The 72,089-nt window shown below is 37.8% G+C and overlaps 1 protein-coding gene across 2 annotated transcripts; it reads left to right on the top strand.

Annotated features, from left to right (window-relative positions):
- Positions 1-20,248: 20,248 nt before the first annotated feature.
- On the top strand, positions 20,249-61,730 carry OLFM3 (olfactomedin 3). Of its 2 annotated transcripts, none has more exons than XM_084211279.1 (6): positions 20,249-20,407; positions 51,800-51,946; positions 54,297-54,452; positions 55,469-55,688; positions 59,191-59,297; positions 61,043-61,730. In XM_084211279.1, exons 1-6 carry the CDS (start codon positions 20,339-20,341, stop codon positions 61,718-61,720), a joined length of 1,377 nt encoding a protein of 458 aa, XP_084067405.1. In that variant the 5' UTR covers positions 20,249-20,338; the 3' UTR covers positions 61,721-61,730. The 2 variants fall into 2 exon arrangements, with proteins under 2 accessions (XP_084067405.1, XP_084067404.1); XM_084211278.1 differs by lacking the exon at positions 20,249-20,407 and adding an exon at positions 47,965-48,108.
- Positions 61,731-72,089: the final 10,359 nt, after the last annotated feature.

Below are 72,089 nucleotides of genomic sequence, written 5' to 3'. Positions count from 1 at the left end.
GTAAAACAAAAAAAAAAAAAATTGAAAGGCTTGGATTAATAATAGTACCACAACACTCCAATTTTCTAGAAAATGCATAAATTATAACAAGGAGCCACAGAGTATTGGCACTAGGTCTCCAGGGAGGCAAAACCAGTGTGCCCCATTCCTGTTTTCATTAATATCCCTCAGGACCTCCATTTGCATGCTATTTGCCAACTTCAGAGTCAAAGGTATTTGGGTTTCCTCTCCACATCAGATCAGTAATGCCTCCCCATCATCCTACACACAGTGAAACATGAATACCTCCCCCAGCTTTCTAATCAATTCACTGCATTTTGAGATATCTGCAAGGCTCATTTAGTATACACATTTTCTTCATGAAGCACACTACAGTAACAACTTTTGATCTTTACTACAGTACTGGAGATCTATCTGATAGGCAGCTAGTTTGTTTACTACAGTGTTAGGTATCCTTTGAGTTTTTCACTCTGGTCCTCAAACCGTGCCTATGTACACAATAGTGAGCGCTGGAATTGACACTCCCTTTGAAAAACCTTACTTCTAGTCCTGGCTTCCTCTCAAGTACAAAGAAATGACTGAATACACTAAAAACAGTGATGCATGATTTTATCCTATCCATCTCCTGTTGTTTTACCCATGTTACACCAATAATTTGATTTCTTCCTTTCAAAATCCAAAAATTATTTTAGTAACTGAAAATTATGATGGGAGAAAAGCAGGAGTTTGAAACAATTTTCTCCCCAGAAAGTTCTCCCAGTTGTGATGATCAGTAGTTGATATTTAATATAGATGTATATACATACAAATATATAATGCAGATATATATGTATAATGGTAAATGTAAATACAGATGCTGCATATACAAACTAATTACCAACACAGAATTAGGTTCACAATGAAATCATAAGAAACATAAAACTAAAACATCAAAACCACATGAACAGGGAGGATTTAATAAAAAGAGAATTTTTAGTCATTTTCTTAGTATTCATGAAATGTTTTTTCCAGTTCAGGCACAACTGTGTATTCTGTACCAGAAGCCTGCTATATCAGAGGCCAAATGAGAAGCATGGACAGCACAGTCAGGCACTGTGACTGGAAACTGCCAGAGAGAGAAACTGGGAAACAGCTGGACAAAAAGCATAAGGCAGGGAGATACAGCAGGGGCATGAACTGAGAAATGCAGGGATGATTGACAGGATTCACACACTGTAGTATAAATAGGAATAGCCTGAATTCAAGGATACACTGACAATAGAAATGATGACTCAAACCACTGAATAACAACACAAAACTTTCCTGGAAGAGAAAATCGGGCACACTACCATACATGACACCATATTTCTGGAGAGACTGGGACTCTTTTTTTAATCTATTAAACTATAGGAAAAAAATGTCATTTATTATACTTTTCTGAATGGGTCGTAACAAACAATTAATCAAATCCCTTGCTGTTTTTCATGTCTTTAACTGTTATGAGTGAGTGAGTGAGTGAGTGAGTGAGTGAGTGAGTGAGGTTAGATATCCAATTAGAAAGACTGAACTTGTTTTGCATCAGTGAACTGCCTGTAGAGAAAAAACATGCAAACGACTAGGTATTTCTACTACAAGTCACCTTAACCAAAACAAACTGGAAAAAAAAAAAAAAAAGCCAACCCATCACACATTTATCACATAAAGGTATTAAGGCTATTTCAACAGGAGAAATTTTCACCATCATCAGCCTCTACACACAACTCTATGCAAACATAGTTTATAAACAAAGTGGTACAAGCCTGCACAAAGGCAGAATTCAGAAGGAAAGAAAGTTCAACAGGCATACATATATTGATATGGCATTCACTTTTTCCATTAAAGACTAAATTAGCAAAGCATTAAAGTCTTAAAGGCTCTACTACACATTGCATCAGAAATGCCAAACACCAATGACAGACGTAAATGGAAGCTGGGTAAGTTTGGTTAGCAGGTAGGATTTTAGAAATTACTGCAATAGCAGTAGTCAATAGCAGGAGGAATAGTTTACAGTAGCATTAGTAGCAGCAGCAGTGCCAGTAGCACAGTATTAATAGCTAGTATTAATCTGAGTCACATCAGCAGCTGTCCTGATGGGTGGGTTTCAACTTGAATTACCCCATGGCAACCAAGCTAAAGAACTCTACTGCACTCAAATTTAGCAACATAATATTTGCAGAGTACATGGTTGTGTCACTTGCTCACATCTACTTAAATCAACGTGCAGGCTGGTATTTGCTCCTCAGCAGCCTTCAGATGACCTCTTAGGTATAACTGTAGTCATTCTAATCAACAAAAAAAAAGCACTTGCAATGCCATAACATGCACTTGCAGACATTAGGCAGAGAGCTTAGGTAGAGGCCGTGCAGCATGGCTCTTCAGGATAAAAGCTTCAACGCTGAAATTTACTTCATTAATAAAAAACCTTACTGCATTCAGTTTAGCAGCCATTTATTGGGAATTGAATTTCCTTAGGAAGATCAATTCAAAATGACTGAATATTTGACTGGAGATCAAGCCTCTAATCAGGAATTACTTGGATTGTAAACCAGATGCATTTTCTTAAGAAAATTCATCAATGAAAAGTAAAAGTATAGTCACTACAAGCAAAAATAGACGTTAGTTCATATGATATCTCAGCATGTGTATTTGGTCAATGGATGGGAGGACGATTGCACTGCCTAATTTTACACACTTAAGGCACACAGTTTAGCAGTCCAGCCTCCAAAATTCACCTATATTTCTATCCAATCTAAAAAGACTGCCAAAAAGGACTTTAGAAAAACAATCACATCAGCACAGATTGTTATTCCTTATGCTGATTTCCACAATACCTTTAATTGGCTTTAATACACATCAACTTCTGATTACTCACTATAGAGGCTCTAATTCATCCACACAGATGTCTGCATTCCTTAAAGTGATGTTACACCAAATTCACTGAAGTCCTGTGCAGGTTTCTCTTTACATCAAGACAGGCGTCTATGTGACCTATCAGCTATTTTACAACTGGTCTGCTTGAAGTCTGGGTAGAAACTCCTTGTGTCTCCATTGCCTTAAGCATGGGTCATGAACAGAAGGCAGTGCTATGAGGTCTACTATGTGAGTTGCTGTTAGGTGAAAAATTAACAGAATTAATAATGATTGACCCTCAGCAGCATGTAGAGCTAAAAATCAACAGCAATGGCAGCTCAGGTATTTCTATAGCTATACTGTTTAATCTGCTGCAATATATTGGAGGCCTAAGTTTTGATCAAGGGAATATACTTTGAATACATATGTCGGATTATGTAAATACCTTTTTCTCACCCTTGGTAAAAATAAGAATACTGTTATGTGAAGGATTATTACAAGAAATCATAAAATATAAAGTTTTTACTATAAAGAACAGAGATTTCTTCTGTCATGAATGTCAAGCATTTCTGAGTTCTCATTATGAGAACAAAGAAGATGCTGTAGAAAAGGCAGCTACACCATCTTCCCCCTCAGTCCCTCTTGATGCTTTCAGACACACCTTTCACTTCCTTTTGGGCGTTCTTTAGGAGAGGCATTGTTGTGACTGGAATAATAAAGTAATAAAATGTTTCTGGAATAATAAAGTGTTTCAGGAAGAGCACTTGAATGCAAAAAGACACTCTTCAGCTGAAAAGGAGGCAGCTGGTACCCTGTAACTATGCAGCAAAGAATGCATGAACATTAATTTCAATTATTCCATCATTTTGGGTAACATAAAACATACTGCTTTAAAGCAAACTGTCCCTGTAATCTTTTCCTTATTTCAACCTGAAAATACACTACCTGAATCACTTCTGCTTAGTCTTAATTTTTACACTCTCATTGTATATGTACTTTTGAAGGCTCGAGATAGAACATTTCCTTTCAGACAAGCAGAACAACTGCATTTTTATACATAAAAGTATTCTGAAAGAATCTCTCAAATTTTTTCTTAAAGCTGTCTTATATCTGGACCTCTGATTAAAACTTATCTTGTACTTTGGGAAATAATTTCAATGACAATAAGCTTCTTTAATTTTTCCAGTATGTTCCTTCTTTGCTTGGGAAATTTTTTTTCTTCTGCACAAGAGAGATATGAGGATGAAGGAAGAAACGTGACTATATTTAGATAATTGTCTGTATAAGATACTGCTAATGTTTACAGAATCATGACAAAGGGGATTTTTTTTGATTAATGAAGTTACTCAATTAAAAATAATTTAATGTGTTGGATTAGCAGGGTGTTGGCAAAAGACTGAAACAGTTACCTGGCAATTGATCAAGGAGCCTTGTCTCACAGAACAATACTAGCATAAAAATAGCTCATAAATCTGAAAAGCTGATTACTAAAACTGTTGTGGGAGCTTTATTTTTCAGAAGAATATTGAATTAATGAGGAATAATACAAAGAGGGAGTTTAATTATTCTGAATAGAACTACCCTGGCCTCTCAGGATGAGTGTGATTATGTAGGTCACATATCTAAAATGACTTTTATGCATATTTCATTAAAAGCCACATCTTTTCATGAAGGATAGGAAGCAATAAGCCCTTTTCAGATAATACTCTCTCTACAGTGCCTTAAAAGAAAGCTATTTCCTTTGTGGTTATGGAGCTGTTCAGATGAGCTATCAATAAACACAAAACCAGGCATATTTCATTTTCAGGTTATTGCTTTCACACAACAATAAATTGTTTTCTTTCCCACTCTCTCCAAACCCTCACAATTATTTTAAGTGTACTGTAATTAGACATTGACCAGGATTCTTAGTCTGCTTGTACCTCTGGAGGGTTACTATCAAATGGATGAGAATACTAGGTAAGCATTTCCATATTCATCCAAACAATGAAGTCTTGATTCTGAGTCAACTTGTAAGAATTTTCTATGAAATTTTACACATACAAATGAAATTAAACAATCAATAATGAAATTATTAACTTACACACTATCATGTCCACTTAGAGTCCTAAATAATTGCTTGCAATTTTGAGGTTTAGGGGAAATAAATTCCCAAGTATTTCTGAACTCCTATTTTCATATATATTCACACCTACATATAAGGAACAATAATGGTAAAACTGTGCTGCTGTTAAATTACAAACCCACAGTTTCTATCACCTCTTGGTATATATCTTGGCTGTGGTACTTCTGAGTTTGAAATGTTTGCTGGAGCTTCAGATTTATCCCTCCAAACTTCAAATATCAAAATTAATTCCATTATGATTTTCACAGCTGAACAATTTCAGTCTTCAATGAACACTATAGAAAAGGTAGTTGGAGCTGTTAACCAGGAATCAGAAAAGAAAGGCATCATGCAAGAAAGATGGTTTATCCAAGCAAAAACACTAGTTCAGCACTGCCTGAAACAGCACAGATCACGGTATATTACATGATTGTTTCTCTTGACAAGAGAACTGTCATCAGTCCCTCTACTGCTGCTGAGACTGCAAAGCCTTCTCTTGAAGCTTTTTATCCAATTCCTCCCTCAGTGTTCTAACCCTTCTCAGCACCTTCTTAAATGCAATTGTGCTCTAGTGGCTCTAGTTCCAGCTCCCTTCTGAACAAACTGTGCCAGCAATCCCTTGCCTGATGAGCCTGTGGCATTCTGAACTATCTTCTCAAGAGACAATACACACACAGGTCCTTTGACTGGTGAGAAGTTTCCAACCCACACCAACTTCAGGGGAAAAGCTTCCCATTCCCCATACAGACTAACACCCCAGAGAGACTTGAAGCTGACAAAAACCCCAGACACATACTAAACGCAAAGGAGGAAGGGTGGAAGCTGTACTCTTAGTGTGTGACAGAGTTCAAGCCAGAAAGTGCATAGGATTTGTACACACTCCATCCTGTGTACAGAAACTTACTGCACTCACCAGTGGTATTCTGATGTCCCACACTACCAAATCATGTCCACTCAGAGAAAACCTTCCTTTATGTCCTCCTTGCATCAATGTCATTTATAGCCCTCTTCATACAGGTACATGCTAAATGTCTGAAACTGTGTGAGCCCCTCAGACTGGCTCCCAAGGAAGAGGAGTCATCTTTCAAAGGACCCCTGGCTTCCTCCAACAAGAATGCACAGGGCAAGGATAGACAGGGTCTACACTTGGGTCTACACCAAATGACATTAAATTCTGTCACTCCTTCTCTTGACCCATTTTTCCCCACAGGAATTCATAGGCCTTAGCAGATCCCTTACTAGCTCATTCCTTTAGTGATTCATACACAAAGCAGTTGGAACAGGTAAGAAATATGAACCTCTTCAGAGTTGCAAGTGAATCATGAGCTAATGCCCAGGGGCCATTAAGGTTCTACAAGACAGTGAAAATTTATATGGATTTTGACATGTTTTTTAACACAAAAACCCTAATGCTATATTCTTACACTTATGGATATCTTTTGTGCTTTCCATTTTTTCCTGTGATTTTTCTTTTTGCTTAGTTTTCATGTGTTGCTGACATTTCAAGTATTTAACTTGGCACAGAATTAACTCCTAGTCTGTACAAGACCATATGCCACACTTAGAGTAAAGCAAATACAAACAAGGAGCTTCCATATAATCTCTGTTTTAATTTGCAATGATCTAGACTACTGTAATATGAAGGAGTATACCAACACCAATATATGAAATCAGCAAAATACTCCAGAGAGCACACCTACTACAGCAACTAAATAGTGCCTGACCTCACCCACAAATAAATTGTGACTGGGCAGAATGTGGGTAGCTTATCATGGGGCTCATAGGAAATTAACATTTTTCCAGCAGTTATGACTATGAAACTTATAGAAGAAACAAAATGACACCCAGGATCTGTGCACTCCACCATTTTTAACTGGCAACAACAGTTAGACTTAGTCTCAGTGTTTCCAGTATTTGCTTGATAGCTCCTGTCTGAGCGTAGTAGAGAAACCAGAAGACAAAACCCCACTAGTTTTTTATAAACACAATTAAAAATAGAGAGATAAAATAACTGAGTTTGGTACCACAGGAAAATAAAAGTAAGAATTGGGTAAATTTTGTATTGCCCAAGTAGATATGGGTAAATTCCAGCTAGCTCTACTCATTCTTTGCTACACCTAACTGAGGTTTAGCTCACACATATTTCCTGATGCTTCTTTGTGATAGCTTGGCAGCAGGTGTGCATTCTTCAAGAGCTCTTCTCAAACAGCTTTTGAGAAGAGAAGACAGTCTTCCTTCAATTCTGACTGTGACTCAGATGTTGAGATATAAAAGGGACAACAAAACATAAACACAAATATTTTCCAGTATAAGGGACACTTCATCATCTCAGCAATTAAACTACATTTTAAGATTTCTGCACCTTATACAAGGGAAAAAAACCAACACTGTAACAACCATATCCTAAGGGTTTGCTTTCTTCTGCCTGAAAGTTAAGTGACATTGAACATTTCTAAGGCTCTTTGTTACACAACAGAAACAGCTTTCTTAGCCATGTATGCATGTTATATATGTCATTTACACTGACTGAGAGTGACTTAAAGGTCAGCATCCAAGCAAACCAAGACTCTTGGGAATGGCATATTGCAAATTAATGACGAGTAAATTTTGAAAGGTTACTCAATTTCAAGTCAGCTCACCCTCTATAAGTATGGAATGCTGTATCTATTAAAAGAAGTACATCTATGACACGGGGTTGTATCACAAGTCAGTGCTGATTGAGAGTTATAAACATTACAAATATGATTACATGGAAATTTTTCTGCATTTTCAGTTTTAATTAGTTGGAACTCAAACTTTATAACATAACTCAAGACAAATTCAGTAAAACGTGTTTTTACATGTGCTTATGGTTGGGGCTTTTTAACTTAAGTACGTAATCAGAAATTAAGAAAAAATTAGGTTGTTTTTTTTTTTTATTTGTTTCACTTTCTGTTTTGCTTTGTCACTCCATTTTTTCTTTTGTTTCAGTCCTTTCCCTCTTTTTTACCTCTGTTCACTGCTCATCCCCTTCTGTTACCTTCATTTCCCTTCTACTGCTATGTGTATAATAAATATCTGCACTGCATAAACATTCTCTAGGATATGACTCCAAACTTTTTTTAAAAATCTGTAACTGATGAGGTCAGAAAATATCAAGACTAATCAAAAAGATTTCTTTCTCCTTCGTATCCTCTCAGTTACCAAAACCTACCATTTCTCCTCACAAATAATGAAAACTGTTTACAAAACCCAGAACTACTATTTCAGTTAGTCTTCCCTATGTGGACATAATTTCTATACCTTTAAAAATAAATTAATATACACAGTTTCATATGCAACTTTTCAACCAACCCACCTGAAGACTACTGCTCAAGTTCTGAAATACAAATAGCAGAATTTTATTTAAGTACTTCTAATATCTTCCTCTACTAGCCTAGAGAGCTGTGCCATCTTTACAAATCTTTGCTGTGTTATGCAAAGCGTCTTGAAAAAGCACCAACTGTTTGTACCTGGTTTTGTTGTTTATGAATGCCTTTGATCCTGCTTTGATCTTGCTTCAGTCAGTCTCACAGAATGGGAAACCAAAGCTAAATTAAAATCCTTAGCATGTTTCTAAAAGCCATCATTTAATACTTAGGAAAAAGTGAGACCACTAAAAATCTTTTAGCAAGATTTCTATAGAGCTTTGATTGAAAAAGTTAGTTTTTAATTCTTAGATTATCAATATCAATATAATTAATATAATTAATATGCTAAATCGAGTTAGGCAACATATTTTCTCAATTTAAAATGAATAATCAAGACCCTCCAGTTCTGTTTTTTTGAACAATCAAAATATGCAGAATGCCTTTAATTTCATTTAGGTGAAGGCAACTAACTGGGAAATTACACTTTAGAACATAGCTAAGCACATTCCTACAGAATGTAACAAGTATGGCAAATTCAGTTACAGTAGCCTCATGCCAGCCGAAAGAGCCTGCTCTTTCAAAGGTAATCATACTCCTCTAACACATAACTCCAAAATGTTTGAATAGGAGTGGCAGTTGCAGGCCTGTAAGATAATATCATTTAGCACTATTCTAATATATTTTGTCACAGACCCATATAGTTTACAGACAGGTATTGATCAGTCCAAAAACTGACACAATCCAGATTTCTTTTTCTTAGAGATTATACAGAGAAACTGGATTATTTAACAAGAAATTATCAAACCTATGTCATTGACTCAAGATTCATAATAAAACATTAGGAATGCTTCTCATTCAATATGTGCTTGCCTTGTTCAAGGACTTCTCAATATCAAATGCATAAGAGATTCCTTTGGCCCACAACTGGTTCAGAAGTAAGGATATCCTGATCACCTTGCTAGCAAACAGAACAGCAAAATGTAAGATCTCTGCAAGCAGTGCTCATATAGGTCTCTCCTCTGTACCACCACTAATACTTTTCCCCCAAATTCTAATATTAAAATAATTTCCTTGATACATCTATCCCTCTCTTAAATTTGGATTAAACTAGCCAATATTTCATTTCAAAAAAATAAATAATAAGGGGAAGATGAAGCATGGAGCAAACAAAGTGTTTGCTTTTTCCTCCTGCAGGAAACAGGATTAAAAAACCCAAATGCTCTCTAACATAGTTCATGCCTTGCCAGTCTGTTACTGTTCAAACAGTTCTCGAAAAAGCATCACATTATTTTTCCTCTTCTGGACAATTATTTTCAAGTATTTAATGTTCTTTTGAGCTTAAGCCTCATACCTTAGGAAAGAAATTCTACACCTTGGCAGGAAGGAAAAAGCATCTTAACTAAATGATGCAGGGATTTGATTATGAGGTCTCAGCCTCTGTCAGAAGTTTGTCTGGAGCCACTGTGTGCCTTCTTTCTGATTTCTAGTATCCAGTTATTTAATTAAACTGACAGATGCCCATAGAAAATATTTTATTAAGGCAGTAAGGGCTTCAGTAACTTTCCAAATAAGTAACTCACATAGAGAATTCAGAAGTCATTAAAAATTTACAAGCTGTTATCATTCTCTTCCTGGTTCACCTTGCAGATCTGCCCACTCAGAAATTTTCCTTCTTCTGCATACTATGCTTAACTGCATTACAGTATGAAAGTCTACACAAAAAAAAACTGTCTACAGTAATTTGGACAGTTCTGACTATTTCTAAAAGGTGAACAGAGTTTCCACTGCAATGGATGTCCATGTAGACTATTCAGTACTGGCCTAGACAGTGCCAATAACTTCTGACTCGAGGCATCTCAGCACAGCAGTGACAGCTATAACGGAATCAAACTGAAAGCTTACAGTAGTCCAAACTGTTGGCTTTGTGGCTGAATGAATTAATCAAAACGAATGTTCATAGCCTGTCGGTAAAAAAATTTTAAAGACTTCCTAGACTAGAGGTAATTATTTTTCTTTCTTCATCTCATTCTTTCAATGTTACATTAATATTCTGAGCTGTGGTTTTATATGGGCATTTATTTTGTAATAAGATCAAAGATGAGAAAGCAAATATTTGCCTTTAAATGCAAGCCAAAGAAACATAGATGTTATTATGTGAATAAAGCTTTTCTTTCTCTCCAGCCCTCTTTAATCAGTTGAGAAATTAATACACTTGAACAAAGACAGGAACACTGATTTATGTATTGTGCTCCCTAAATCCTGTCAAATATATTATAACAGTTTGTTCTTAACTTTTACAGAAGATCCACCTGACTCACACTCCATATTCACTGCAAAAAACAATTAGCTGGGAAATGAACCCATTATGTCCTACATTACAGGAATTAAATTTTTAAGGATGGGTGTAGAAGAGGAGCCTCCATAACATGAAATGCAGGATGGAAACACAATGTGGTTTCTTTATGGTTTGACTGGAGACCCCTCTGAAGGTTATGCAAAGCCCTATATCTCCATATAAAATTTTAATAAGGCATCAAAAAAGCTTCAGAATTCTGCATCGATAATTAACACAAAAATCTGCAACCAAAAATGGTTAGTTTAAAACTTAGTTCTAAGAGTCTAAGAGGGAAGGAAAAAAAAAAAACCAACAAACCTAGTTAAATGAAGATCCTATTTTTACAAAGATCTACAAACACATTTCATCTGAATTGTAATAAATGCAATCACTTCACAGTGATGGAAATACAGACAGGCAACATTGTTATTAACCTCACTGACTGATGTTCCTACCAACTTTATCTATGACTATAACTATGCATATAAATCTCTTCAGGATCAGGAGCTTACACTGCTTCAGAAAGAACTTAAATTGTAATGAATGATTTTTTCATTAAATCAGTGAGCAAAAGGAGCATGTTCCTTTATTACCAATTTAACTAGATGAAAAATATCTACTCATTGGGAAATTTGCACAGTTTTCTGAAAAAAATTTTATTTGCAAGGTTTCTCTAGAAATATGCAGGACTTGGTACAAACCAGCAATTAGCACTCATAAATTAATAGTAGTCTGTGTGATTGAGTTTTTTGGGTCGCAGTACAATGATCCTTTATGTTAGATGACTCCAATATTTCACTAACTTTTCTTAAGTAAATGGAAGATAGTGAGATACTGATTTCTCATCATGTCTACATAAATACCATCAGTTGGCCTTAAAATTCACTTTATACAAACACACAAACACAAGAAATGTTTCTTGAACAGCTAAAAAGGAATATTTACAACATTCAGCAACAGTTAAAGTCTCTAGCATTTTTCACACAGAAGAGTTCACCTTGAGAGCCTTGGGCAAAATTCAGCATAGCTGAAAAATTCAGACAGCATTTTACATTTTTGTTTAAAGTATCCCATTATTCCTGTTTCTGCAAATCTGACAAGATTACAATGAAAAACACCATGTAGTTTGGAAAAACCAAGGGGGTTTTTCTACCGAATATGGCGATTTGTTTTACGTAGTTATCATATACCTTCATTATTTACTTTCAGAGTTTGATAAGATGCCATTTACTTCACACCTATGATTTGCTATTATAAAACAGAACTGGACAAATGCAAATGACATGAGTACTGCCATTAAATAATCCCATTAAATAATCATGTCCTTTTTTTTTTTCTTTTTTTTTTTTTCTTTTTTTTTCTTTTTTGCATGACCTTTCATGGCCTAATCCCAGGCTCTGATCCTGGTGCTACTCAGATATGCATTTGCGGAAATGTCATATTTGTATTTTAAGGTTTGAAACACTGGGCTTCTGAATTGTTCTCTATTGGTTTTATACATTTTCTTTTTTTCAACATGGTTGTATTCTAGGAAGAAAATTATCTAATTCCACAATTAATTTCTACCTGCTGTGACAGTGCACCCTCAGGGTAAATATGATATTTTATATTAACACACTGAAAGCTTCCACTGTGATTGACCTTAAAGACACTCACAAATTAATTACTTTGCTCATCAATATGGCATGGCAGCTAAAAGATTTGAGCAGATACCCAGCCAGTTAACATGCATGCTGCCATCTGCTGAATATGACAAGGGATTTGTACTACTCTCTCTGAAAGTAAAGCTGTGCTGTTTTCCAAAAAGTATTTTATCAAACTCCTCATTCCCAAGCCAGAGAATGACTGTTCATGTTCTGTAAAAGAATTGGTAGTGTCTCATGGGTTTTTTCACCCATGGGTTTAGAACTAAAAAGGAGACTATCTCAGCAAATTCATTTAAACTTTGGAGTTGAATCCACTGCTTAACAGCTGAAGCTTGGTAATATTCAAAAATATCATTAGATTTAAATGAACCCTCAAGCAGTGCAGATGTGAGAAAAGAATTTCACAATTTATGTACCTCACTGTCCACCCTCAGTACTACTCTGATTTAAAATGCTGTCCCTCTGGCTTGGGACAAAAAAAATTGCATTAATGTGTAAGCTGAAATTCCTGTAAAACAATGGTCAGGGGCCAGCATAGAGAAGCAACTTTTAAAAATAGTTAATTATGAGAGAGTTTTACACCATTCATACAAAGACTACAGCTAGCTTCTGAAAAAAAGCAGAGGTGTTCCCAAAACACACACATTATCAACTACTGTACACTACTGTTCCTGCAATTAAAATTAACAACAAATTGATCTACATTGAAATATATAAATATATATATACATATAAAACTGTATAATATACATCATACTGGCCAGAAAATCCATGCTGATGGGAAATGCAGCACCTACACTTTCTGAGATAAGCTGAGGAATAAGATAGGTGGCTGGCTCCAAGTCATGCTCACTGCAGGAGAGACAAGACAATTGTGCAGATCACCACCATTCACATTGTCACAGGATAATTCAGGCCAGAGACCTCAGGAGGTCTCCAGCTCAAACTGCTGCTCAAAGCAGGGTCAGTTGTGAAGTCAGACTTCAAAGTTACTCAAAGTTTTATTCAATCTGGTCTAGGAAACCTCCACAGATGCAGATGGTATGGCCTTGCTGGGCAACCTGTTCCACTGCTTGGCTGAATAGTGAAAAAGAGTTTCCTTATGCCTAAAATGTGAGGTATTTATAGTTTTTATGCTTCCTGAATATTACATTTTGTAGGTATTATTTACTTTTTAGACACAATAGTTATAAATTAGGGGTAGTTTTATAAAAGATAAAATTACTGGAATGGAAACCACAGTTTGAGGGAGAAACAAGACATTTTGCTCCAAAGCACAGCTTTATTACAATTATTTTTTATGGATTATTTAATACAGTTATTCTCTCTACAATTTACAAATGGAAAATTAAATAAAATCTTCATAAACTTTTTTCTCTAAAGAAGAGATCCTATGTTTACTTTGACCAAGTATCATAGCCAGAGCTGAGTGGACACAAAATAGCCAGAGCTGAGTGGAACTGGAATGAATGGAATCATTCTATCTGTCCTTCTGTGGCTGCTGAGCAACAGGATAAGAGGAAAATCAAAACTACATAAGAGCCAACTCTCAAGCATTTGGGGTAACACTTGGCAAATGGAATAGGATAAAAAAAGGGATAATATGTCCCACATGCAAGTTATAGACTCCTAAATCTGGCACTGTAATGAGAAAATTGAAAATAAATGACACTGAGCATCATGGAATGCAGAAGCAGCTGAGCTGTTCAGCCCAGCCAGCGCAACTCTTCATTAGCTCGCTGCACTGCTTTGAGACCTGCATGGAGCCACCTTTCTAAAGTATTTCTCTTCCTAACGTTTATCTCCTGAAAAGCTGCCTACCTACTTAAATTGATCTCAGAGAGCACACTGACAGGCTCCTTCCACTGCACCCACACCAGTATTCAAAATCTAATCCTAAAGAAGCACCCAGAAGATTCCAGTAAGCAACACCTTGAAAAATTACCTTCTTTTCCAAATTAATTATATTCTAACCTCTACCTGGAATTAAAATATCAAATATGTGCCAACTTACAAAAAGTACCCCAACAGTGCCTGAGTTTATGCCATCAGTTATAACAAGCCTTTGGCTATATGGTACAGAATCATGAATATTGTAATAGTACCACAAATAGCACCACACTGGTAGGTTCTTTTTAAAACTGAAACTTACTAAAAAACCAAAGCAATGAACTACAGTACTACAGAAAACACCCACCTCTTAAGCCCATTTGTCTTTGTGACAGGTTCTTACACAAATTTTTCTTTCTCCATTCCAGCAGAAATTTCCGCACCCAAGAAAGATTCTACATAGATTTTTCATTTGGGGAAAAATATGATGGTTAATTCAAAACCTTAAAATAAAACAGAACACAAAGTCCATCAGAAGGTTTGCACCATCATTTTTAATCATGACCTAATCTTTCCCTTAATACTTAATGCACCCTTAAGTGATTAGGACAAAGACTGGTGCTGCAACTGGACTTTTAGTAGCAATTCCTTATTATTATTTTATTACTTTGAGACCCAGTCCTGCAAGATGCTGAGTCACAGGAACTCTACAATGATCACTAGTTGAGGATACTCTGGCCTCTCAATTCCCACAAACTTTATGCTGCTACACCAGAATACTGCAAGCAGCCTCTTTACTACATCTCTTTGGTCAATAAATATTCATATAAATGCTACGAGACACAAACTAGTTTTGCCTGAATATAAATATTTAGAGAATACACCAAAATAAATTCATACACATGTCATCATACAGAATTCTGCTCTTTGTTACTTCTGCAGTTAAATTTGCAAAGTACATTAAAAATACATAAATTAGAAGAGGTATTCAATATTAAACGTTCTATGGATTCCTGAGACTGAGAGAGAGAGACAATTAAATTAAAGGCTCCTCTGATGGGATGTGTTGTAAAGTATTTGTCCATACTGGAAGGGGAAAATGCCAAAACACTTGTAAGCAGAATTCCATAACCTTCTAGAAAAAGCATTTTTGGTAGAGGTACATTCTTTATAGATGCTGTCACTTTTACAAAGAATGCCCTTCCTAAATTTCACCCTGATGAAATCTTTAATTACGTTTTATCATTTCTATTCATAGTGATTAAAATATAACTATAAATCTGAATATCCGCTAGCTATATTTTACTCTAAAGATTATGGTGACTCCTCGAAGGCCAGAAAGAGGATTTATTTTATAGATTTGGTTTTGATGCATTAATGAAGTCCTGTAATAAAAAGTAAATAAATAAGCATGGTATCTGAAAGAAAAACAAAGCAAACTAAATCACAGAAATGTTTAAAAATATTAATCTTAGCTTTATATGCAATTTAAACTTCCACACAGTTAAGTCTTTCTTGTGTTTCATAGCAGCTTCTAAGGCTACTAAGGCTTCTCCAATGAAAATTAAAGTCAAACTTAAAATTTGACAAAAGTAAATTCTAGATACAGATTAGGTTTAAACAAAGACTTAAGGAGGTGCCTGACTCACTGGTTCTCCATTAAACCTGTCTGCATCCCCCAGTACCTAAATGTTTCTGTCCACCTGTCAGGTATTTCATGTTTGTTGAGGGAGGCAGCAACACTGATGCTGACTCAAGCTGCTCACATCACAGCACACCTCACCACTGGCATCTGCACGAGCTCACCAGGAAATAACAGCACTGCACTTCTGCACAAACTTGGATTTTAACTACTTTGATGCACTCTTATAGAGCCATGCAAAGAAATGCAATGTTCACAGAAAAGTTCCTAAAACAACTCTGAGTAACAAAGATTCTTTTGAAAGACTCACTTCTAAAAAGCAAGGAGTAAGAAAAATATCCACTCCTTATTTTATTTTCAGCAATTATTTAGTCACCTTTTAATTCTGATAACATACAAACAATCAAAATACATTTTTCAGGTAATTGTAGGACTTCAAAAATTCTGTTTAGAAAAACAGTCATCACTAGGACAGATTGACAAAATATGCTTCTAAAGCCGCATTTTGATATTTTAGCTAATATAGATGTGGATTAGAAAGCAAGGTCATAGCATCTATAGAGTCCAAAAATTACTCTGTTAATATGACTGATAATTACAAATTATACTTCAATCTGATGCTAAAAACTATCCAAATATTAGCAAATTTTATATTTTAAAGTAGTTAGTCCTACCATGAATTTTGTCCCCCATGTGCAACATTTGTATATTTTATTTAACATCTGTGTACTCTTCACTAAAAAACTTCATGTGTTCTGTTTCTGTCATGTTCTTTCCAAATGCAAACAAATATAATGTGTCAAAAAGCTTAGCTTCTCTACCATTGGTAGCTTAATTTTGTTTGTACCATTTTCTCTCTCTTTAGCTTCCTTGAGATATCAAAATCTTTTCTGTAATGAAGAACAAATTTATGCTCTTCAAAGACATTTCAGAGCAGCTAATGTCAACAAGGGTCAGTATTCAATCCTTCTTTCCAATTCCCTAAACTTTTCATTCTCACAATCAGGAGAATGCCTAAAATTCAAATCCAGACCACCTTCTTAACCTAGCAGAAAATTCAACACCCATGAAGTATTAGGTGTAACACCAATTTAATGAAGAAGTTTTCTGTTTGGGAAAAATATTTGTTAGCACTGCAATTCAAAAGTTTTCAGATGTTACCTACTACAAACAAAGATTGCCTTTCCACAGATGCACACAGGAGGTATCCTTTTTCATAACTCCCATCACTACTTTCCAGCTGCCAAACTCAGACTGCAGAACTTCAAACTTATTTATGTGTAATTTGGTACCTACAGCCAATTTATCAACTTTGCTTTCCGTGCACCCGAGTGAACAAGCCTGTGTCTTGCTCAACTGCCAGCAATACATCTTGCAATCTGCTGTGAAGGAAAGTTGCTGTAACTTTAGGCACACACTGAGAACATCCCTCCCCATCCAGACAAGCTGCATTCACAGCGTGCCTCCATTCTGCTAACACTCTGGCCCTTGATGCCTGCAGGAAAGCTTTTGGTGTCTCTTTTCTTCCCTCTCACAATCATGTATTTCACACTCACTGCAGAAGTCAGTCTCCACACAAAGACATCAAGAAGAAATGTCATTCACATAGAATTTCATAGGTTTTTAAGGATGATTAAAAGCTTTGCTCAAGAGAGATCTTCACAATCAGGTATTCCCTTGCCACTTCAGGGCATATGGCAGAAATAAAAGCTTCTCATGAGAACTTGAATTTTGTTTATTTTTCAGATAAACTTTAACTAGCAGAATTATTTCAGGTACTAATTGCTAATGATTCTCACCAGTCTTCAGACAGTCTTTTCTGTCAAAAAAAATTAGTTGCCAGATTGCTAGAGGATGGAAGAACAAGTCTATTACATATTTTCATTTTCTTCTGAATGGATTATAAAAATCAAGAAGAAAATAATTGGGGTTTTATGCTATCCTTTTGAAACATATTTTAGTCCCTTTCATATATCAAACAAATTATTAGCTTGTAACACATAAAAGAATCTGAGAAGCTCAGGAGTTCTGAAGGCTTGTGTTTTTAGGGGAACCACTGGTTTTATTTTTTTAACTTAACTCTTTAATGCTTTACTGATTTCAAAGACGTATTCCAAGCAGCATCAGGAAGTGAGAAAACATACTGCATCACTGAAGCTTCTTAAAAAGTTTGCATTCTATGATAAATTTAATAGTTCATATGCTTTGCCAACTTCATCCACGATAAACTAAGAAAAAAAGAAGGGGAGAAAAGCATGGGGAAAGTAATGCCAGGGAAAATTAGAGAACTAGGCACTGAGGTGCTCTAGAATAGATTTAAATACCTTCAATCTTGTCTTGGTTTTGAATCTATTCCTCATTCTTTTTTTGTATGAAATTCTTTCTGCTGAAAGCACCATTCACTTTGTCCTTTGGACAACCTGAGTACATTGGTACCATTACTTTATATGGAATTCATATGAATATACATGGCTGTCCCCTTTTATATTTTTTTAGTGCCATTTAATAGAAAATAGGGCTTTTACATGCTTTCTACAGGAGGGTAAAAAAAAACCCAAACTAATCTCCTTTCTGCATCTTTTATATTTTCCTTGCAGAAGGTAATTCAAAGCCAGATGTATCAGAGGGGAGTCTCTTTCCAGTGTTGACCCTGGAACGTCAATGAAAGCTCATTCATAATTTCCTTTCCATGCCATAAGGAAACATAATTTGTAGACCTACCTTCCAAGGAAATGAAAGACTGTATCTCTGTAAAAGATACTGCTGATGAAAAGGGGGTGTCTAAGACATCTTAGCATAAAATACACATTTGAATTCACTCACAAAACAAAATCTAGTTATTGTAATCCTAGAAGCAATTCATAAATGTAATAAAACACTGGAAATTACAGGAAAACTCAGCATTTTTGATCTGGAAACATTATGCCAAGGATGTGCAATCTTTTCAGAAAACCTGTAAGCACAAAGCTCCATTTGTCTTTTAGCAGTGGTCTTAGCTCCTCAAGGCAAATGACACCAATCTTGCAGACTTGGAGACAGTTAGAAAATCATGTTCTGTTCACACTTACCCTAACACCCTCCCAAACTTGGGGTTTTGTTTTGCCTAGAGTTTGGTATTTTAACACTCAAGTCTTGCTTCTTTAAGGATATTTTTAGCCCACTTTTCCTTTAGTTAAGATTATATAGCACCTAAAACAAAGGCACAACAGCGTTGGCCTTTCTGTACAGGATGCTTAAAAAGCACACAGTGAACCCCCACAGAGAATCTAGTTAAGACCAAAAAATTTCCAACTGTAAAGCTAAAATAGATTTTTACCGCATAAAGGTAAAAACACATTTATAATAATCTTAACTGCTTCATAAATAAGATTACCCGGACTGTAGGCCTTGAGTTTGAGTCTTCTAAGAGGAAATAATTGAACCATTAAGATGCTTTGCCCATCTTAATGGTTAAGAGGATAGTGCTGTTATTTACACTTGGGCCACGTTCAGCTGTGCTGACTGCACATGCCTGAGGGAGCCAAACCTCATCGCTGCCTGTCCTGTGAAATTGACCTGCAGAAGCGTCCTGTGAAACTGACCTGCACAGGCGGACAGCGGCCTGGCTGGCAAAACGGCGCTGTCTTGACTGCAAAGATGCTGGCTGATGTAGGGAAAAGGAAACTCCTGATTGCCCTCGGGCAGGCTTTCAAGGGTTCCTCTCAGCAAATGACCTCCACCTGCCTGCAACTGCACAGGCTTTCCCACCTCAGCTCACAGGCCAAACCAAGGAGACACGATGGTCGTTTGCTGCCCATGGGCCAGCTGTAAAGCATAGGTGGCTTTACCCTCACCAGAGCTCAGTCAAGCCCTGATTTAACTTTCTAGACGGAGATGCGAAAGGGATTTCCTTGAGGAAAAGCCTCTTCCCGCAGCTCCCAACATCAACCCACCCTTGCCACGGCACCAGGCGCTCCTTTCGGGACGGAGGCTCCTCCCCGCCTACGGCTGCGCTCCACTGCCGGGGGGATAAGCCGCGGCCGGGAGCGGGCTCGGCGCTGCCCCGCGGCCGGGAGCGGGCTGGGCGGGGCCGCCCTCACGGGGGCACCGCGCCCTCCAGCGGCCCGGCCACGCCTCCCCTCACGCGCGGCCGCTGCCCGGAGCCCCCGCACCGCCCGCGCGCCCCCCGCCCGCGCGCCCTCCCGCCGGCGCTGATGTCACATCCGCCGCCCGCGCCCGTCCAGCCGCGCCGGCTCCGCCGTCTCCCGGGCCCAAACTTTTGTGGTGGGCTGGCCGGGGGGAGGGGAGGGGCGGGGTGGGACGGGGCCGGGGAGCCGCTCCGCCAGCTCGGGCAGCGCCGTCCTCGCCCGCCCTCCCCGCGCCGAGGCTGCCCACGGAATGAGCGTCCCCGGGGCGGCTGCCGCTGCCGCCTCCACTCGGGCTCCGGCGGGCGGGCAGAGAGCGCGGCTGCCGGTGCGGTCGCTGCGGAGGGAGCGGAGTGAATGACCGAGAGGAGCGGCGCGGAGAGGCAGCCCCGGGATCAGGATGCGGGCGCCCGCCAGCATCCTCAACCTCCTGCTGCTGTCCTTGCTGGCCGGCCTCGATCCCTCCAAGGTAGGAGCCGGCGGGGCGGCAAGTTCGCAGCGGCGGAGCCTGCCCGCACACGGCGTCTGCGGTAGCGGGCGATGCGCCGGGTGGCTCCGGGGAGAGGCGGGTGGTGTCCTTGGCTGTCCCAGCAGCCAGGAGGGAGAGGAGAGCCCGTGTGGGGAGCAGCTGCCCCGGCCCCGGTTCGCGGCCCGGGCGGGGGCCCTGGGCCGGGCGCGCAGGGCAGGGCGCCCCGCAGCCGCCGCCGCCCGCAGCCCCCGGCACAGCCCTCGCTCGCTCGCAGGAGCTGAGCCGTGCCCGCCGCGCAGGGACGGGGCTGCCGTGCCCGGTAGCTGTCCAAGGCCGGTCGCTGTCCAGCGCAAACCAGCGGCGATGCATCCCGCTCCAGGCAAGGAGGCGTTTATAGCGCTGGGTGACTGCACCAGTTCTGGGGAAGCAGGGAGGCGCTGGAAGCGGGGATCGGCAGCCTCCGACTGGAAATAAATTTGTTTAGAGTGAAACTGGAGGCGTCACGTGAAGACTCTGAATTTAGTACTACAGCCACGCTTCGGGCTCCTGCAGTTCTGTTATTTACAAACGTAAAGTCACCGAGATATCGCAGCTGAAATTGAAATAATGATAAAAGTAAACAGTAGGTTTTAGCCGTACAGCCTGGCTGGTTAAGGAGATTTCAGATTAAGTCGTTTAGAAAACCAGAATTGCACTCAACCACTTACAAGCAGTAATGACTGAAAGCCCCCAGGTCTGCAGATGAATGTAGTGCTGTACTTTGTAGATGTAGAACTTGTCTCATTTGTCGGGTTTTTTCGTGGCATACAGTCTTGTAACTGTGATATTATCAAAACGTGAGAAAGAGAAAACATGACAAGAGAAAACATTGCTATAGTATTGCAGTCCATTACCAGCAGCACTCCATGCCATGTTGCCACGATTTACATTGCATGATGGTGAATGTCACATTAATGGTGCCAGTTAGGAACCTGACAATGGTGTGAGGCAATGCTCAGCTTTTCTGGCAGGTTTTCCATTTAAAATAAAGATATCAATCTGTACATATACAAATATGTACTGAATGTCCAAAAATATGGAAGGGATGCTCCTCTTTGAAAACAAAAACAGAACCTAAGAAGCAATTCAGTGGAAATCTGATTTACAGCTGCAGTATTCTGACTGCTTTTCAATCACTAAGGTATAGTGACAATTAAAAAAGCAGGAGGTGATAGAGGATTAATAACATAAACTAAGAAATTAGTTATATCAGCTCTATTAAATAAGAGCTATTTGGAAGTCAGGTATTGCTGTGCCTGTGAGGAGACTCATCAGGCAATGCACACACGGGAGTTTCACATCTGTGTGAACAGCAGCACATGGTCTCATAACTACAGCTCTCCACACACTCGTTTTCTTTATTTTTTTGTCTTCTGTTACACTTAGCAAGATCTACTAAAGACACTGCATAAAAGCAGGAAAAGCAAATTTATGTCCTTCTATGTCCACAGAAGAGTAAAACCACTACTGAAGCAAACAGATATGGCAGAGCAATTCTTTTTAGCTCAGACCCCTAAATAACACTGGGAAAAAATGTTCCATTTTCTGTCTCTGTCACCATCCAGCACTGAAAAACAGGATGAGGCACTGGAATGAAATAGCACAAATGAACTTTGGAAACTGTGCTTCTAGCCCTTTTTGCTGTGCCATGCTGTGCAAAGGGCATGAAAATGGCCTTTTATTCATCACTCTCTGTGACATTTTCAGAGATATTCAGATGTTCTTTCCAGGCTCTTTTGACTTTGTCAAGGGTCAGGAATAAATAGCTCAAAAGTCCTTAAGATTACATTAAAATTGGAAGTCTGGTTTTTATCAGAGCTAATTGGGTTTTCATAAATTTTAAAAAGTGAGATCAAGTGGATCCTACACCACATTAAACATAAAAAGGTGTCAAATGGCAAACAGTAATTTTTGTTGACTATGAACAATATATTTCATACTTCTGTGGAAAATTATGTATGTAAAAATTTTAACAACATTTTTCTAGTACATGTTCTGACTGAACACACTTTAGAAATAGAACAAGTGCTCAATTATTTCTCTTGCTTTATGCTAAATTGAAGTAAAATAATAATTTTCTGCCCTGCAGTTTGGGAAGCAAATCTATGATATTAACCTAATTGTAGGAAACAAGGGAATGGTGAATTCTTTCTTTTCCATAAAGAATTGTGCAGTATGCTCGTGTCTAGAAAGACAACTTTCTACATGCCCTTGACACTCACAAGCTACTTAGCTTTTGGAGATGAATCACAACAGATATTTCTGGTATACATAATACATTTCTAGTCATGTCCTACATAATTTTCAGGTTTTATTGATCAGCTATTTTAAATTAATGCTTTGGAGAGTAAAAAAAATCTTTCATTTAGTACAGGCTATCACTGAGTCAAGACTGCTGTCTTCAGGCACTCTTGTTATGACAGAGATGTTGTGCTCAACTTACTCAGTTATTTACTGATAGTAAAGTGTTTAAGTATCGCCATCTTATGGTAAAATATGTAACAAAAGCTTATGTATTGTTTATTTCCCAGTCTCTGAAACATTAAGATTTTATTTCAACCATAGTAATTTATTGTCCATGCTCTTGAATTCTTTCTTTTAAACTTGATATAAAATATTGATCACCTTTAGAAATTCTTCTTTAACAACTGGAAGGCAGCTCACTAATGATAAATTTTAACACAGTGCTAATTGCTAAATTTCAATTGAAGATACTTATTAAATGTTATGTTTGTTGACTTTATTCTAATTTTTCTCTGGTTTTACATAGGAAATTTTTTTAATTATCAATGATAATATATTTCAGTAAAGATTTATTTCCAACAGGGTGGCTAGACATTCAGCAGAAAGCCAGCTACAGCAAAAGGATTTGGATAGAAAAATCTTCCTTCTCCTACTTATAAGTGCAGTATCTTGAAAGAAGGAAGTATCCATAGGATACAAGGAAATTTCTAAGAGTTACTGCTAGATGGCATCTCTGTGCTGTTCCAGGCATCTCCACCTGGAGTTTTCTGTAATGACCTTCATAGTATGTAAAGTGGACTCTTTTATAAGGGTTGCTTTGCTTACCATCATTTGATAATTACAGTGATATAACCAAGTAAGCATTTTGTACTGTGATAAAGCTGCTCCACATAGAAATCAAGGTCAGCATTTTTTGAAGTCTAGATGGATTTTTTTAAGTTTAATTTTATCAATCTAAATAGATCTGATAAATATGTTCACGTTTCAGTGAAGTTAATGACCTTTAGGCCTTTAATGACTTTATATCCTACATCTATTTATTTTCCATTGTTTGAATTTTGCAAAAAAAATATTTCCCAAAATAACCGCCAAGTACAATCCCAGACAGAAACTAAGTACAGTATTATTAAGGACAGTTACAGAAAGGAACTGTGATTGATATTCATTGCATGGGATAATAGGATGGTTTGGAATATTAACATTTAAAAACAAAAGCTGGTTTGAAATCAGGCATCTGTTTTTGAATGCTTAAACTCCTTGGAATGGCTGTGTTTCTAGATTTTAAAAACCTATGATTTTCACACATAATCAGACTACACAAATAGCCACGAAATCATTATTTTTCCTGGATTTCAAGAATTTATCAGTAGGAAGAGTGCACTGCTTGAGTTCTGGTTAGCAATACAAATTAATTTATCCCTATTGCAAGAATTTACAAGAACACTATGTATAGCAAAGGGTTACCACAATAAACTATTTTACTGAAAGTATGACTCATAGGAGTACACTACACTGCTAAATTAAATCTTGTTACCTACATGGAAATTAATTTACTTTGTTTCCTACAGTATTAGTAGTTAGTCAGTACGAAAATCTTTCATATTTATTTAACTTCCAAGGTTTAAGAATGCTCTGAATCATTAATTGCTGACTGTGGTCAAGTCTCACTCGGTATCCGCTCTCCTGTTTCTGAGGAACCTGACTAGACAGCCATTGAAGAACATCCTACTGCTATCAATATGCCCTGGGCTCTCTCCCAGGTGTCATTCTAGACAGGTATTCACTACATCGTTTTAAGTAAGATATGTTAAGTTATTGGAAAAGAATATGCAAAAGCACATGAGAGTGACATCTGACATCGCCATGAGTGCTAACTCCCCTGTTGGTATCAGATATCATGTGGTCTTTAAGGACTTTTTGAAACTGTTGATGGGAAGAGGTCTTTTTTTTTCCTCTGGCTAAAAACCAATTCCTCTGTTGCTCATGGCTATTATGACTTTTACTCATTTGAGTGCACTCAAAACCAATTATATATGTTATACAAAATCTCAAATATATTTTTTTATATATATATACATAGACAGACATATCTTCAGAGGAAACAATTATTTTTCCAGTAGAGGCATGTCGCCTTCAGGTAACCAGGCTTCCACCTTTCTTCTATGTTTGGCCAAGTCATGAACCAGTGAAACAGAATCAACTCACTAAGTCTGCAAAGAGGAAAAAGCTGAAGCAGAGAAGACAACCATCAGAAACAAGAAATGCAGTATTGAAGCTATTACAAAAACATCAGCTCTAAAAATGGTGTTCCTAGTTGGCTGCAGATTTAATACAGTTGTGTTAAAATTGCAAGTTAAAATATGTGAAATTCATAAGGGACCAATTAAGAAATGAACAGGGAGTCTTCAGAGAGGCCCCAGTCTGTTTGGGGCACTGAAATCCCCTTTTTCAAAACTGCAGTATGACAAAAATGGTTCGGGGCATCCCTCAGGCATTCTTAGTGAATCTTGACTGAAAGGCTGGGAAAATTCAAAAGCATTCTGTAAATCTTTGCAGCAGAAGTGTGGGACAAGTTCTGTCAAGGACCATTTTCAACAAGAACAGCAATCTATCCTACTGCTTCATTCCACAAGGCAGTAGATTTCTTGTTTAGGACCAACCTAGAGAAAGCAAGGACTTTGTGTGCCTGAGTTTGAGTACAGAATTCTTTTCATGAGTGAGAATTCAGAAATAGTGAAAAAGTAACCTTACTTTCAGAATTTCAGAACTTCTTGGATAATTTACATACTGAAAGGTTCATGGTGGCATACTTTCCTTTCATACTATGCTATGCTGCCTTCAGCTTCATGACAGAGGTTTGCACATCAAAAAAGCTAAAGAAGCAACCAGGTATATTTTTCATAATTCAGTAAACAATCTTAAATTGGAATTTGAGTTATAGCCAAAAGTAGATTGAATACCAGGCCTATGGATATAGCATTTTGTAAACTCCAACTGAGCTGCTTCTGCAGCTATGTGTTTTCACAAGAAAAACATTTTATGTAATTACTCATAAAATATGCAGTCCTCTTTATTTAAAACATTTTTTTCCTCAGGAGGAATTAAAGAAACTTTAATATTCTGACCTCTTCTGAGCCTTTTTCAGACTTTCAAATCACTTAAGTAAACTAACCTAAAGCAGCCCCAGATAACACAAATGCAATGTTTTTCATCCTGCATTCCCCTGAAGAACAGTCATCTGTCTGCTGCACTGCCTTCTAACCAAAAAAAATCCTTGTAACTGTGATTTAATGATTCTGTTTACTTGTTTCACTGAAAAGCATATATCAGTCAGCATAGCAACAGCCTAAGCAAATTCTGAGAACAAGTAGCCCTCTTCACTGCTTTGGTTTTGGAAAACAGTGTTTGCACCCTCCTCAAGCTGCAAAGTAACCCATAAGGGGGCAACCAGAACAACTGGAAAAAACTAACTCCAGTCTGAGTAAGAACTGAACGAACTCTCTTATTAAGTGCCATTCATAATATGGTGAATATTATTCTTAAATTATTGGGACACATTATTAAAAGATAGTTTATAGAGATTTCCATGGATTTCCTTTCTTAGAACCACAGAGGAATATACTTCAAAATGTGTTTGTGTGTCCCTTTGAAGGAGACAACTAAGCACATTAGTATTTTTTCATGTATGAAATTGTAAATACTATTTGAGTTTGGACTTCAGATTTAAAATCAATTTATATAAATATGAACTTCATTTAGAAGCATTTCGAATACATTAATACTAGTGATGACAGCAAATATTATTGACCTGAGATCTCATAAACACAAACCTATCACACCCTTCCTTACTCATAATAAAATGTGGTTGTTCAGTCTCAGCCTCCCTACTACAATTAGGTTTTCGTATTCTTTTTGTATAACCTCCTACATACTATTCAAACTATTCTACCTTCTTATTATAAGACTGTTTATTTTCAATATATGTTTTTCCCAAGAAAATTCATAGAAGGCAGTGTAGTTGTAACAAACTATTGTACTGAGTAACCATCGGTACACAGGGTAGGTGATGGTACAAAGAACATAGGTCCAGTCCTGAAACCATGTGTGACAGGTTTGCATTTATAATGAGATCTCAGATCAATAGTTTGCTGTCATCACAGGTGTTTCTGGGCACCTGCATAAGGAATATAGAGATGCATGTTAGGCAGAGTAGCCTAAATACAAAGATTGCCACTGACCTGTTTTCCATCCTGTCCCTGAATACATACACAATTATCAAAACACTAAAAAAATACATGTTAACAATCTCCCATGAGAATCAGCTTTAGCCACAAGCAAAGAGCATGATCTCCTGCATTTCTGACTTTTTAAAGCCTCAAATTCACTTCTGATTATTTAATCTAGAGGCTAATCCTACTTCCACCTCTGCCTGCCACATAACATGTAGGAATTTACTGACTTCTGGATACCTCTTCAGTCTCCAACAAAAATTTTGCAAGGGCTCTTGCTTTTCTTCATGATTAATATGTTGATATTAAAATAACATGGACTATTCAACAAGCTCAACAGTATGTACATATAGTAACATGTGCAATTAAACTAGATATGCAAAAATGTAGCTGGAAAGGCAAATGAGCAAACTGGAAACTATATTGCATACTATGTCATACAAAACTTAAGACTTTTCAGTCTTACAGAAGTCTCCTGGCCCTGAAAAATACACTAAAACCAGTGTATGCAAAGAATAAGTTCCTCTAAAGTAGGAGCCAGCCATGTAAAGAGTGGGAGTGGCTATGTCTTTACCCTTCTACTGAACTTTTATTTAAAACCCTTGCAGTTTCAGATGCACTACATAATCCTATGTTCTTTGATGTAACAGGTTCACTTATGACATCAAAAAATCTGTCAGCTGTGGCTCATGCAAGGTTAAATAGCTGATTTGCATTCTAATCCTTTTCAAGAGAAAGTTTATAAAAATAATTTTTAATGACCTTCTGCTATACTAGTTCTGCAGACACAGCTAAAATAAATACTTCCATATTAGCAGATGATACAGATATATATTTCTACTTTGTTTCCTTTCCATACATCTTGCTGTGATCAGCAGTCTGTCCAGCACAATTGAAGAAGCTCAGATTTCTCTGCTGTAGTTTGGGGGTTTTTTTTGCTGATTTTTGCCCTCTGGACTTGCTTTCTTATAAAGCCACATACATCTGCTGTGAATATCCTCCCTATGGTAATAGAGTAAAATAAGCGTATCCAAAGTTCTGGGTACTGGCCTTGCATGTACATATGGTGCCCTGCTTTAAATGTTTGCTGTTATCCTTATCTGGAGTGGATGTTGCTGTTACAATTCTGTGAGGTCTCACAACACAGCAATGTTCTGTTCTTTCTTTAAAACAGCAACATACAGCTTTAGCCTACAGACACACACACATCTATATATATAGTTCCCCTCTTATCTGTCAATGAAAAAGAGCATGCATCTCAAAAAAAACTGTGAAGCAAAACATTTACTGAATCAGTGTTCTCAGAATGCCCATTTTATGTAGACCATGGTGTTTTTCCTTTTTTAGAGACTCTCCCTCTCTAAGGTTGTCTTTCTCATCTCAAGCACTCAGGAGAAAAACTCTATTGGCTAAAACAGTCATTATTAAAAATATTTCATGAAGCAATAACTTGATTTTGTGAGCACCACTAGGGACTAGATTGTGGAATTTTAGGGCAGGCAGAGAAGTAGTTTCTTGTCCTCAAAAGTGCATCTTCCACAAATAGCTATTCCGATTTTTAAACAAGTGTAGGTTAAAAATTGTTTGTACTACTTTCCTATCAAGCAAAATCAATGACAAATGTTAGGTGAATACTATAATTTTGAATACACATTTATAATTTGTACTTGCATTTGTGTAAGATAACAAATTTTGTGTACTCACTTAAGAAATAACAATATATTTATGGCTTATCAATCCAAAGCTGCTCAAATTTTAGCATTCAGATTTGTGAATTATTCATAAAATAGCTGTGCAGTAGGAATTATTTATAGAAATGTTGCCGAAAATAGCACTCTTTTTAGACTGAGTCTAGTAAAAGAGAAAGCTAATTTTGTTAAATTGTTTAGATCAAATTATCTGCTTAGTCTTATTATTGAGAATACAGTGCAATCTATTTTTAACTACACAGTGGGGCTCTCAGCACTTGTGAGAAGAGTGAGATAGAGCCTAACACATTCCACTGCTGCTGTTCTGGAGGCCTGCTGTGAATATGCAATTATGAATGGATTCAGTGTATGAATTTGCTTTGAACTGTACTATCTTGTACTGTGTTTCTGGGAACTGTTAAGCCATCCTGTTCTGTTTCTGTCCAGAGTTCTGTCTTTTGAGGGTATCATACATTACTGCAGAAGAAATAAAAGAAATCTTCCATAAGAGAAACAGTAGGCAGAGCAAACATGACTGTTTTTATGGGATTCACAAGGGATTTGTATAGTACAATCTCAAGAAAATAGATTTTCTTATTCTATAGCTAGAAAGAGAATGTGTTGGAGTCTCGGGTACAATTAAAATGTGTTAGGAGCCCTAGGCCAGTGTTTCTGTACAAGAACCAGTGTAGTTACAAACTCTGTCTGCACTGCAGCAGGGAAACAGTGGCAAAGGCTGAGGATTGACTTATGGCCTATTCTCTGGTCTCTGTTTCTAATTGAGAGATGCTGTAGCCCCTGAGCACTGTCAGAAGTCAAACAAGTTATACCAGTTGAAGATCTGACCCTAACTAAATTCCCAGTTGTAATTTTGTGGTGTTACTGAGTCTAGATGCTGCCATCCCCAAGCTAGTAATTACTGGCTGTGCCTGGGCCTGACATCAGCACAACACTAAAAAGTTAGATAAGATAAAATCTGTCCACCATTATTTAATATCCTTGCCCCCATTTTCTTCCTTCCCTCCTCCTCACTAAAGGAATCCTAAGCTGAAATAACAAGAGACATTTTTTGCATCATTTCTGTCACCAGAGGTTCTCAAAGAAGTCTGGCTGAGGACTCATTCTAGTGCTCAGAGAAAGGAATATGTTTTCTGTGTAGGGGAATTCTTAATTGCCTTTTCTCCTCTCCTTGAAGCCTTTTTAACAAAGAATGTCATGCTGCTATTTAATCCCTGTTCATTATTAGCTGAATAAAACTCCATAAATATTTCATTCTAGTAAAACCTTAATATTCAAATAAACCAACATACTCCAGCAAACACATCAATTATTGCAGATTACTCTGAGTTGTCAGGCACGTATAAAGATTTGTTTCTGCCCTAAACAATAGTTATTTGAGTTTTATGTTTGGAAAGAGAAAATGATAATACTGAGTGTCTTATTCCATTTGTCTGGTGAACCAACGAGCAAAAGCAATTTCCAGATAAAAAAATTGTGACATTCTCAGTGGTGTAAACTATGTACTATACTGAAGACAGTCACTTCAGGCTTAGTCCTAGATATCAGAAAACACAATGTGCCTCTATAATTTTTGAGAAGACAGATACACTTGCACAATACAGTGACATTTAGAGTCATCACTAGCAACCACCTTACAGAACACTCAGAGTTGCATTTCATACACAGAAATGTTTATGGAACTGAACATCACTTATATTCAGTATGGATTTTGCTCGTCATTTTTCTATTAGTTATCATGCAGACACTGTATCATTTTTTGCTAACACCGGGATTGGATATCTACAAAATACAGATATGGTAGTTTGAACTCATACTTCTGTTTTTTTTTTTTTTTTTAGTTCAGTTTTCAGGGACTCATTTGAGAACAGTGCAATAGGAGAGTGTGAAAAAGAGAATGGTTCCATTCTTTCTGGTCACAGTAACAGACAATGTCTTTTACCATGCACAACTGTAACCAAGTAATTAGATTTGGTAAACAGGCAATATGGAACAAAATTCTTAATCCTTATCCTGTCTGAGTAAGAATTTAGGGATTTAGCTCTGCATAACAGTTGCTTCATATTATTAATATAAGATTACCTTTACCCTCTGTAATGGTGAGAGAATATGTTGTTACCTAGTGCTTGGTATTTATTGTCTAAATCTAGAAAAAAATGCATTTATGTGGTCTCACATGCATTTGTATTCTCCATACATTGAAATAGCATATAAACGTGCTACTTCCTTGTACACAAGTTATGTGTTAATGATACCAAATCTGCACCTCATGGGCTAGGTTTCATCACCAGTATATTCAATTACAATCAATAGAGGTCACTTCCAGTTCTACCTCCCTTGCTGTCACTCCAGGGTTTTAGCAATTTAACTGTAGGTTCATATCCATGACCAGAACACACATTCTTCATACCACATGGAAAGTAACAGGATTTTAGAATTCCTCTTTGTTTCTAGGCTGGACTGAACGCATTAAAATATTGAAATTAAATATTAAAATTTGAAACACAATGAAAGAGAAAATAATTCAGTCAGACTTGTTCCAGACTTAAATACTTTCTGTGAATTCAAGCTTGGTTGACCAAAGAACCCAAGCTTGGATAACCTAAGATTGACCCTTATGAAGCAGTATTGTGGTGTCCCTCTGAGTTGATCCCTTGTCCTTAATGAAAATTGTGTTCCAAAACCTTCAAGCTTTTGTAGAACATATAGGTACAACTCATTCCCAGTTGTAAGGACATTCTTTCTCTGTTTATAAAATTGTAAAGAAAGCCTTTGGAAACCATATAGGTCATCTACTTCCAAATGATGCCCTGGAATACAATTCTCCATGATCATTAGATTGGTTTACTATTACATGAACAATACAGAGAAAGATTTCTTTCCCCCGTTAATCCCAAAGATGTTAATTATTGCTATTAATAAAAAAAAGTATTTACTATTCTTGTCACACTGCCTCATTTGCAATGGCATATTATCTTGGGAAGAGAATTGTTTTTGTATTCCTCCCTATTCTGAAATTCTCTCTAGCTCTCTGTGGAAGAACAAAAGAACAGGACTCATTCTTCCTCAGCAGTCACACAGCTGATCTCACAATATGATGCTGAGTTCACAATGCTTCCAAGTGTTTACCAAAATAAGAGAGAGAATGATGTTTGTTGTGTTTGACTTCAGATTATGAGATTTCAGGAGTATATACTCCTGTACCAATGAGAGGAAGAAAAGACTGGTCCAGAGCTCATTTTGGTTTTTAATGTTCCTTGTTCTTCCCATTCGTATTCCTTCCCATTTACAAAAGCAATAATGTGGAAGAAAAAGTATTTGTAAAGGGACACAGGAGGGACCCTTCTTTTGTTCACCCCGACACTTGGCATTTATTTTATCTCATTTTGGCAAAATTACATTGCAGCTGTCTGGAAGTGATATTTAGTCTGTTATGAACTCTGCATGAAGTATTTTTAGATTTGATTTTGGTAAGCCTTCTCTTAGTAAATTATTTCTAATTCATGTGAGTTGCATTAACCTGAGAGCTCCATTAACCTTCATTATGCCTTCTCCTCACTTCATAGCCCGAGCTCAAATACAAACACAAAGAAAACATTTAAATGAAACAGTCTCTTTAAAAAGATTCCAAACTTAAACTACTTGATTAAGGAGACACAGCTACCTTATCTATGCTAACATCCCACCATTGTTCTGCTTGACTGTTTTTAGTGGACCCGAGCCAAATCAATAGTTACTGATATTAGCCTCAGTGTCTTGTCAGACAGAGCTCATTTTCTGTCACTCTGTTGCCCTCTAAAAGCATTGCTCATTTTAATGGTATTTGGGGGGATCCTATCCCCCCCTTTAATCTCAATGAAAAGCAAAAAAGTCTCTTAGATATTTCAGAAATTTTTCTCCTTCCCAGTTCACTCCCTCCACCCAGAAACAAATCTTGTGCTCCCTGCCTTCATCAGGGCACTCACAGAATCATAGAAGATAAACTAGAAACAGAAGCTTCAGAATGCCTTTAATCCATTCCTCCAAAACAGAACAATTTAACATACTTGCATCATAAATTCCTATCCCTGCGTCATCCTAGAAATACAGCCAAAATTCGAGTGCTTTTTGCTGACAGATGATGTCATAAGAGCATTTTCTCAAAAGTAAAATGAACACATTTGTCTCAAGCTAAGACTTCAAGCCATTTGCTCTTAAGTCTTCAAAATCAGTGAATTAATAATCTCAGCATTACAGAGTTTTCAGTCCTCCTAACTTGTAACTATGCATGGAGCTGGCTGATGGAATGTGCAGGTGTGATTGAGGAGATCCAAATACTGTGGTATGGAAAAGAAAGGAAAACAGTTAATCAAGTTAGTGGTTGATCAAATGTCTCAAATAATATGGAGTCTGTAGTTCAAGAATGTTACTCTAAAGATATCTGGCATTCCTTATGTTCCCCTTTAGGCTTTATATCACTTCCAGTTCATTAACTCCTTTGTTAGTGTTGTCTCAGTTGCAAAAGATGGTAACTTACATTGTGACTTTTAAAAACATGATCCTGATTTACTGGAAAAGTTTCTTAGAGCCCTTCTATTTCAACCAACAGGATGCTGCTTGTATTAAAATAACCTGAGCCTCCTTCCTTCAGCACTGTGCAAGGTCTGGGTTCAGAAAGTGGGGGTGTTGCTGTCCTCTCTTTAGGGCAGCACAGGATGGACTTGCCTGGAAAGGTTTACCTCAGTCTTCTGTTTCAGAAACCCACTAAAACACAGAGATCTGTGAAGTCAATGATACTTGGTCATGTGGCATTGCAAGGAGAAATGTATTAATTGATTGAAAGTATGACAGAGTTTCATAAATTCATGTTATAGTTTATAAAACTATTTAAAAAGCTGCAGTACAGGTTCCTCAAATCTGTGTTCTTTTCAAAGAGTAACCAGTAATTTGAATATTACTTCAGAGGCAGAACCCATGTTCAGAGTCCTGCATGTATTCCTTTTGTTATAGGATATCCATGAATCTGTGTAATAAATAGGCCAAAAAAGTGCTAAAATAAAAATCAGTAAGGTTCTATAAGGTGGAATATGAGGTTTTCTCTCCTAATTTCAGGGATTAAATAATCAATTCATACAGAAAATTCTCTCCAGTTGTTGATTAGAACAATACATCTTTCACTGAGCCACAAAAAATTTTATTCATATTTACATGCCTTTGTGCTTCAGTAAAACTAAATCAGTCCAGGGTAGTGGGATTCTTTCATGCATGAAATAAAAACCATCAAAAAGCCCCACTGTGTACAAGATTTTTAGTGATATGTCTACACTCCTTTACTATTGAGGAACTCATGAGAGACAATAACACACCCGTCCTTTTCCCTTAAATTTGTATCTCAGTATTAGAGGCTGGCATCTCTGCTGCATTTTCCTAAGATTACAGGTTTGCCTTTCAGGACCCTCTGACATGTATCCAGTAAAAACACCAGAGAAGGACTGACATGGTCATAAATCACTTGCTACTGCAGCCTTGGTGTTGCCAGGAGTCCCTGCTGATTGCAGCATACCCGGAGCTGAGTGCAGCCTGTGATGCCAACTAATGCCTCCAGGAAGACAGTGAGGAAGAGAGAATCATGTAATCCAGAGAGTTTTCATGCTCAGACAACCCTTCTCAGCCACTGCAGGTCAACTAGAGAGTCCCAAAGCATCCTAACACAAATCAGAAAGCTCCTGTTTCTTGATTTTTGTTAGCCTTCACTCTTACACTTCCATCCTGCTCTCTCTGAAAGAGCTCACTTTTCAGCTGCAGTAGTTTTCTTTGGCAGACTGTATTACCCAGTAAGAGCATCATACTAGACTGAGGAAAACTCTTTAAAAAGGGTCACATAAGATAAGGAGTAAAGAATATTATCTTGTTCAGTTTAATCTGTTATTTTTATTATTCTTCCCTGCTTTCTTCTTTAATCTTATATTAGCATATGAAGTATTTTTTTTATTTTTTCCTCTCTTACAATAGATTGCAGACAACTCTTTGCCAACCCAGAAGGCTTAAATTACAATATGAACACAGACTGTGGATTGCCTTAGATTCTTCACAATTACAGAAGACTGACTTGGTGCAGCAATGTAACTGTTTGTGTAGAATGCTGAAAGGCTTTTATCCTGCTGGTTTCATTCAGAATGCATAAAACAGTGTACTATGTTACAGCTACATTGCAGTTCTTATGCCTTTGGCAAAAGAAACAGTGTTAAGTAATTTGGAAATATAATCAGTCCCTCAACATCTGATAAAGCACGTTCTTGTTTAGGGGTGCTTTTCTTTTCTAAGATACTGATATTCCCAACTTTCAATTTCCATTGCATTTTTAAAGGGTCCATGTTGTTATATCAGCCACACTGTTTTCCTCAGATTGTCTTAGAGATAAATAATATTTGATTATCATGTCTAGAAGCATCTAATATTTAAAATCTGAAAATTTTTGCATGCAGACTGTAGGGCCAGTTTTCTCTTTTTTATTATTTGTAAAGTTCCTTGAGAATTCTTTTATCTAATGGAGCAGCACTTGCACTTTGTGCTCTGAAACAATGTTGTTTCCAATTCATTACATAAGGAGAAATGAGGCGTCTTGTGAAGTAAGCATTAGAATATGAAGTCAGAAAGTCTGCACTGCTAAGCCAGATTGGTCTTTGGGGAAATTGGATATTTCCACTCCACTAAAAAGCTATTATAATAACATTCTTTTGACTGCCAAGCAAGCTGCACTAGAGACTTTATTTGTTCCTTGTTTAATGTATCTGACTTCTGATACCTCACTTTTGAGTCAAAGCAAGAGATTTTACCTTTTTTCTGTGACTCTCTTGCACCTGCTGACTCCCAGCCTTCATTCCTATACTGGTTTAATTAGATTCCAGTATTCTTGCCAAGTCCAGGACAACATAAACTTGCAGCAATGCAGGAGCAATATCTTCTGAATTAAGCACTAATTCCTCCAAGACCCGAAGTGCAAAGAGAAAGAGTAAAAACAATAAATAACATTTGTATCTAGATAAAATTTGCATTATACATTATACAACCTCAGGTTTCCAGCTTTATCTCTAGAGCACAGTGCTGCTGAGGTAAAGGCTGAAGTCTCATCTGCCTAGTAAACCAGGGATTTTATCTCCTCCATTCTGCCTTCTTGCTCTGGTGTGTTACCTGATATTGTTTCCTTTATGAAAGAAAAATTTCCAAATCCAATATATTCTGTCTCTGAGACTGCTGATCAGCTCAAGGGATTTATAGTAGTGACATTTCCTGTACATCTGGGAATTCATAGCAGAAATTAAAATCTTCAGGGAACACTGATTGAGATACTAATTTGTGTTTTACTAGCTGGTCTACAGGTAGTGCACAGTCCAAAATTTATCTATAGGTAATTCATTATACCCTCAAGGAACAATGAGGAAAGTCCAAACTAGGAAGGCTTATCACTCTTGAAGGATTTAGCAAAGCTAAGTTTACAGTCTGATATCTCAGTTACTTAATACAGGTACCCTCAAGCTCCAACTCCTAGAAGAGTCTTTGACTCTGCAAGGGAGGATGGAAAATCTGGAGCCAGAGTTCTTCTGCAAAGAGATCCATATCTGTAAATCTCATCTGAACTCAATTGTTCTGACCCCAGAAAGCAAAATGTGGCACAGAAAACTAATACACATTAAGGGAGGGTCTGAGGTTCATGTATGTATATAAGCCAGGTAAAGCTTTTAGGAAGTTGTATCATTTATTGAACCAACAGTTAGAGAAAATGGTTTGCTAAGGGAAAAAATCAGTAATTTATATGGCTTAAGAAACCATAACCAGGAGTTCTGAAGAATCAAAAATACACCAGAGCTGCAAACAGCTTCTGTATAGCTCAGACATGTAACTTAACAATAAAAAAACATGAAAGACTGCCAGCAGCAAAACATGAGGGTAGAAATCAGAATAAAACAAGATTGCTTGAATGCCTCCACTTAGGTGTGTTTTTGTAGCCTGCTTTCCAGGCACTGGAGCATTCCCATAGACTGTGGGTGTAAGCAACAAAAACAACAAAATAAATGTATTTCAGGTCTCTATCAATTTTCCTAAAGAAATAAAGTACCTAAACTGATATTTCTAAATTATTTGAAAAAGAATTTGTTGCTTAGCCAAAAATATCCATTCTTCTTACTAATATGACATTGAATTTATGTGAAATGACTTGATTAACAAGTTTGAGGATCAAAAAGTCATTTACAACCTAAGGACTTGTCTTTCACCTATTAATAATTTATTAAAAGGAAACAATTTTTTTATATCAGTCATTTAATAAAATCCCCAATAATAAATGTAATATTTTAAATTCATCAGAATATTTTTTATTCGCACTGTGGATGAGAAATGGCCATGTCACAAACTTTATCTACTGAGTTTCCCTTTAACTCATTAACTTCTCTGTATCCTGAGTTCACTGAACAATGTATCAAAAATCTCACAGTCCAGAGCTGAGCTTAACAAAGTGAGGAAAGTTACAATGTGCTGTGTAATCTATCCAGACCAGGAGGATTGTGATAGAGCTCTGGTGTAAATCCTGCAAGTCACACTCAGCCTTTAAAGACTGGTTTTGACTATAATGAGCACAAACTGTCTGCAGAGTGACTGTCATGTAATTAAGTTACTCCAGAGCTAAAACTTGGCACTTTATTTTAAAACTCCAGATTAAATCCCTCCAGGAAAATGTGGTATAAAATCAGGTTGGGTTTTTTGAAGTGCCCTTCAGGAAATCACTTGTATTGTCTGTAAAACATGTGTGTGGCAGTAAAACAAAAAGATCTTCCAACCAGGATAATTCAGGAAAGTATTAACAGTCTTGAGGCTAAAGCTGTCATCCCTTGCATCAGATATAAGACCTCCAGAAGTCTGTTTCCTAAACAATCTAAAGCAGATGAGAAGCTGCAACAAACTAATGCTTGGTTTCTTGGGGTTTATTTCTTCTGAAAAAGCCTGTGTCTTTTAAATTTTCTGTTACTGCCTGTTCATTGGGAAGCTTTTCTGTTATTCCTCATGGTCCCCCGCTGAAATCCTGCATTAATGGGCCTACCTGCCTTCCCCTTGACCACAAGACAGAAGTAGGAACACAGGAGGTGTTTCCCTGCAGCAGCCATATTTTCATATTAGAGAATGTATTTTCACCTTCTTTTTTCTCCATTATATGCTATATTTAAAAAAAAACAAACAAACAAACCCACGAATTCTTTCAAATAGCCCTATGGCATTCCATCTGGCCCCAAAGATAAACATTTTCCCAAAGCACTGGCTGAAGTAGATTCCATCTGGAATCACTTTTCTCCTTATTTGTGACAGATTGACTCTGTTGTATTCAGAAGAAAACAAATAAGAAATAATTTGTTCCATCAAAAAGCAAAAAGTCAATAAAAAAGTATGTGTGAAATACAGTATCTTCAGTTTCCCACTTTCAGTACCACAATAAAATCTTCAGCATCTTCCCATTTCTGTCAAACCATCTCCTTTTATATAGATTTTAAATAATTTCATTCTAGTTATAAATCTAAAATGGATTTTCAAAGCTAACCATTATGAGACTTCATGCTTTTTTATTGCTATTTAATTGCCTTAACACCACAAGCACTTTGACAAATTGGCTAAGGTTTTTTTTTCCAGTTTCATGTTAGTAGCTTTTACTTTTATTGTTTAATGTTTTGATGCTTTTTTAGAAGCAAGAGATGGGAATCTTGGCTAGGAATACATTAATGCAAGACAAAAACTTAGAACAGAATTTTTGCTTGGTCAGGAGAGAGGGCTATAAAAAACAGATAAGAAGTTTATAGTCTGAACTGTACAGTGGCTTTGATCGAAATTTCCTGTTCTTGTTTTGTGGTCCTTGAGATGAGTTTGTACATGTTTTTAAAATTGAAAACACTTTCAGAAGCTCCAGCACAGGTTTTGTGTCCAGAGTTATTTTTTGCCCTTGTACAAATAGCTCTACTTTCTGTAGCACTGCTAGCCAAGCTGCAGAAACTAATTACAAGATATAGTAGAAATATTTTATTAAATTTCTCTGCCATTTGCTAATAGGTTAGTTAAATCTCTCTGTAAAATTAATATCAAATCTTTAAGGTTATGTAAATGCCTTCATTAATCAAAATCTTGGCCCTTTTTTATTAATTAGATCTAAAAGCTTATGTAAAACTTCACCAGCATTGCCTCTGAATTTTATTCTCATAGGCACATTGCTAAGCCATCCTTTAAAGACTCAGTGACTTTGTGATTCTCAATTGGTGAATTTGCCCTCATTAAAGCTAGAAAGAATGCCTGCATTGAACTTCTTGTGGACTGAAACCTTTTTCTCTGTAAATGAAATCTTTGCTTCTGAGCTGTTCACTGATGCTCACTCCTCACACATTTCATATTTTTCTCCTGTGAGATAATAGTGGTGTTTTAATTTGGTATTGTAAACAGAAGATTATGACTGCAGACAGGGATTAAGTGCTGGAGATGATAAAAGAATAGCCTAAAGTGCTGAAGAGACATTTAAAAATACAGGTTATGGAGAGTGTCAGAAGACTTCTGATGGGGTATCACTTGAGTCTTCATCATTTATACTCCACTGTTGTCAGCTCACTAAATCCCATAAAACTGCAAAATTCCAGTCATGACCTTGTTTCCTTTGGTCATAAACTGCAACTGTAAAAGAATGACTGTATTGTGACTTGATGAGCATTGTTAAGGTTTTTTTAGAATACATTTTCATCTTCATTTGGAAGAGGAAAAATGAAATGTTTGTGTGGGGTAGGTCATAGATTGGTTTGGTGTCAGGACTGCTTACCAAGCTGTAACAGCTTTGTTCCCTTCCAGTGTCACAGCCTGGAGTATCAGCCACTGCTCTGTACGACTGCAAAGGCACAAAGCCCAGCATTTCCACCAGCTCCTCAACTGCTGCAGTCCTGGTCTCTAGCAGCTGAAAACCACCCAGTATTAGTCCAAGACTACAACTTCCTAACTCAGAGAACAGGATTCAATGCCTCTTTTAGAGCCACAAGGAGAGGGTAAAGGATAACACATGACAAGGTGAAGAATCACAGGTGTTGAAATTATTAACCTTTAAGTACCACCATGCAAGCTACGTACTTATATTGTGAACATAGCTTAGAGTATGTCTCCAGCTTTCATTTTCCACAAGTTTGAAAAAATACCTACATTTATGTCAGTATTTACTTTGGCTCACAATTTTCTGTGCTAGTTTTACAAGAACTTTCAATGTACACCACTTTCTTGTAGTCAAAAGAATATGGCCTCTCCTAATAGATGCTAACTGCTGCCCATATGGATTTTTCTGAGCATTGTGCTGATACTAAAAGTTTACAGAGTTGTGTGGCAATCACACCTGAGTCAAACCCCTGGTAGAAATGGAGGAAGGGAAGGCAGAAATCAAATCACTTCTTTCAAAGCAATGTAGACATCTCTGGTTTTCCAACACATTTGCTGAGCTTGAGATCCTGGAATATCATGAGCTGTATGAGACAAAGACAGAGCCTTTGTCTCTAAGAAGAAGCAACCAAAATTAACCTGTTCAGGGTTTTGGTAAGTGTTAAGGAAGAATCTCAACCTTCACACAGCAGGCAGTGTGCCCAAGGTGACAGAATGACCAGGCTGAGGATAGGCACACTACCATGACTGCCACTGTGCCCATGCATAAATACTAAATTTAGTTTAACAGGTGCTTTGAATTGTCTTTTAGGCATCTTTCTTTTGGTATATTGAAGTGCCAAGGTGGGAGCAAAGAGGCAGTAATCCCTAATAGCTCACCACTAAATATGTCAGGGTTTTGAGAGCTATTTTTTCCTCATCTCTTCCTTCCTGCAGCTTTTTCTTCCCTCCTAAGAGTTTTACAAAATTGGTGTAAACTTTTCATATTCAGAGTAGCTTTTACAATCTTGTTTCTCACCCATATGCAGAAATCCCAATCATCCAAATCAAAACTTAGAAAATTGGCATTTTATCATTTCAGGGAAATGGTAGCCAAGATTAAACCACACATTATTAAGTTCTTTATTTATACAATGTTACTGCCTGAGAGTACACAATGTTATGTATTTATACACTGTTACTGCCTGAGAGATAAGAACACTGATCTTCAGAAGATCTGGGACACATTTGGGTTTTTTTAATGTTTATATTTGGCGTTCATTGCTGTGCATTACAGAAGTGCATTTCCCACAGTACTACCTTTAAACAACAGCACCAGTTTAATAAATTTCTCTTTTTACTCACAGGGGGCTGGGAACAGAAATTTGAACCTTCAAATTTTACACTCGAATTCCTCATCCATGAGAAGCTGCAGTTGCTAATAGCATTCTGGCCCTCAGCAGCCCTATGGAGGGAAGCACCCATTCCTTACAAGGATGGATTTAACTTAATACCTCAGGGTCACACACCAATTTAAATTATGTTAGTAAAAAAAGGAAAAAAAAATAGGGTAAAGGAGAAGATTGATAGAAATGAGCAATTGAATCCCTTAAAGTGAAATATTATTTAAAACTTTTCTTTCTGTTCTGTAAAACCTAAATAGGAAATTAAAAAGGCAGCAAGAAAAACAGTATATCATAACTTCAGTAAGGTTTGTGGTACACTCTCTATTATTTTTCTTCAAGTAATACAATTTTGCTTCCCAAATGAACAGCTAGAGCTCTTTTCAAAATTACTCCATTCAGAAACTTGTAAGATTGTTACAGCCTTAGAAAGTAGCAAGTGCTTGCTTTCTATACCCTCATTTGAACATAGAAATATTTTACAGCATCTGGGATCATGCTTTGTGGCATATCCATACATTGTTTTACCCACTACTGAAAAGCATCATGTTTTACTGAGATGAAACACAGCACCTGGCTCTTTGTATTCAAAGCACTACACAGCATTTAGAACAGGTTAAGTATCCAACTGAAACTGCAAGAAGCATTTTGCTCAATAGAGCAAAGCTGGAGTTTGGCCACAGCATTTGGATTAACACCTCTGTCTTGCAGGCAAGATTGCCCATGGAATTTTCTCATTATTCACTTACACTACTTGTAAGCTTTCATCCCTGTTTAAAATAAACTAGGCCTTCCAGGATGGTGTCAAGAAGAAGAATACATTAAGAATGGATTTGCTTGCAGTGAGACACATTCACAAAATCTTGTTATTTTAAGATGTTGCAGGAAACGTGTGGTGCTTTCTGAACAGAAATGTAATTTTCTTTCTTGGACTTTCTGCCTACAGAAAAAGATCTTTATATCTCAGGAAGGAAATGTTGTCAATGCCACTATTGTTAGAAAATCCAAACAGGAAGATGCTACAGCCTTTAAATGCCATTATCAGTGCCATGCTGGTTAAACCTCTAAACTTTTGGTTAGTACTGTAGTCTGTGGGTTGCCAGACCACTGGGAGTAAGCTCAGCTTTGAACTTCTGAAGAATTTTTCCCTATTTCAACTCCATAGAGTATATGACAGATGTGTTAGAAAAGGGTATCAGCACAATGTGACAGTTTAAGAGACTGGCCAAAAGAATGTATGGAAACATGGTGGGATGAAGGACAAGTTAGCAGGATAACCTGCCCCACCTTACTTTTTATTAGTCAGTCTTGACAATTATCTGCATTGGGAAATATAGGAGAATACAGCCAAGTGTTTCTCTAATGCAAAGCTGTAAATTTACAAAGAACAAAGACTTGCTTGTCAGAATGCAGCAGAAATCAAACAATACATGGTTCCTTTGCTCTCAGTTCCAAAGACAGCACTTGGCCAAATGCAAATACAGCCATACAGCATACAGCTGCTAAATAAAAAGGAGATGAGCTGATTTCTGAGCTCTGAGGGACAGCTCCTTTCCACACAGCAAAACTACTCTTTCCCTGTTGAAATGCTGCATCCATGTCCAAACCATCTAACTGAATCATGCCCAGGCATGAAAGGAAAAGATAATTAGGGTGTGTGGCACAAACACACACTGTGGTTTGCTGTGGGCCAGCATTCAACCCCGTACCCCAACCCTTTTGTATTTGTAAGTGGAGACATACCCCACTAAGTCTTTTCCCAAAGACAAAATTCCCCTTTGACAGGGAATTTTGTTTTGCAAAGCCTTTCTACTTTCTTCATTTCTGTCTTCTTCTCACTTGCAAAAACTCAAGGAGATTTTAAAAAGGCACTGAACAAATTTACCTGTATCTATTAAATGTGACAGGCAAGCTCCAGTTCAGTTAAGTGCTGACTGAAAGCTGTAAACTTGCATTAACCAGAGGAAGGGCCAGTTATATTGCCCATTCTCACAGGCTCAATGTACTTTGGCTCTAATTAGCTGAGGTCTCTGGTTTTGAGCATCTAGTTGCAGTCAGAGCCAGCTGAAACCACTTATTTTATTAAATTACTACAGAATTTACTGATGTTCATTGCTCAAGCTCTCTCCAGGATTATATATTATCTAACTTCATGGGGAATTTCAGTTTCAGCTCCTTTAATTTCTTAACATTTACTCTCAATGAAAGCCAGCTCACCTACCTCATCCAGCCTCAATAGAATAATACGTATTTTCAAGATGGAAAACCAAAATTGTACATTAAGCATCAGAACTACTGGAGGAGGAATTCTGTATAAATTCTCATATCCAGTCCATACAGTTTTTAAAGGAAATCAAAACTGCAACAAATTCCAGTCCCAGAACCATCCAACATTGCATCCTCATTGCTCAGAGAAAGATAAGAGATCCCAGAATCCTCTAAAAACATACAGATTTCCAGCCTCTGTTAAAAGAAAAAGGACTGTCTGCACAATCTTTAGTCATTATCTACTAAATAGATGTCTCCATATATTTTAGAAAATATGCTCTTTCTCCCATTAGATCCATCATCATATCTTGAGGGAAAAGCTTATGAAGTTTTATTGACCACCTGATATAAATGTTACTGAAAACTAAATGGCAGGAAACCAACAGAAGAAGCTTTTCTCTTTATTTCACTTAGTCCTTCCCCACCCATTTGTTTTTCCAAGCTGTTTCAATTAACTGCAGACTTTGCTAAAGCAGACTGCCCATCGTGTTTCCTGTTTCAGTCAATTCTCATAATGAACTAATTCTTCTGTAAAGACACTACTTTGTTATTCTGTACACTTGGGATTTGCTAACAGCAGAACACAAGAGAATAGGTGTGAAAAAAACACGAAAATGTTCTTTAATGTCTTTATTCAAAAGAAGCTCCCTGAAGCCTAAAAAATTAACAAGCAGATAGCTAAGACCACTTCAAAAAGGTCACCTCAAGAGCATTGGTACAGAAGCATGTAATGGACAGCAGACTAAAAATCCCTTCCTCAATACTTCTCTAAGTGGAGACTGCAGAATGTCACTGTCTATGCACTGATGAGCTGTGAAAAGAGATTTTCTAGAAAGGGCACACACTTCTCAAACTGCCCTTAAAAAAAACCTGAAAAATGCTACTCACAAGTACACTGCAAAGCCACAGGGTTTTGTTGAACAAAACCAGAGGAAGATGAAGAAGGCACAATTCTCTAAATTCAGAGAACTGCAATTGAACTGATAGCACAAGTCTGTGCTTTCTCAGTCCATCTGCAGCTCTGTGAATGTTAATTGCTGTTCCAGTTCTGAGAACTTTGCTTTGTGCATGCATTAACCTAATGTGAATAAATAATCATGCTCAGGAACATGACTAATGAACTGCCATTTTTTAAACCAATGTACTACTGAGCACAATATATCACATGAAGACAAAGAACTAAATACAATATAGAACAACAGTGCAATGAGGGAAGCTTTGGCTTTTCTTCTTGAGCTTAATTTCTACACCTAACCTGTCAAAGTACAAACTTACTGAGATTTAGGATTCCTGATTTTGCTCTGCTTCAAAGGAATCTAGTTAAGCCAGCTAAGCCATGAGTGTGCAATCACTTCAGCATAAAATGCAAGGTTTCAGGTGTTTACATGATAGCATTTACCCATGAGCACAATTTTGAATTGTAAGAATTTCTTAAGGTAGCATTGTTTTTCACATATATTAAATACGCTGACATCAGGGTTAGGTGGCTGTGGCTGAAGATCACAATTTCCTCTTTCTTACAATCAATGCTTTCCTCTGGCCAGGAGGTAATTAGTTTTTGGGCTGGGTATATTTTCACATGTTGCTGACTCAGGACATTTGCTCTGTTACTGTTCCTAATACTGCTGTTAATTACTTTTTACAGTACAGAGATCCTACTACCTCACTTGCAATAAGATAATGTTGGGATGCGTTCTCATTTTCAGTAGACTTGATCTCTATCAAAATGTAACAGGATCTTATTTTAACACTTAATTTCCTTAACAAAAAGGGGGTTTGAACACTTAGACAGTTCTGGTAAAAACACAAACAAATAATAGTTTCATTGAGTTTCATTTCATTCCACTGATCAGGAAGGAAACATTTTTAAGACGGTTCCCATGCACATCTTACCTAGCAATAGAGACAAGGATTGCTCTGAAGCAATACTTGACAAATGGGTGCACAAAAATATCAGATGTGTGGAATACTGACAGTCCCCAGAGCACGTGCTGTCCCTGTTTGTGCAAGCACACCCAGGGCTGCCATTCCATTTGCAGCTGCCCTAGAAGAAAGGGTTTTCATCTTCCTGCAGCCCCCAGGCTCCCAGACACTTGTACAAGCTGCCCTCATCCCTGCACTGCAGCACAAAGGGGCTGTAGAGCCCCTGTGCAGCTACAGCAGGTCTGACTCCAGCAGCACGGGGATGCCAGAGCTCTGGTAATGTTAAATTATATAACCAGCCAAGAGGACTGGAGGATCACCTCCTGCTGAGTTCTGTAAAGATGTATCCAGCAGCAATACTGGGAATCACATGGCAGCAAGCTTTCTCTTCTACAGTTAAACCAGTGGGAAGAAAATAAAGTGCTAAACTGCATTAATGAATATTCTGTCACAAGAACCAAGAAGCAGGTCATCTGTTAGGAATAATCATGGTAACTCAACAAACAGAATTCTTTCCAGGAGCTGACAATACCCTGGATGGAGGATAATCAAAAATAATTTTTAATCTGGGCATAAGAAAAGTGTTTTATTGCCTTTTGAATGTATTTTGTCCAATGTTAAAATTCAGGAGGAGACAAATTACATTCTTCTGTGAAACTGCAAATGTTCAAGAGAAGAAAACCAAAAATGTCCAAAGCTGCAAATCAGTGTGGTAAAACAAACTTCTGTCATTACATTCAGGAAATGTTCTGGAACTGAGGGAATCAGTGCGCTTACTAAACTTCTGAAAGAGGACAGGAATAGGAAAAGGTGATAAAACCAATGAATTAGAATCTTTTTTTGTATTAGGTCTAGATAGGATACTGAGACACTTCAGAACAATCTAAGAAAACTGAAAAATTATCCAGCATTATCAAATGCTACCTAATCCATATTGGAACTAATCAGTGGAAGTCCTTGGGAAATTGACTGATTGCCAATGAAATGTGACAGTTCAGCAAAAAGCCTCACTTTTGATGTCAATCTGGACAGTTCAGTTTGCATATGTGTTCAGGGGACAGCTTTGAGCCCCTCTCCACAGAAACACTGACTCAGGGAAAGGCTCAAACGCCTCCTTCCACTAAGCCCTTCATCAGGCTGAGCTAAAGGCCTGACTCAGCTCTCAGTCTCAAAATCACCATATCAAGAATGGACCACAGGGACTCTCTCTACAGAGAAATGTACAGAATGACCACTATCAGGCAATCCAAGCTTTATCTCCTGAAAAACAGAAAATACTCTGAGCAAAACAGCTGTGATCACATAGCCTTTCTCAAATTTGCCATCTACGCACAACTTCTAGCAACAATGTATTTGTGGGTTTCATTGTATTCAGAACTCTTCAGTGAATTAATTTTTTGAGTATTTCAAACATTTCACAGTTTAATTTACTGTGTAACTACCACAAGACACTTAATAATTGCATACACAGATTTTTTTATATTCTGTTGCTGGGCAAGTCCTTAAGTTTATTTAATAGCTCTCAAAGGGTTTTCATTGTATTTTAAAAAAAATAAGTTTACATATATCTTCCATAAAATGATTTATGGAAATCATTCTGAATGGATATTGAAAGAGAAATGTCTAGACTGAATTAGTGCACAAGCTCTGAGAATCTGAAAAACTGTTAGCAGAGTTACAGTAGCTTTAATAAATACATCCATGTTGACAAACACCCATAAATACACATCCCTTCAGTTTCATTGCACGCAGGATTCCTTCATAGCACTGCCAGAAGTCCTCAAGAAAAAGTAATTTGCTTTTCTGAAGCAAATTCAGAAATTAAGTCCATAACTGCCCTGGGGAAAATGCAGTAGCCTGTCTCTCAGCAAACTTTATGCAAGTTTTCTCTTAAGTAAGTGCCATTAGAAGTCCTCACTCAGCACTTCTTTCACAAATAATTCTTAAAAAGTAAAACTGCTCCTGTGGCACAATGATTTCTAGACTGTTTTTTCTGCTTTTCTTTCCCCCTCCTACGCTCAATATATGAGCAAGATAAATTGCTACAGAACCTACAGCTCCTTCTACAGCACTAGGGAGCAGTAGATTTAACAGCAAAGCCAAAAGAAGTCTCAAAATGTGTGATCCCCAATTTATCTTCTGTTTGCATCACAGCACCAATGAAGACATAGTGAGTCTGCCAACCCTGGGAGTAATGCAATAACTCTTGGTACAAAAACTTGTAAACTAACAAGAACACTGAGAAATGTGACTCTTCACAGCCTCAATGGTCTTTTATGAACAATAAAGATCTTAATAACAAGTTGTGCAAATAATAAAGTCTCTGATGTTTGTAATCTGTGAGAGATTAGCAAATCACAGGAGGTCCAGGTGCTTTGATGAGCAGGCTGACAGTTCTGCCCCTTCCCCATGGACAAGTACAGAACCATATTTACAAACAGGCTTGAACATATTTCTGCCAGAGCACTGATGGGAAGTGGGGGGGTTATTTGTGCTCAGGCTTTTGCATTTCAGACAGGAACACACTGCTCTGCCTGGACTAAACTAATTAAGGGCTAATTGACTGTCTAGCACCTATAAAGAGATAATTCACCCACGCCATCTCCCACTGGAAACTGCAATGACTACTGGCATAGAAAGGATTGTTTATTTAGTGGTCAGCATAAGACACTCATAAGTATTTGTTAGTAAGAGCAGAAAGAGGGCAGATGAGGATATGGATGTTTTTAATGGATGATTAAATCTGGGTAGCTTGATCTCCTTTCATGCTGTGGATGTTGTGTGCTGCAGTCACGCCTCTCACTGCCAGCCTGCACTGGGATGATAATCACTCACTATGAAAACTCATTAGCTCCACAGCAATGAGCCCTCCACTGCTGAAGCTTGGTGCTGTTCTTAGTACCATGGCAATGATCTCTAACTGGATGTCCCAAACTCTCCCTTCTCTGGTAGGACTAAATACCACCAGAATAACCACTTCAGATTCTCTAGTAAGTAGCTGTTATATGTTGCAAGCTATCTTAATACTGAATTAGTATTTAAGTGCCAGCAAAAGCATTAATTTGTTGCCTCTTTGTAAATCTCTTTTTTAGTTACTAATCTTCCTATCATCTCTTAATGCATGCTTTTTTTTTGGGCATCATAAAACTGCACATTGGTGAGCATGTTGTGGTCTTACTATGAAAGGAAAGGTTTCAAAATAGTATCCTTAAATATGTAAGCACAAATGCCTTAATCTTGAGCATGAAATTCTACAAAGAGTACAGCAATGTCTTTTTATTTGCCTAGACTGTTCTTCCTATCTTTACTGCTCCAGAAAAATGCATTGTGTTGTTTAGAATATTATATCTGACAGTACCTTTCTTTTTGAAAATTGGATAATGTTACCTAGTAACTATTCACTAGAATATGCAAAGGGTCTGATTCCTTCTTATTTTTCTTTATTGGAATACAGTTGAACAAATAAATAGCTGTTAGAAACAAAATAAAATTGGTACTTGGAGGTTAGATACCAGAATTTTTGAAAGGCTGATAATGGGAATAATACAAATGACAGAAATATCACTTCATATCATTGATGCTCATATACAGCAGCCTCAGTTAATAAAAACCTCCAGGAAAGCTGTGAATAGCTATAAACTCATGAGAAGCCTAAAAAGTCAAGCAACTTTTTACTTTAGAGGGAACACTAACCTGGTATTCATAAATTAAATTAGAACATAATTTTCTTATAAGCTTAGTAAAACACTCTTATCTATATATCTTTTTGTGTAACTGCAATCAGATGTTTACATAATAGGTTATGTAAAATATAAATGTAACTATTTGTATAGCAATTCACAATTCTCAAAACTCAGAATTTTGTAACTAAAAATTATGTATTTACTAACTGAAATAGAATAATTGAATAAATGCATGCAGGAAAAATACTACTGCAGAAAACCACTGTATGTAGTCTATAAATATTACTACTTCAAAATTAAATATGTTATAAGAAAAATTCTGTTATCTTTTAGAGCAGCAAGGTGAGAATACAAAGAAAAGCTCTATTTTCCTTAAATGCAATTTCATTTCACTGAGTCACAGTATATATTGCTAGTTCTTGTGGCTGCATATTATAAGTAGAAGTTCCCTATCACATTTACATCCAAGTTTAAAGTTGCCACTGTGTAACTACAAGATGCACATTAGTTATTATGAGATATATATTTTATAAATATATATACACACACACACACAAATATATGTGTTTGTACTGATATGTTCAGATTCCAAGTAGCACAAAACTGTCGTGCTCCCCTTGGCTACAACAGGGCACTGCTGATAGAAATGCCTTCTAAATATTAAGAATGCCTTTAAGAATGCTCTTTTCACTCTGAGTTGAGCTATATGCATATTTGTTCTTTTGATAAGTGTAGCAAGAGTGCCTGTAGAGCTGGGAAAGTGATCATAAAAACTTGATTATCTGAGCGTGGCAACGCCTGCCAAATAAAGAAAACATGAATTGCAATCATGTAGGGTTCTTTTTACACAAAACTGAGCACCACAAATCTGGTACCTTTCTTAAAACTGTAGATGCTGGTTGAAAGACTTTATGCCCCAAGTGCTCAGTAATATCAGGGTCATCACTGACTGATTTTTGGCTGCCATCCAGAGTTCCCCACTTGCAGCTTTTCTGAACTCTGCAGCATGAGCACTTCTCCAGAATTTCTCTCCCAGCACATACACAGCTCATAAATTGTGTATATTGTACAATGCAAAAAGGACAAAACCTCCCAATTTCCTGCCTTCAGCTGAAAGAACTGTACAAGGATGTGGGGTCAGGTAAAGGGCCTTCTTTTCTGAGCTCTGTTTCAGTAGCAGGGTTGAAATTGCAAGACAAACCAGAAAATACTGTTTATGTTTAAGCCAGCATCCTAAGTAAGGTACTGTCCTTTGACCTGCCACTATAGTAACAACTGAGGTAGCTGTAACAGTTTTATTAGAATATATGAAAGTGCAAGTGAAAAACTAAATCTTTTAGAAGTGAACTAAGTCTTTAATACAGCAGCCTGCCATGGCAGTGGTTAATATTGGACTTTATAGGGACTCCTCTGTTTTCCCCAGAATTTCAAGAACTAGTACAAGTTACTATTGTTGTTTTCCACTTGTTATTTCTTTTCTTTCTTGTTTACTAAGGCCTGTCAGCAATAAGCCTGCATTTGAAAAGTTGATGCAGTAGCTTCTGTAAGGTTTTGATTACTTTAAGCTCTTTTTCTGCAAAGCAGTTTCTGCTTGAAGTAGGGATTAAATGTCAAACTAAAACAATAACAGAAAAATAATGTGCACCTTTGCACACATGCATGTTTTTCTCTGCCATCACTCATATTACCCATCCTACTTAATGAAGGAAGCCTAAATTTCCAAATAGAGGGAATAACAGAAAAATTCATAGGACTGTGTCCAAAATTGTAGGAGGTTACTGCCATCTTCAATTACTTCTTCAGAGGAGTCAGTCCACAGAGATACTGGCACCTCTTCAGAGATGAGGAACTCTGCAACTCCTGCACTAAGCTGCCAGGAAAGCATCAGTATCAAAGCTTCCCAGTTTAAATAATCACTCTCTCTGCTGGCACTGAGTACAATTGTATAATATAAATAGCAACTGATTCCAACTGTGTCCAAACCAAAATTACTTCAATGATATCCATTAGCATCTGCACCATGAAATTCATCACTCAGTACAATATTAGGAAAGAATAAAGCACAATATTAACTGTAATTTGCAGTTTAAAAAGAAAGTTCAAAAACTGTTTCTTGTATCTAATAAGTTCCATCACCTGAATGCTCTCAGTCATATCATTATATTGTTTTCTGTCATTCCTACACTATTTCTGTACATCCCATTAAAGAGATACTGAATCCCACACAAACATTAAATGCAGTTCAGTGTTACCCTGCCCTGCAAACAAATGTGTTGAGGTTTTTTCACCTTTCTTTCTCAGTCGTGGTTGCTGTTAAAAAAAACAGGTTAGGAATTTCCAGTTTTCTTCTGTCCCAGTGAAGGACATGCAGTGTCTCAATCTTCCTGTGGCTTGCTTGCCATGAGCCCCATTCCCCTGCCCCAAGCAGACACTTTTCCATCCCACCCTAAGCAAGCCCCTGTTCCCTTGGCTAAGTGCAGTGGGAGCCTGGGGAGCAGTTCCTGTGAGGTGCAGCTTCAAGAGCAAACCTGTCCCCCACCTCCAAACCACTGCTGAGCCAATTCCCACCTGTGAGTCACACACTGTGTCTCCCCAGGCTCATATGTTTGTTCTTTCCTGTCTTTGTTGTTTCCATTAGTCTAAAGTAAAAGTCATCCAGGCTGAAAGGACATGTTTGTTCTCTGCTGATGAAAAACTCTAATGTCCCTTTGCAGAGAATTAAATCACCTGGTTTGTGCTGAATCACAAGCAGAGTATCATTCTCATCCACCCTGGAAATTGTGTGTGCTAAACTCCTCTAGAGAACTATTACAAAGGTGTGAGATATGGCAAAACTGGGAAAATAGCAAACTAATTAGTGAAGAGTAATAATTGTCAGCTAGTAGGAGCCTCATTGCAGATGTGTACTGCAAAAATAAAAATATTCTGCTGCAGTGTTTTTTTCAAACAATAAAAAATCAGTTGAGTTCCTTTGATTGTTATTATTTTGTTGTTACAGACTCAGATTAGCCCCAAGGAAGGGTGGCAAGTTTATAGTTCAGCCCAGGATCCTGATGGCCGTTGCATTTGCACTGTTGTTGCACCTGAACAAAACCTATGTTCAAGAGATGCCAAAAGCAGGCAGCTCAGACAACTACTAGAGAAGGTAAGTCTTCCCCAAAAATTCCTCCTCATGGTCATTAAACTTCCCATGGAAATCTACTGCTCTCCTTCTCATGTATTTGTTCATTAATAAATAATGAATAGTTACCTGATAAAAATTGTTATTCAGGGCATATCCCCTACCTGTGTTCTCATCTCTGATTGTTATTTATCTTTTCCTTACATCACACCTTTCCCAACCCAAGTTGCCTCTTCTTGCTTAGTCACTCCTCCCAAATTCTTTCTTACATGCAACAGGACAGATTTTTCTGTGTAAAATCAGTTACAAAATCCCACTTCAAGCTAGCTCAGGGATTTAAACTACAGCTTCTGCTTGATCATGTGAGACTGCTGAATGTCATTTCTCATCTCTTATCAAAAAATAATGAGAGAGACACCACAGCATCTTGAAAGCAAACTGTGCAGAGCATAAACAGTTCTAATTTTTTCATTGTTTCTTTTTCTCAACTTTATTTATTCATTTTCCAATGGTGCAAATTTTCCCCAATAGCCCAATTCTTAATTCCAGTATTATCCACTATTGCACATATGGGGAAACCAATGAAGTCTTGTTTTGCATCAACAGGAAAATGCTGCAACTATGAAAACACAAAATTCTGCATTCCCTGCATAAGTAAGCAAGGTTACATTACTATATCACAGCCAGTGGTACAGAACCTGAGGCCTGAGAGAGTGTTTGAACAGCAGCAAAACCAACATAAAATGTAGACTTGAAAATACATTTTTAGTGCATAATTTTTAGTATTTTTCTAGCTATAGAAAAATCCTTCCAGTGTTAATACAGTGCCAGATCCCCACAGATTTTTGCTCATTGTGCTTCCATGAACTTTGGAAGGGACAAGGTTTCAAGTTGACAGAGCCCATAATATCAGATGCATGGAGAGGACATTGATGGGCCAGCAGAGAGAAAAGGAGCTGCCTCCCCTCATGGTGTCTGTTTACTTAAGAAAGGAACTCTCCAGTCTTTGCTCCAGGATATTTCCCAAATACTCAAATATTACTAAAAAAACCCTTTTATTTTGAGGTGGGGGCTGGAGGGGTGTGATAAGATCACTACATATTTTTTGAGCTGCCACAGAAATGAACCTAAATCATCAGCCTCTCAAAGCTGTTCTCTTATGATTAGGACTGTGGCAATCATGGATATGTAATATTGTATTACTATTTCCTGAGTCCATACAGTCCTTTAATTAGAGCCTCTATGTGCATGTCTCTTCTGCCAAATGGAAATTCTCAAAGTTCTTCCAGCACCCAAATGACTTTATTTGCCTGCTTTCAACAATTAGAAAGCAAAAAAAAAAAAAAGCCTCTGCACTTTTCATTAAAAATCCTTTCTCAGAACTATTAGTGGCAACTGTACAATAAGTAATGTACACTATTTTTAAGAGTAGTTTCTAAATCCATACATTCTGTAAATCATAAGTTAGCTCCAAACATGAATATCCCTTGAAATACTGCATATTCTTGCTAACCACAGGAGTACTGCTGGGTTTGTCTTTCCTTAGGAAGGTACAATATGTTTGGTTTGAGCCAAAACTTTTATAAGGTGCCTAATACATTTACAACAGTCTAGTTTTCTCATGTTTTAGGAAAACAAAACACTTGCTGAAATAGAATAACTACACTTGGAAAATGTGTCATTTTTATGGCTGGCAAAAGCGTTGCTTTCATGACAGAAACTTTTCAAAGTACATGTAATTTACTCTGGATGATGGTTGCATCACTGTGGTAAAAGTCCTCACTATAGCTACAAAGTCACTTGCTCTACAAAATTTACCAAAACATTCACTATTTTTCATCTGAAAAAAAAAAGGGGGTTTTCTACCAGTGAGACAATTACAACTTATGGAATTACATAGTGATTAACACAGCCCAGCTTATCTCTGGGTAGTCTTATGAATGCCTTATATTGAATGATTCTATAAATGCCTACTGAAGAAGTTCATACTCCTCATACTGACCAAAACCTCCAAAATCCTCCAAAGTGCCTGGAAGGAAATATATGCTATATGAGCACCTTCTGATCCAGGCATCTACTACAGGTCTCAAAGAAGATTGTATTGCCTGACAGCATTTCCTGAGCCCAATGAAAACAATGCTTAAAGGATCTCTCTCTCTCTCTACACCTCTAAGTAGTCCAAACAATTTTTGGCTTCAAGGCCTTGCCCTGTTCCCCACTGTTTGTACCTTCATGCAGTTACAGAATGCAGAACTGTACTGTGGTAGGATGACTCACAACTAATTGACAGAAGTGCATTTCATTGCCTGACGTTTAACCATGGAAAAAAGCAAAGCAACAAAAAGTGCATTTAGAGAGTGTTCTTCTTTAACAGGTCCAGAACATGTCCCAGTCTATTGAAGTTTTAAATCTACGGACTCAGAGGGATTTCCAGTATGTTTTGAAAATGGAAACACAAATGAAAGGGCTGAAGGCCAAGTTCCGGCAGATCGAAGACGATCGGAAGACGTTAATGACAAAGCACTTCCAGGTAGCTCCAATTTTTACAGTAACTTCCAAGCCTGCTGGAAACAATGTGCTAAGTGACAATGCATGGACTGCTAAGGTCTCAGCTGGAAATGCTCCTACAAGTGTACCATTTAAAAGAAAAGTATAATACATCTTCCTTTGTGATGATAATCTTTTGCTCTGTTCAATTTAATTGCAATAGGGAGGAATTATTAAGTCATTAGAGAAATGTCACTATAAACAGATTCCTGTTCTTTCTGTATCAATGTGCATGTCATACTGAGAAATTTATATTCTTTCAAGCTCCAGTGCTAAAGGGGGAGATCCAGTGGAATTAATTGCAAACAAGTATAGTTCTGTGCTCATAGTGTTCCATGACATTTACTGCAGTTGAAGGGAAGAAAGGCTATAATAAATCAGTTTATTGTAATTTTTATTCAGTACAATTAAGATCCAACTTCGTTTCTGAAGGTCTGCTGTTTTGAATTTGGGATGGTTACAATCTAACCAGTCACATTTGTGTGGTTAAAAAAAAAGACTTTCACTGAATTTTAATGACAACAAAAACCACAAGCCAATCCTTTTGTGAGGAAGAAGGGTTACAGATATTACAAGTAATGTTGTGTATTCTGAAAAAGCTACCTGAAATACTCTTCAGGAGAAAAATATTTCAATAGCATATGTAAATTCTTTTAATATAGTCTGATAAATTTATCTTTCAAGATTGTGAGACCACAAAATAGGTGCTAGAAAATACATTCTGAGGATTACGTTAAGCAAAAATATATTTTTGAAGTGTTTCTGAAAGTTCACTTAACATGAACCTAAAAGAAGACTTCTCTCATGTATTGAATCTCCTGCTTACTACCATTAAGTCTGAGGTGTCTGAGACTTTCACAGTAGACTAATAATAGATTTGTAACTAAAATAATCATTTTCTAGTTGTTTTAGTAATCAGGCATAAATACTACAGTGAAGGAAATCAGGGGATTGAACTCCTTTAAACATCTCCAATGCACGTATGATTGCCTTTAACAGGAGTTGAAAGAAAAGATGGATGAGCTTCTGCCACTGATCCCAGTTCTGGAACAATACAAAACTGATGCCAAGTTGATCACACAGTTCAAGGAGGAAATTAGGAATCTGTCTACTGTGCTCACTGGGATTCAGGAAGAAATTGGTGCTTATGACTATGAGGAACTACACCAGCGTGTTGTCAATTTAGAAACCAGGCTTCGTGACTGCATGAAAAAGCTCAGTAAGTTAACGAGCTCATGGCAAATTTGGTCCCTTGACTGTGCATTTTTAGTTGTCTCTCTTTAGAAAGATTAAGGTTTGGAGGGAGGATTTGTTTGTTTCTTTGACGAAAGACTGCATTATATTCTGATCTGTGCTACCCTAATAAAAGACAAGAGTAACTCAACCTAAGGTCAGTTATATCACTCTAAGTACATGACATAATGTAATGCCTTACTGTATACAAAAGGATTTAGATGAAAAATCATAACAGATGGCCAACTCCAAATCTGAGGTTTAAACTTGGAGAGTTACAAATATTCTTTCAAAAAAGCTCAGACAGACACTGCTACTAGAGTTACCTTTGTGCTCTCAATGTGAAAAAAATAGTGAAAAGTAGAATGGAATCAGTTTTGAGATGTCCACATCATAACCCTGGCATCTTTCTGTGTCACCTGAGAGGCCGCTCTGACTGTAATGTCTTTAGCCTGTACTATTACTGTTAGGGAGATCTCCCATTCTCCAATTCACATTACAATCTAACCAAACTTCACATCTAACTTAAAGAGACCAAAGCATAATTTCTGCAGGATGCACAGCAGCAATCCATTGCTACTGCTGCACCAGGTTTGCCACAGGCCACCTCCACCTTGGCTGCTCCCATGCTGCCTTTAGAAGTCAAATGTTGAACATTTTTGAAAATCAGCACTAGCTCAGTATCAGCTATAAAACGAAGGGCCTGAAGGATCAAGTGTCAGCCTCACCTTCTACCAGGGCTAGGTAACCTGCTTTACAAACACAATGCAGTCTTCCCAGTCTATCCATGAATTTGGAGATTTCTGAATGGATCACTGCAACCTGGATAGCTACAGCAAACAATCCAACCCCTTTGTGAACAATACACACTTCACACTTTACTTAACACTAAACAATTTACTTAGCACTAAACATGAATAAACTTGAAATTCCAAGGTTTAGGCCTGAGACACTGTGATCAGTGTCTCAGTTATCAAGTGTGGGATGTTTACATTTAAATGCTACCCAGGACATTAAATATCTTAACTGGATAAGCAGAGCCTCCTTATTTTTGTGACGCAGGAGAAGGAGAAAAATCTAGGTTAAGTTACCCTCTTAAATAATTTATTTCTTTATTTTATTCTGGAAATAGCATAGTGGTGATGTGCTAAAATACATGAAAGACTTCTTCAAACAGAAATTTCTTATGATCCTATTTTCCCCTCAGTACACACACAAAATAGCACATTACTGCATTGACAGAAGGCAGTCAGGAGAAAACAGCTGTGTTGCAATACTGCAGCAAGAAAGAAAATTCCTGTGAATAAACAGTATTTTCTTACAGTGAGTGTTCCAGTAAGTTATTAGATACCAAAAATCATCAGTTTAACAGGTATCTTGTTTTTCTTTGCTTTTACAGCATCTTGTAACAACAGTTAGTGAAGCAATGAGTGTGAGATGTATTTTGTACAATGGAATTACTAGGTGTACTGACATTCTATCTGAATTCCTGCAACACATTCTAACCTCTTGATGTACCTAATGAAAAAAAAAAAAACCATAAAAATAATGTACATTAGCAGTAGAGACAAAGTTTTTGTATAAAATAAATTATTAAGCATACCCATTAAAAAAAGTGAGTGGACCTTCTCAAGATGTAACACAGATGCATTCATCCTTATTGACATTATTCCCTGGTCTTAGATGCTTAAATTATTTTTATAGTCCCCTACTAGGCTGTTTTCCTGGCCTATCCCTATGTGCCTTTTGAAGGACAAGCAGCCTCAGTTTGGCTTCCTGTAACTGCTGAGAGCTGGGGCTGTGTGCTCAGATCAGAGAGCATGAGGAGAAAGCAGCTTTCATGCCAACACCTGCTTTGTGGCCACACTGGCCATGCTGGAGATGACCCAGCTGTGCCTTCCATGCCAGCCCGATAGCCAGAAGCCCATGGCCCCAGTGTGCCACAGGATCTGGCTTGAATCGTCACAGATTTTGCTGCATTTCACCATACAATTTTCTAATCAGTGTATGCAATAGCTACTCTCTATTCTTCTCCCCAGCAGGTGTTTTTCAGCAGTATAATGCATTATTTATGTTGTCCTGGCCACTTAAAAGGGTTCTTCCATCTGCACTGGCAACACTTTCAACACTCATTGCAGTACACTAAGCAGTTATCTTACTCTCACTGAGGTTTAATAGTTACAACAGTTGTGATGACTGAATTTTGCTCCTTCTCTTTGGAATAAGAGAAAATTCAAGAGGAAGCTGCTGGGAAATTAGTTGACAAAACTTTTAAAGGGTACATGCAGCTAATCATAATGTCTCTTAATTGACTCAGAAAATAGACGCAGCCTGCCCTGCTCATGGAGGTCTCAGCATGCATTCAGTTATCTTCATATCCAATACGTCCAACTTCCCTGGCTGTGAAGCAGCCTCTGAGTTTCCACCACAGCATTAACTCCATTCTAAGTGACTCAAATAGGCTGGCATGATACATTCCTTTCCAGTTACAGAGTATAAAATTCAGCCTTGATGTGACCCTCTCTTTTGAGCTGAATAAATTCACTCTCAACACCAAACACCATTTGTTTTCTACATTTCCTAGATAGATATGGTTATCAGTGTAGCACAGAGAAGCACTTAGTTTTAAATTTTAAAAACTGTTGTTTCACTTATTTTTACATTCTTTTCTTTAAAAACATGCTATTCAACCTAATTACGTGCACACCACTGTGTGATAGTACATCTTGGTAAACACATGAATTCCACCAGAAGCTTGTTACTAAGAGGTATCTTATTAATGTCCCCTAAAATATAGATTTTTGAGTTGTTAGGAAGGTCAGCATCCGAGATGGTATCGACTTTCATTATTTCCTCCCAGGCAGCCAAATAGATTAGAAGCCAACCAATACAGCCAAGCTTGCTAAATAAGTCTCATGCTCACTTTCTTCAGGCAGCCTCTGGTAAAGAAAGAGCCATGTGTGTAAGGAGGGGGCAGTCAGGCACAAGCTTTGAGTACAACAATGTTGTATGTACAAGCTCATTTTTGTGTCTGCCCTTCACCACTTTGTTACCCTGGCTAATGGAAAATTGAAACATCCTTCAAACCCAGCTTTGTGCTGAACTTTCTGAGGGGAGGAGGCAGGGGGGGATTATGTCTTCATTTCAGTTATTATTAAATGTTCTTCACTTCAGCTGAGAAGATATTTTACCAGTTGTATTTTAGCTTATACCCAAAGACCATAACTGTGCTTTGATGTAAGATGTAAATACAAAATTTAAATTACAAAGATGTAAATACAAAAATACATACTAATAAAATGTTTTGTGTATATTTCTGCATATTTATATTACTCTTCAATATGGAAAAGTTCCTCCTGTGAAGGTGACACTCAATCTTCAGCATAAGCCTGAATACCCTGGAGCCACTATGTAGTTTGAAGCATTTGGTGTTGTGCTCTGACATCAAGGAGAATTGTGAATTAATGCATTTGTTTTTTTGATTTCAGCATGTGGCAAATTGATGAAAATTACAGGCCCCATTACAGTGAAGATCTCTGGAACCCGATTTGGAGCCTGGATGACCGATCCATTGGCATCAGAGAAGAATAACCGAGTATGTTAAGGCACTATCTTTGTGTACTGGAGCCTCACTTGCTTTATTTTAATCTTTTAAAAGATATTTTGCCTAGGAGGTTACATTCCCAAGCATGTTTTTCTACTTCAGTCATTTTCACACTCAAACAATTCCAGAGAAAAAGCAACATATTTTTGGAAAAATATCCAAAGAGAAAAGTTATCTAAGCACTTTTGTGCCATTTACTTCAACTTTTTCAGGGTTGACAATCATCTATCAGAACTAACAACTTTTTTTTTTAATTCCCTAACATATTTAATTGTGCCTAGGTCTTTTAAGAACCAGAGTAATCTATGACACCAATATTTTTACCCAAGAACAGGACCCATAATGCAGCACAGTTAAAACTGGGAGGATTAGGCCCCATATAGGCTCTGATGAGATCATCTGCTCTATCATATCCAAGTTATGTTATTGTTTTGTTATTTGGATCTCCAATAGGATCTCAAATTGGCTACAGTTTTGAGAAAATTCTTGCTCCATCAAAGAGCTTTGGGAGTCAAAACACTAGGTTTCATTTGTATGAAACCCACAACATTAATTTTTTAATACAGGAAAAAAAAACACAGGCGACAGAAAAGGCAACAGAAAAATGACAATATATAAAGATTGGTGTGCAGCTCTCCCCTGCCCACTGTATCCATGCATGTTTGCTACTCACTCCAGAAATGTCAATTACCTTTAAGAGAGCATCAAACTCTGAGAAACTAAAAAGAGAAAAAGAAAATTGCATGAAGGAAAAAAAAATGGGGGAATGGAAGTTACATAAAGAACATTTTAAAAAAGTAATAATTCTGTTTTAAGGGGAAAAAATGGCTTTGAAACTTTACTGTTTCATTACTATTGGTTTTGTTTCCTTTACTAAGACTATTTTTCCTTGAATAGAGAATCAGCTGAAAAAATTTAACCACATTTATTCCTAAGTATTCATTCAAATTTATCTCATATGCAATTTCCCATCTCTCTCTCTTAGATTATTAGTCTCTAGAAATACCTTTAAGCAAGGACAATATAGCAGAGGCCCAAACACTGAATAACCCAGAATTAAATTTCTCTGAAAATGCAGACACTATAGTTAGTAACAGTGGCGTTGAGAGTTCACCTGTACAGGTAAGTTTGATTCAGAAATTCAAGAGTTCCTCCTGCTTTTGTAACAGGAATGTGGACAATATTGCACTTTCACAGCCTGCTGCACAGCTAAAACTTGTTTTCCTTCTTTTTCTGCAAGGTCTTTTTGTAGTGGTTTTGGTTTGACAATTTAAGATTTCCTGGCCAACGTACCAAAGAGCGTGGCAGGTTTCAGTGCTGGCCAATCACTCATGCACTCACTTCCTGCTGTGAGATAGGATTAGGAGAAAGGCAAAGCAGGCTCAAAACTTTAAAATGGTATAAAGAAAATGTTATCAACAGTAACTAAAAGGAAAAAAAAATAGTAGGAATCAAAACAAACTCTTCAGGACAATTTTCCTCACCCCACAACCTTTTCTTTCCCACTGACAATGTAAAGAAACAAAACCTTAAATTCCCAGTCAGTTTACCACCTCTAAAATAGTCTTTCTTCAGTTCACTTAGGGAGAGAAGTCCCTCTTGTTAGCATTATGGAGACTTCTCCACAAGAGGAAAACACACTGACACCAAACCATGACACTCCCTCATGCCATATCATGATCACATACCACACACTGTGTTTGAGATGGTTACTCCCAATCTTTTTTCCTTTCCAGGTCTGGTACATGGATAGTTACACTAACAATAAAATCGTCCGTGAATACAAATCAATCGCAGACTTCGTCAGTGGGGCCGAATCAAGGACATACAACCTTCCATTCAAATGGGCAGGAACCAACCACGTTGTCTACAATGGCTCCCTCTATTTCAACAAGTACCAGAGCAACATCATCATCAAGTACAGCTTCGACACGGGGCGGGTGCTGGCGCAGCGTAGCCTGGAGTACGCTGGCTTCCACAATGTCTACCCTTACACCTGGGGTGGCTTCTCTGATATCGACCTGATGGCAGATGAAATTGGGCTGTGGGCTGTGTATGCCACCAACCAGAATGCAGGCAACATTGTCATCAGCCAGCTGAACCAGGATACGCTGGAGGTGCTGAAGAGCTGGAGCACGGGCTACCCAAAAAGAAGTGCTGGAGAGTCCTTCATGATCTGTGGCACCTTGTATGTCACCAACTCGCACTTAACAGGAGCCAAGGTGTACTATTCCTACTCCACAAAAACCTCCACTTACGAGTACACAGACATTCCTTTCCATAATCAGTATTTTCATATATCCATGCTTGACTACAATGCAAGAGATAGAGCTCTCTATGCCTGGAATAATGGACATCAAGTCCTGTTTAACGTCACCCTTTTCCACATCATTAAAACTGAGGATGACACATAATTTTATTTCCCTTACCCCTCCCTCTCTCAAAGCAGTCTCATTTGTGATTAACTCTAAAAGCATCCATCTCTCTCAGTTCCTTTTAATTTACATTTCTTTCTTCATTAAACAAAAGCAACATTTTCTACTATGTAATGCATCTCAAATATGGCTGAACCTGTCAAAAATGACCTGTGAGAAATAAAAAGCATCTTAACTCATGATTTTGCAAGGTCTGTCAAGACCTTGTCTTGAAAAGCACTAAAGAGGATTTAAATGGCTAAAGACAGTTTTTAAAAGATTATGATCTGCCTTATTTTAGCGTCAGAGACTAATGGTGGCTTAAATGCATGAATGTCTTTTTTTACCTCATTTTTTGTTTTAATATATTGCTTAACTTCAGGAAATATTTCAGTAGTGTCAGACACATATTGCACATTGTATTTTTTATTTATTCCGAAAAACAGATTTAGTGGGAATTTAATTTCCTTAGACAAGGAGTATGATTCATTTTGCCATCATCCAATTTCAGATGTGGTGCTGTACAGTATGTTTTTAAATCTCTTGCAAACATTTTATCAACAGTATGTATTTCTACCATTGTAACCACCATTGTGCAATTGTATCTCTTCACTTATGTGAAAGTAAACTAAGTACTATTTTTTATAAACTATATTGAAGCTTAATTGCAGTTCTGGCTATGAGTCAATTGAAAGTGGTAAAAATCTGATAAAAGGTTGTTATCTCTGAGAAAGACCAGTAGCTTCTCAGATGCATGATTTCTATTCTCAGCTTTGCTTCCTAGATCCCCTCTTCACCAGCGCTGCATACTGGCACATTTGCAACTTTGAAGCTTCATACCAGTTCCAGCTTTACAATTGTTTGCTCTACCCAATTTTTATCTCCTGCTGCTGGCTTCTCTCTCTCTCTCTCTCAGTCTTTTTCTCCTATTTTCTTCCCTTCCACCATTTGACTGCCCTTGTTTAAGCTTATCCCTGCTGTGAACTTTACCAGCCAGAAGCTAGAAGGAGCTGGTGCCCAAAACCAGCTGAGAGTGGGAGTGCATCCCGTGTTTGTGCTGCTCTGGGGCACTGAGGAGCAGTGGTAAAAGCCAAGCTGCTCTCCAGCTGCCTGTCTTCTTATTCATCATATGAGAACATTTATCTGTTGACAAAGCTCTTCTCTGGGATGACAGTAATCACAGAAAATACACCAGGGAAGGTGCAAAGCCCAGATGATCAGTGTGGCCCCTGGTATTCACTAAAATTCTTGTTAGGGAAGAACACTGAGGCCAAGCTCTTGCAAAGAGGTTTGGGGCTTGCTGGCAGTAGAATTGCTGCACCCAAACTGATGCCTTCCAGAAACAAATATTTCTGGGGGTTGCTGTACTATCTCATTAGAAACTGGGGGGCAGGGAGAGGTGTGCATAATTGAGAAAAAAGGAACGAGGTGCTATGTATCTATTTTGGCAAAAGTAGAAAGAAATTACCATTTAGCACTAGTTACCAGACTTTTTTAATAGCTGGGCTCTAACACAATGGTAAAATACAGGTATCTGAAAAATTATGTGAAAGCTGTGTTCCTCACACTATCTGAGCTTCTATTTTGTATATCCTTTGAAATTGAAAAGCCAGATATTTTATTTGCTGGTTCTTCTAATGTACCAGTGCAGATCATCTAAAGTCTCATAAATGTTTTCATTCTTATAAATATATGTGTCTTATATGTTTACAAGTATGTTTTATAATACAAGCCCATGTGAAGCTGAACAAATTGCTTTATTTTTCATACCAGTTGCAAAACAAAAAAAAAATACTAATAAGTTATCAAAAACTGATAAAGGAGGCAAAAAAACATAAAAAACAAACAATTAATTATGTTACAACATGACCAGAGAAAAGTTACTTTCTTGCTCCCCTCTCCTGTCTAGATGAAATGGTAGCTATTATCCCATGCAGTTACACAGAATTTGGACAGACTCAGTTCAGCTAAACAGACAAATTAAATCACTTCCCTCCTGTGACCAACTTACCTGTATTGACAATGAAACCTCCTCTGTGACATGTGAAAATGTTTATGACTATTCATTAAAAAAGGTATTTTATGTTATACAGGGATGCTTTATGAAAATGGAGTATGTTCAGATTTCTATCAAAAGCCATAAAAAAATCTCAACCTTTCCCCTGCACAGAGTAATTTCAACAAAATAGTTTTTTCAACCATTTGTAAAAACATTAGTCATTAGATTGAGAAATTAAACTTCTTTCTACTCTATCATCATAAACTTGAAGAATAGGCACAATCACTTCATCTAAAAATAATTACTACCACATTTCTTTATAAAAATACTGTGTAACTAGCATTCATACAGTAATACAGGTTGATAACAGTTCTTACAGCAAGATTACTATCACCTGATTTCAATACCTTTTACAGGCTAATACACCTGTTAGTGAAAGAAAACACTACTACAGGGTGCTAGAGATGGATGGAAAAGAGGGTTAGGAAAAGCACCTTTGTAAGGTGATTTGTCGAACCAAGATAAATCCTACCCTTCTAAATTAGTAACAGCAGGCTGGATTCCAACATTCAAACATGAAATAACAGATTCCATACAATAAATAGAAAACAGGGTGATACAGTATCAAGTAACACAGCTTTCTGCTAAGGAGCACTTGTTTTTCTGTGACTGTGCTTATCAAAATAGGAAATTCCAAAGTAATATTCCCATAAGGCTGAAAACACCATGCCTCAATATAAGCAGATTTCTGTTACAAGCTTTGCCTTCCTAATTGGGCAGCACAAGCAGAAAATCTTCATAATGTAGAAGCAACCTACAAGTTTCATAGGTGAAGCATATGCTTTTTATTATGATAATGGGATACCCATAGTATGTAAGGGAAAAAAAAACATCTCCCTAAACATGAGGAGTTTAATTGTAAAGTTGTTTCAGTGTCTTAATGACCTCCTGTTTCAAGGGATAAACATGTAAAAGGACCATATCCCTTCTCCACCCAAAAGAGGATACCTAAATTTCACCAAGCTGTGCTGGCAGCAGAGAGGGATGCAGACAACCCCAAATCTACCCCAGGAACACAAGTCTGCCAATCCTCCAGGCATCGTGGCCTGAGGGAGCCTAAGGAACATGAATGATGCCCACCACAAAGGCCGTAGCACCCTCCCTGGAAGGGACTGACTACTCCCCAGGACAAAATAGGCAGAACAAATCTTCCCAGAGAAAGCTTCCTGCGCAGTAATAATCTTCTGCAGTCCCTTCTGGCAATTTGTGCCAGCCAGTAGCTCCCAAGTCTGTTGTTACACGTGAAGGCTGTGCAGCCTGCCCTGTCTGTCACAGCATGCCAAGCAGACCCCTGGAAGGGTGATGTGGAGCCTCCCCAGCACTGTAATCACTGCTAGCAAAAGATGGGATTCAATTTGAAAAATTAAAAGAAGATAGCTGAGTAAGATGGATTGATACAAGGTTTTAATCACAGATTGCGTATATCTAAGAATCCTCCTTTTCAGACAAACCCGGGAGCACTAGCTGTCACTCAGCCCAGCAGGCTGGATCCACAGCAAAGGCTGTTTGTTTCAAAGCACAGCCTGAACAAACCTGTTACCTGGTAATTTGTCATAATCAATTGCTTAGAAAATGCCAGAGTAGAGATGAACAAACCATTCACAGCAAATTACTCATCCAGTAAATTGTATCCTGTTCCAGTTCAAGAACTGCCAGGGAACAGTCTTGATACATACTGATGTTTGTGCCAGTGAAAAGATTTTTTGGAAATCATTTGAATAAGCACCTCTTCCTATAAATCACCTGAGCATTTCCTGCTATGAATCTTATATCCTTGACATGCAGAAGGCAATGCTAAGCATTTGGCCATCTTTTCCACAAAAGGCAAATGAGGGCTGCAGCTGCAGATTTTTGGGCAGAGCTGCATCACAGCCTGCTGTGCTGACAAGCTCCCCACACCACTAATTCCCAGGGGAGCAACTCCTGCTCTGCAACAGTGTCACAAATGCATCCCACCAGAAGCTCACACTCAAAAGGACTCAGGCATGCAAACTACCTTCCACAGATCAAAAACCAAATCCCGAAACTCGCTTCCCCACCAAGAGTAGAGACCCCCTAATTTCCAGAACTGAAAGCAAAGCCTGTTTTCTAAGCTGAACTTTCCTCGGTAATTCTCCAAACACATGATCACATACATGGACATCAACATGCAAGCAAATAAATGAACTATAAAATAATCCTAAAATTATAGAATAATTTTATTTTTTCTACAGAAAAAAACATTTAGGTTATGCAAAGATCAGTTTTATGAGGGTTTCTACACTCACTTAATGGGAAACTGAGGAAAGACAGTTACCCAGCATCAAGCTGTGAAAAGTATGCAAAAATGACTGTTTTGTATAGTGGCTTTTGCCTGGCCCTAGAAAACAGAGTTTCTATATTGATGCAGTAGTTATGACCACAGAGTCACTAAACTGAGGTGTGCAGTTTTCCCAAAACTGCAAGAACATCATCCTCCTGAATATTCTGCTATTATGACTAATTATCATTCTTACAATCTGTGGACTCTGTAGACTTCTAGTTGTGGTCAGTCAGTGTATTTAGTAAGCATTTCAAAATAACTTCTAGAGTGCTCCATCTCTCTCTTTTTCCTCAGAAGCCTCTCACACATGTAGCACACATTGTGTTAGGCCATGAGGGTCATGAACACAAGGGATGCAACTTTTCTGCAGCTCTCATTACTCAGAAGGGATTATTCATAAACATAGATATTGAGCCCTGATATCAAAACTTGGTTTCTTCCAATACCACCTCTGGATAGAATCCTCACTCTTAAAACACAAATCATTTTTATTGATTTAATATGAACAGGAGTCGCACCAGCTTTTCATAAAAACATCCAGCTTCTTAAATGCCAAGGATATTTGTCTCTGTCTATGAAATATATAGACTAAGAAGAAAATTCACATTTTCTTAGAATCAGAAATTTCTACTCAACTCATATGCTTCTTGTCAGCTGAGCATCAGCAGAAGAGCCTGTGGACTTTTCCTGTATCTAGTGCTTCAGAGTATTCAATTAGAGTAATTACATTGCAGAAACATTTTAGCAGTCCAAGTGAAGCAAAGCTTCCTCAGGATTTTGTTTCAAAAAATGGCAAAGTTTAAACACAGCTCACTATAAATGAATACAATATTTAGATCAGCTGCATTCTGGCTCCACCTCTGCATCCACTGTACAGAGGTACCATTTTCCCTAGAAACTGTGTGACTGATAGACCAGGGCAGCACAGGAAAGTATATGAACACACATGAAAATGACAGCTAACAGCTCAGATTTGACATCTCAAAACATTACCTATTTTACTGTGCCTTTTGTACAGAAGTTTGAATTCCTATTTACACAGTTCTTATAGTGAACATAAACAGGAAGAATCCACTGGGCCAGAAATACCCATTTTCCCCTCACATATTATCAGCCACATGCACAAACCACTCCAGCTTATTTTTCTTTGTATTTTCTCTTCTTTTGTTGGCTCTAATCATCTTGGTGTTCACTTAAAACTGCCCCAATCCCTCTCACCTTGTAGTATGTTTAATGAATGGCTGTTCAGATAGGACTTAAAGTGCATAGAAGACTAATAGTACAGCAAGTTTCATCTGGAGAAAGCATAATTTTTTTTTTCCAGTTTAGCTCTAGCATGCCCATAAAGCTGCCTACAAGCAATACTGATTGCATATCATGGGTTGCTCTACAGAAATAATTTAAATCAGATTCAAGATAACCTTCTTCCCTTTTATTTATTTTAAAGGAAATACTTTGTTTCATATCTGCCATGGTAAGAAATTCATTCAAATTAAATTCATCACTGTCCTAGCTGGTTTAGACATCCAGTTCTCCCTTCTGGATGACAGCCTCAAGGTGGTCAGCAGCACTTCCAGCTGCAGGAAATCAGGCCTCACAGTAATTGAGTGTGCACGCTGTCAAAGGTCTTTATGCCTTTTGAGTTAAGCTCCAGGTGTGTGTCACACCATGCAAACAGGCCATTTCTTTAGGCTTCCCTCATCTGAGTAAATTTGGCTTGCTGCCCCCTTGAAGGACACCCCAGACTGATGGTGGCTCAGGGCTGTCCCTGTCAGGGCATCACGGGGACAGACAGGTGCCTTGGGGAGGCGAGGGGCGCAGGAGAGCCGCGGTCACCCATCACCACGGCTCTGGCAGTCGCTGACTCCTGGGGAAGAGCACACAGCACCTGCCATTCCTGCAGCAGCCACCTCCTCAGGACTGCCAGCCTATTTACAGACACTAATTTAGACCATTTCCCACTCTGTCAGGAAAGAAAGGACATTTGTACAAATCTCAGTGTTGAGGCTGAGCACCTTGGATGTGGAAGTGCTCAGCTTAAGCCCAGCAGAGCTTCTTTGGCTCACCAGCAGCTAATGTTAGATTTTCAGTTCTCAAGTCAGTGTATCACTCATTAGCTCACTTCTGCAGAGACAAATACGTGTGCCCAGAAGTTCAGTTCCCACACTTCTACACTGATTTTTAATGTTTGCCTGTTGTGTTTTTGGCCTAGTAAGGAGGCCTGTGTCCATTGGTAAAGTGACTGGTTAATTCAGTCAGGGTATGCCTGCCATGGGTGACCCCTCCCAGTAATTTCTGAGGAAAAAAATGTCACTTTGTATGGAGTTACTCTGGTCCCTTTATGGAGGAGAAGTCCAAAGGCTGCTCCCACCCCAGGCAGTGTCAAGGATGGGCATTACCTTGGGCACAGAGCTCTGCCCATCCCTGGGCATCAGACCCACAGCACAGCCTGGCTGTGCTCAGGGAAAGCAGCAGGTCCCTACCCAAACACATTTTAGGTCCTTACATCTCTGGACTAGCTCTCCTCACAGCACAAATCTCGTCAAAGTATTTACAAAAGCACTTCTGCTCACCAGGCCAAATGAGGGAGGAAAATATTACAATTTTTATATGCTTTGACACTTTTTTGGGAGCTTCACAGGCCTCATCCTGGCCCTGTGCCCAGGAATGAATTACACTCTAAAATACTGAACTGCACTCTTATGGCAAATGCTAAAATGCTGTTATTCTAATAGCAATGCAATATCATGATAGAGAACAGAGAAATGACACACAGCAGAGCTCCTAATCTGAAAGACAATAACACTGTAAAATGTAACATATTTTAAAAATTATCCCAATTAGTGTTTCCCAATACATGCTCTAGCTTAATAACACTTATAGCTTTTCAACAGAATATACCAAACACCAGCTCAGTTGATTTTATTGGTATTACTGAATAATAATATGCATTACATGACTAGGTAATCATGGAATTGAATATTTATGTATCATCTAAAAATTAGTACTTATGTCATTCAACAGACTCACAAAAAAATTTTAAATCCTATAATTATGAGCATGGAACACTGCTTATTTGCCATATTAAATCAGAAGAAGAAAGCACATTTAAATAGAAATATTTTATGCTACAGTGTAGGATGATGTTTCTATTAAAGATAAAAATTAGAAATCCGTGTATAGAGTGCATCAAATACATATGGATGAAAGAGCTACATAAATTTCAGTTTTGTGTTTTCCTTTCTAAACTGCACTTAGAAAAAGCACAAAATCAATTTTTCAGATAATGCAGACAGATGCAGATGTAAATACAGACACATGACTGTACCTAGGTTGTACATGATATTTACAACTGTGCCTGGAGAGAATATAGCACCTGTGGGCAAGAGCCTACACACTGACTGAAGGAATAACAGCCAGAAAACAATCCAATATGCAACGTAAGAAAACTACTCCCCTGTTAGCAAGACTTCCCAAAATAGAGATATTTCTTCTACCTGGAACAAAATCAGTCATGCCTTGCAGAGGCTGCAGCCAGCCAGAGACTGGGACAGCCACAGCCCCCAGCCCAGGCAGCAGCCACACCTTGCAGTGCAAACAGCAATATGTTCATCCTGGGCAAACTGTGACGCTCTCAGCAGACGGTCCTGAGAAGCCCTAATGTTCCACATGATGGTCACCCAAATAATCACAGGAGCCTTTGTAATGGAGTCAAGCAAACTGTACGGTGTGACAGGCTTTGTAAGAAAACAATCTTAGTCTAAACCTCTTCTAAGTGGTTTGCAAAGCTTTGTGCTACTGTTTAGCTAGTCCACTCGGTGGGACAGCCTCAGGAACATTTTGTCCATGACTGCCACCTGGCCACCCAGGAATTAGGGGAGAAAGATATATTACTGAAATTCTGATAAATCAGCAGATAGCTACAGCAAGTCTAGAAACCCTAATTAGGGTTTTTTGCCCTTTTTTCTGATTTTTATTCTTTCAGAATGCCTTAGTCATCTGCTACTACATAGGGATTCCTCTGGCCTGCCAAATAACCCATTTTAAATAGCATTGACTTACATATATTGAAATAGAAATTGGCCCCATTGTCATGCCTGGATGACTTGTCTGTGTGAATGCACCTATCAATATTAACAGCTAAATTATCTTTCACTGACACTACCAGGCCCTGTCCTATAAAATTTCACAGCCCTTTTACAAGATGTTCCACTAAGCTGCAAAAAAGGGCCTTTGGCATTTCAAGTAATTAATCAGAAATCTCTTCAACAAATACTCTTTTGTTTCCCTTCTACATAAACAATGCTATTAACTTTTAAAGAGGCATTAAGAAATCATATCTGAAAATATTTTTATACCTATAAGAGCTGTAAGAGAACTGACTGAATGATTTGTGTGATGCTGAGGATGTGTGAACGGTGGGAAGTTTCACCTCCGTTTTGCTTCAGTCAATCCCAAACTATCGGACTCAACAAAGAACCAATACTGGAGTCAATTTTGGAGAAGTGTAATGGTCTGTGAAATAGGAAAGGTCAGATTAGGTAATGCATTATTCAGTAGAGATTTACACTCTGACTGTATGAAATTCTGACAGATTCAGATCTAAAGCGTTTATCAGCACTTTTGGGTGCATTCTTCCATTCAGATTTGTTAAAACTGAATAAACACAAAGCAATGCTTCAAGAAACATGAAAAGGTCAACATTTAAAAACTGTCTCATTGACTGGGACTTACCGGCCCTTACTGATCTAGAAAGTCCCATGAAAGTTGTTGCGAGTTTTTGCTCCAAAAAGTCAGAAAATGCTAAACAATGGTTACTTTGGGCTGTCTTTTGGCAATATACATGAGATAACCAGCATTTAATCAATTTTAACAATTGTCATTAACATAAAAATTAGACTGGGAGTATATTGGATAAGTGATTTAATTTAAATGTTGTAGAATGATTTCTGGTTTTTTCAATGACTGCTACAGACCTGCCAGGAATCAAGACTAATCACAAGCTTTTAAAGAGTATAGTTCTACGCTTCATTTCAGTAGTAGTAAATGCAGTTCAAGAGCTTCCCTCTTTTCACCTCCTGTTTCCAGCTCCCTGCTACTACTCACAGCCTATTTGAGCTGATACAACTGTGTGGGGTGTAACTGACAAATGGAATAATCTAGAGCTAAATAGGAAAAAAAAAACCAAAATGGCAGGGGGGAATATAGAAAATAGACAACTAGATAGGTATTGCCACATAAACACAAAAACAGCCATAAGTGTCTCACGCCCTATAAATGTGGCACTCGTTGATTTGGTTTACGAATTCAGTTAAGTTAAATAGAAAAGAAACATATTGGGACATTTTACAGCCTTCAATCATAGATTCTTCCAGGCCTCTATCTTGACTATAGTAAATTTAACACAGCACATGGAATATAAATGTTAAAGCAAGAACCCCAACAGCGGGATGACACAAATGGACTTTCTCTTTTCTCAGAGAAATTTAAGAAAATTGCCGTAAAAAACAAACAAAAAAAAAAGGGATGCTACAATAGCTATGTAGGGAGATCATGGGTGATGGTGGGCTACTGATGGATTAGGCTGAGTAAACCTCTAAACCTCTTTGGGTCAGGAGAGAAGCACTACAGGGACTGTCTGTCCACCAGTCCCCACAGAAGTAATTCTCCTCAGTGAGTCTGCTCTGCCTCCGTGCCTGCCCAACAGAAAAAGCAAATCTCAGGCAGGGGACTCACCCTGTCCCAGCATGGCTCACAGAAACCCAAACAGACTAAAATAACCACAAGCCAGATAATCTTGGCAGGTATTACACTCCAGATAAATGTGAAGAAGTAAGGGTCAGGTTATGTCTGGCTTTTTAATCACTATGGTTTGTGCCTGGATGATACTTGCTAATAAAAGCCATCTTTCCTAACCACCACCCTTTATTTTGCAAAAACACAGGGGTGAGTTAGACACCTCCATATCTCCATTTAATTTTATTATCAAAGACAGAAACCAAATTATT

This window comes from Fringilla coelebs, assembly GCF_963513975.1.
Source record: "Fringilla coelebs genome assembly, chromosome: 9".
Lineage (NCBI taxonomy): Eukaryota > Metazoa > Chordata > Aves > Passeriformes > Fringillidae > Fringilla > Fringilla coelebs.
This window is presented reverse-complemented; position numbering and strand designations above follow the sequence as displayed.

What these genes read in the sequence shown, in the direction of transcription:
- OLFM3 (XM_084211278.1), top strand. Translation starts at nt 47,980, where the DNA reads ATGAGCCCTCCACTGCTGAAGCTTGGTGCTGTTCTTAGTACCATGGCA. An exon ending in TGACTGCATGAAAAAGCTCA is followed by an intron (nt 55,689 to 59,190) that starts GTAAGTTAACGA and finishes TTTTGATTTCAG; the next exon opens with CATGTGGCAAATTGATGAAA. An exon ending in CATCAGAGAAGAATAACCGA is followed by an intron (nt 59,298 to 61,042) that starts GTATGTTAAGGC and finishes TTTCCTTTCCAG; the next exon opens with GTCTGGTACATGGATAGTTA.